Below are 72,089 nucleotides of genomic sequence, written 5' to 3' on the forward strand. Positions count from 1 at the left end.
TGGACGTTTCTTTTTATGCACGCTCTCGGTTTAACGAACACTACGACTTTCGTTTAGATCGCTAAGGCTAAAAAGCACTCTATCGTAAATTCGCTATTTACGTCACGTAGTGTCGTGCCGGTTTTGTCGCGAAACTTCAACAGGCCATAACTTCTTCGTTATAACTCGGATTTCGGCGTTCTTTATATGTACAAAACTCTTGTGACATATGCTACAACTTATTTAAGATTATTTATCCTAAGTAATCTTCTATCAAAAAGTCGTTTTTGACACTTATTATCTCTAAATTGATTAGCCCGAATCTACGGGTGTTACAATTATCTCCCCCTTAGGATGATTACGTCCCGGGATCATCAAACGAAACAGGGCTTGTATAATGACTCCATCCTTTCTCTCTTCATCCTAGGTAATAACCGTAACTTCTACGTTCCTTCGAATGATTATCTAACTCTAGGACTTCTTGACTGCAGGCGGTGCTCAATCTTGCACCTGTTCTCTATCTCATGTTAGACTCCAAATCATGACCTTCAAGTCTCAATCTCGATCCTTGTTGGAGACTCCTTCTTCTCTTTAACAAACTTAAGATAAGTTCTTTTATTACCACAATAGACTGATGGGCCATGTTCTAATGACCTATCATTGTGTGATGCAGCGCTTAGACTCAGGTCTCTTAGAGTCAAATTCCAGAATATACTATACCTTCCTTCATGTTCAAATGTGATATAATCACCTATTTTCATGTAGCACCTCTAGCTACAAGCTTCTTTGACAACGATTGCGATACTTCTAGTGATCGCTTTGATTATCTTTTATTTCAATCTTCTGGCTTAACTCAGATGCTACATCGATCTTGGTTCTCTGAACCATGTAACATACTCGTCCTATTCAAACTTGATTTGATATGACCACTAGGGTCGAAATAATAATCATCTCCTTAGTCATTACCTAGACAATGGTAACAACATACATGAATGACACGGAATCAATTACTAGCTTCTTGGTAACCTTGTGACCTTCCTGATCCAAGTGCGAGTCCTGTACTTCCGGTAGTATAGGTCTACTCATACTCGTCCCAAGTATTGTCTCGCAGTTTTCCAAGTTATTATCACAAAAACAATTTTAACACATGCAAATGTGTCCAAACAATCATAATTTTTTTTCCTAGACTCTACTAGGACTTCTTCCATGCGTATCTTCAATCATCAATTCTATTTCAACTCGGTTGGTGGTGGAAACGCCATACAATGGAAAACTTCAGGAATTACACCAATCGTTCCATCATCTCGCCAATCAAAGGTGTACTTCAGACGTACCGTACTCCTCTAAATATACTGTTATTTTGTCAGACATATTCTAAAGGCAAGATACCACTCTTACGATATCTTCCGCTAGGTGTCATTCACTATCATAAGCCTTTTCATTTCCTCCATTTACTCAATTCTCTACGAGTCTTCACTATGATGCTATGTTCACGGAATCATGCGTTTAGCGCATCGAGACGAGAATATAGATAGAGAAGGTTTAGACGTGTAATCCTCCTTATTACTCTGAAAAGTTACATGCCAGTTCTAATACCGTAATTAAACGTTTAGAAATCTGAACACATAAAATTTCCAGACCCGGTCCGCAACAGACCATAGATCCGATCATATAATGCATATCATAAATCATTTAGCACATAAAAGCATTATAGGCATCTTTCCTAAAATAAACTAGTACTTGTGTCTATTCAGGTGTACTAATTATATTAGACACACTCAACTCACAATTATCGCTTAGCATTCTAAGTTTAAGTCTAGAAATAAATCTGTATTCCTAGTTCGCGTAAACTAATGCTCTGATACCAACTATGACATTCCCATTTTCATGGCCAGAAAAGACCGATTTTGTTTATGCTTTATAAAAATCAGATTACCCTTTTTAATAAAAAAAAATGTTGCGAATTTTTTTCCCAGAAAACATGATAAATACGTTATCAAAGCATTTCCAAAGAAATGTATTTTTTTTTTCATCTTAAAACATTGGGATGTCATCGTCAATACAGAAACATAAGCATAAACAGAACTTACATTCATTATCACTAGTGATTTACATCTCGTTAATCTCTCAGTGTAATGTAACTTCATATCGAAACCTGTGATTCAAAAAATTGAGTGGGTTAGGTTGGGAAACCTGGTGAGTACATAGGGATTTCAATCGCACAATGTTATATCATATATATATATATATATATATATATATATATATATATATATATATATATATATATATATATTCTAGAACTCACAAAATATACAGTTTCACCATATATAAGCAACACTTACCCCACCCCATCAATCCTCACAACAAGACTATCCATACTCTCGGATCTAATTCACACTCTCGGATCAATAACTGTGCCCGTTTCATACCCTCGGACTAGGGACAAATGTCTATGTCTAAATCCGTACTCCCGGCTTAATGAAAAATAACTATGTCCTATCCATACTCTCGGAATAAGGACAACTGACTATGTCTTAATCCATACTCCCGGATTAATGACAATTGACCATGCCCAATCCATACTCTCGGACTAGGGACAATGACTATGTCTAATCCATGCTCCCGGATCAATTACATATTCTAAGGATCTATTCTCTGTGTATAACTCACTCGTACACATAATAAAATACTACCCAATATTCCTCATAATTAATTTAGGTTTACTCTTTATCCTAAATCATCATATATAATCAGGTATGTTCTTTAACACATATTTCTGGCAACAATAAATAACTCATACATAAACATATATTTAATACTTTAATCAATACTTGTATTAAATTATGTTCATGAAAGGGACTATGCACTCACTTGTTAAAGTGATGAATCCAAACTCGGACAACGTTCCGTTTCTTAAGGTAGGGTGAGCGTATCTTACTTACAGCGAGTTTTTATTAAAAACCGGGCTTCGCTGGACCAGAGCTTCCGTGACGAAAGCTCTTTTTCTTGGAGCCTTTTGGCTCTTTGGGACTCGCCTCTAGCACTTAGAAGTTGCTAGGGAAGGGAAAGGAGAGGTTTGGAGAATTGAGAGAGAAAGAAAGATTGAGGTGTGAAGAATGGAGGGGATTTGCGCCTCTATTTATAGGCTGGGAACCTGACCAACTCGTCGAGTCAGAGTCCCTACTCGATGATTCCATGCCATGTGTCACCATCTGGTGGCTAGCCATGGGGAGAAAGCTACGGCCAGGATTGTGCCACTTCACCCAAACTTGCACATCTCACTTCCGTCTTCTAAAAATCATAATTTTCGCATACGAGCTCCGTTTTCGACGTTCTTTATATCCACGCGTAGATGGGACCGTACTCTATAACTTTTGTTTAGACTCCGTCAGCTACTTTTGACTTTATTTTGAAAGTTATATTTTTAACAGGCCGGAACAGGAAAAATCCGTTAAAAATTTATTACTTCTTCATCCGACGTCCGTTTTCATCTGTCTTTTTATCGTTGTTCTACTATTAAAGAGATCTTCAATTCTCATGTAGGTTACGTTGGCCAAAAATCGATCGATCTAAAATTTGAATCCCGGGTTGTGCACTACTATGCCAAATCTTAGAAAAATCGTAACTTCCTCATACGAAGTCAGATTTTGGACGTTATTTTTATGCACGCTCTCGGTTTAACGAACACTACGACTTTCGTTTAGATCGCTAAGGCTAAAAATCACGCTATCATAAATTCACTATTTACGTCACGTAGTGGCGTGCCGGTTATAACCAACCCAAAAACTTTTCTTGGCTCTGATACCATATTTAATACAATGTCCAAATTGTCCAAAATAAACTATAGAATGTCCATAATTATTACAAATTTATAACGATCAAAATAATACAATGACTTTAAAATATTATTTTTAGAAACAAATAGTTTTGTTTTTAGATAACGTATTCGTTTGTAACGATTTTTAATACTAGCTCTTATGAGCCATCTAGCTTCATGAATATGATTGTTGTTTAAAATTGTACATAGATTAGTAGGTTTGTAAGAATCCTTAAGATTTTGCTCAGAATTATTTATAGATTCTTGAATTTGTTGTATTCTTAAAAGAATATCTCTATTAGGGATACAATTCATCAAGATTTTGTTAGACATAATTAAATAATTCAAGCATGAATTTGATTAGATTGATTATTAAAAACGAGCACTATTTTAATTAAAAATTCAAATCTTGTAGAATTAATAGTTAGAATAACTCGAAATGAAATTATCATGGAGAAAATAATTTAATAACAACAATTGAATAAAATACTTTTAGATAATACCTTCTTGAATTAAGCTTGAATTACAATCAATACATATATCTGGAGAAAAATTTATTTGAAAATGTAGTGACTTTGAACATCTACTAGTAGATAGAGAAACTCTTGGGGATTTTTTAGACATGGGATGAACATTTTTTTTAGAGAATGAATATTTTTTCTTGCTTCTCTCTACTAAAACATAATATCTATTTATATTGATCTTGAAGTCTTCTAGTGAAATTTGCCGTATGATCAAATGGCCAATCAATAGAAATAATTACTTGTAAGTGGTTGTCCTTGAAAGTGGTTGTCACTAATCTTTTGAAGAAATTGTCGTTTGTAATCAATAAATATCATCTTTTGATAAAGCATGTCATCATAGAGCATCTTCTAAAGTCTTTTGTCTTCATATCATCATTGATGATAAGATTAAATGAATTTGATAATTTTTGTTTATACACTATAAATAGTTAAATACATATATAGTGTATACTCACACAGTTTGTACACACACCCATATTAGAAAACCATAATTTTGATAATAGAATAAACAAAATACCTTACGTTGAAGGTATTACACCAAATTTAATGATAATAATTGCTTATTCTTCATAAGGATCACCAAAAGGGTCTTGAGCATCTTGAAATAAATCGTTCTTTGCAGATTTTGGAGAATCATCAGAAACTGATGGAGTTTGGCGAATTTCTTGAAGTAACTTTTGAAGTTCTTCAGGGGAAGAACTAGCAGCCTCTTTAATTCTGGAAATTAGATCAACATCAGTTTGAGGAAGACTGTTGATAAGCGTGGCTTCAACCTCCGATTTTTGAATATATATATTTCTTGGTAATGTTTAATTACTGCTTGTTCGTTAGCTTGAGAAATCTTCATTTTGTCCCACCATTTTGAGCGAAATTGGCGATTAAGCCATGGAGGAGAGGAATCTTTTGCTTCTTGATAGTGAAAAGTCCAAGACATGATCCATGGAACTTTGAATAACATGGTGAATTAATTGTAACATATATTCAAATTCTGGAATTTGTTGAATAAATAATTCCTTAAATTTGAGATATCCAACATAAATTTCTTTTGGTAAACAATTTGGAAGAATTCCCATATATTTATACCAATTGATAAACCATCTTGGATATTCACATTTGAAGTTCAAATCAAAGAAGATAAACCATGAATGTGGATAATTCCGAATAAAGAATGCCTTGGTCAACGCATCTTGATAATCATAATAAGAAAATTTGGGATAAGCAGGATAACTTATAAGAGGTTTTTCAAAGTGAAGATTTGGAGCCCAATTTTCTGGAGAAATGATTTTGATAATATGAGCTTTGCTAAAATCAATGTATCCTTCTTTTGAATTAGAACGATGAACAAAATTGACTGAACCAGATTCTTGCAGAATAGCTTGATAATATTCTCGAGTTTTATATGAATCAACATAAAAAGCTTTCCTTTGACCAAAGAGATGATTGTTGAGAATATGAAAACCTTGATGTAACTTATGGATTTGAAAATGTTTAAGAATTTGGACTCTTAAGAAATATGGATTAAGAACATAAGGAGTTTTAGTAAAAGATCTAGGAGTAGATTTTTAAGTTTGAGGATTGGTAGGTTTCGCAAAAGGGCTTATTGTGTTGGTTGGAGTAACGAGTTTTGACCGAAGAATATTAGAGTTGTGAATTATTAGAAATAGGAGTTAAAGGAGAAAAACGATTTTGACTTGGAAATGGAACAAGCTTTTGAGAGACGGGCTTCTTGTCATCCTGTTTGGAGGAGGAGGACGAACCCATTTTCCCTGTAAAAATTCTCGAGAAAGAAAGTCAAAAAGCGAATTATTTTCACCTTTTATAAATTCTATTTCGAAATCAAAGTTACCTAAAAGGGCTTGCCATCGAGAAAAAATTTGTTTGGAAATAATATTTTTAACATCTTTTTCTAAAATTGTTTTTGCAGATTGACAATCTATTCTTAATAAAAAACTTTTCATAAATAAATGATCTTCAAATTTTTTGATACATAAAACAATGCTTAAAATTTCTTTTTTGAAAGTTGAATAATTTTTTTGTGTATCATTCCATGCACCGGAGTAATATCGAACCAATTGTTCATCTTTTGAGTTAACAAAATTTTGTTTTAGAATTCCTCCGAATCCAATATCACTAGCATCGGTTTCAACTATGATATTGACATTGGGATGAGGTGGATTTAAACATGGTCAAGTGGGAACCTTTTGTTTTATATATTTAATTATATATGTATGTTTTTGAGTCCAAGGTTCAGGATTATCTTTTAATCTATTATAAAGCGGTTTACATATAATCCCTAAATCTTTGAAAAAATCATGGATATAATTTAAGCATCCTAAAAATCTTTGAAGTTTTTTTTATCTTTAATTTCATCAGGAAATTTAGTAGAAAATTGCAAGCCTCTTATAATAGGTCTAATAGTGTTTTTGACAATATCATGTCCTAAAAAACGAATTTCATCTTTAAATAAATGCATTTTTGCTCCAAAAACAGCTAAACCATTTTGATAAATTAAATCATGAAATTGATTTAAATGTTTGAAATGTTGATCAATGGATTTGAAAAAATTAGGACATCGTCAATATAAGCAATAACAAAACTACTTATAGGAGTTACGATATCATTCATAATATTTTAGAATTCAGAAGGGACATTTTTTAATCCAAAAGACATTACATTTTATACAAAATGTCCGAAAGGAACATTAAAACCAGTTTTGTATTTATCTTCCTCATGAAACTGTATTTGTCACAATCCAGATTTCATATCAAAATTTGAAAATATTTTTTAATCATAAAGCTTTTTTAGCAAATTTCGTTTATTAGGAATAGGATAACGAATCCATTCTAAAACTTTGTTTAAAGGTTTATAATTAATAACTAATCTTGGTGATCCTCTTTCTAATTCTGCGGCATTCATAACATAAAATGTTGAACATGACCATGGTGATTTAGAAGGTTTTATGAGTTTTTTTATCTAATAAATCTTGAATTTCATTTTTACAATGAATTTCTAGTTCATTATTCATGTGACGGACCGTTCATTTTGAAGATCTAAAGTATGGTTTTCTAGTTCGTTTTTACAATGAATTTCTGTTATTTTCTGGAATATTGTATTTCCTTTTCTTGAAATATTTTGAAGATCTTTTCCTATATACTTTAGATTTTGAAGTAGATGGACCGTTTAAGGGCTGATAACTATATTGTTGGCAAAAATTTCCTAATTCATTTTTACTGTTAATTCTATCTTTTTTGAGTTTTTCTTTAAACCTAAGATCAGCACAAACTGCTAATCCCTCTTTGTTAATGTAGTTTATTAAATCTCCATAAGTTAAATTTTGATAAGGAATGATATTATTAAAAATTTCTCTTGATTTTTGTCGAACTCTTTCTGCAAAGAGCTTTGGAAGACCAACAATAAAACGTTCTTTCCAATAAGACTCTTTACAATCAAGTCTCAAAAAAACTTTAACAAGATAATTATCTTTATACCATCTAAAATCAGTAAGTTTTCTGCAATGTAAATTCATTAGAATTTCTGAAGTTTTTTCTTGAAAAGTAGTAGGATCTCCTACAAAGTTTTTGATAATAGCAAAAATTAAAGTGTTAACCATATCATCTTCAAACGTTTGTAATTGTTGATTATTTTCTTGTTTTATAATGGTTTTCTTAGCAGATAAAATATAATCTTTTTCTTCTTGTGTAATATAGAAATCCCACAAGCCTTTAAGATTGCCAGTAAAACCAGAAGTAATAATATTAACAATTTGAAGTTGAGTATTATTATGAGCTTTATAAGCATTAGCTGCCATAGTCATTTCTTGTACAATATTCATAATTTGATGTTCAGAATGACCATCAATATTCCATTCGTAAACAGAATTATCATCGTATTGAGAACGATCAAATTGAAAAGTTCGTTCTTCAAGTTGAACATCAGGAAGAGAGGGTCTTCCAATAATTTCTTATTGTTGGCTTTGGATTCTTTCCGAAAGTGTTTTGTTTTGATTGATGTATTATATTAAGATTTGAAAAGTCATTAGTTAGTTGATTAATATCATCATTGTTATTAATAAATTGTTGAGTAAGAGTTTCAAAATTTGTTTCACTATTTTCAGATACATCATTTGTAAGAGTATTAATATTGTCAGTGTTTAATATATGAAGTTTCGAAAGCCTTTTTTATAATTCGTTAATTAAATCCGTATTTCCTCGATTAAAATTGTCATCGATTTGACAAGGAATAAAACTTATATTACTCGTGCTTGCTATATCTTGCTTATTAACATTCTCATCTTTGAAAATCTTTTCTTCAATTTTAACTAAATGCTCAGTAATACTAGATAAGGTTTCATTTGAATAATTATTTTGGTAAATAATTTTTTGTAGACTCTTTTCAGTAGTTAATTGATTTGGGGCTTGAACTAAAGGAATTGCAATAAACATATCATTAATAATAATTTCTCTTTTTGGTGGAAAATTGACAACAATTTCTTTATTAGAAGTAATATCTTTGTAATTTTTTTTCTCTAAAATAGGAGTGATTGAATCATTTTTAAATGGATAATTTATTTTACGTGTAGGGGCATAAATTAATTCAAACCACTGAAAAAAAGGAGAATGGATTTTATTTGATAAAACATAATCTTCCCAAATACCTAAATGGAGAAATCTTAAGTAGTATGAAAAAATTTCTTCGTGCCAAGCTCGTTTTTTATTATTGTATTCTTTATAATATTCAATATCTTTTAAGTAATCAAAATCAACTTGATATTCTAAATTTGAGAAATTCATTTTAACGGGTTGTTTTTGTTAAGATTGAGGGAATATGTTTTATTGACTCTAAATTATGACTTCGTGATTTTTTGTATTTTTTTATTCCTATCGTTAGTCTAGAATTTTTTTCTATTTGTTTATTATACTTATTAGTATTTGGAGGTATTTTGTATAAATTATAATTTTCATGAGTTCTAATTTCTTCTAAATGTTGAATGGTTTTGCATATATTAGAATTTATTTTCCAATGTCTTTTTAATATATTAGTTCAAAGCTTATTATCTTTTGAACAATTAATTTGTACTTTACAACTCATATCTGTTTTTAAAAATTTTGAAGTTCATCAATAAAATCTGATTTAGTAGGACTAGTAAGACTATTTTCACTATTTTGATCATCTTGATATAAAGGTTTGGGAATATAATTAGTATAGTCAACAGTTTTAGTTTTAAAAATCTTGACTTCGAAACCGAAGATTTTGAAGAGTCTGTTTCTGGAGTAAAAGAAGTTGATAATCTGGATGATGAAATATTTAAAGAAGAAAAATTTATATCTACTGAACCATCATTATATTCAATAATATTTGAGATTTGTTTTGAAGAATCTAAAGGTTTTGGATCAATAACATTTTGTAAGTTCCAATTACATGATTAAGTTATATCAGACCATATTAATCTTTTTGGTGTGTGGACTTTGGTATGGTTAGTGTTTGCTTCAAAAATAATTGTTTCATTTTTAGGACTTGATAAACGAGTTTTCGGTTCAAGTGTAGTTGCCATGGTTTTGTAACAAACACGACACATTATTGCTAAAGGTTTTGTATCATCTTTAAATTCTAAATTTTTTTTTTCTACAGTTAATACTAAAGTGCCTAAAATATTTTTATCAAATAATCTTACAGAAAAATTTGGATAACAATTGAAATAAATAGGTCCGTTAGCAATATTTGTTTCAGCCATAGCTAAAATAAAATTTTGAAAATCTTTATGTCTCTTGTCTTTTAAAATAAGAAGAACAGGAGCATCTAGTCTAAGTCTAAATAGAAGTTTGATAGCAATCTGGACTAAACCGACATATAAAAAATTTATATTTTGTTCTATGCTCTACAATAGATCGCGATGATAATAAATGTAAATTTTGTTGGTTTTGACCAATAGACAAAGTTTGTTCTGTCATTTTAATAGAGTAACCTTGAAAATAATCAAAAGTTCTTATTCTATATATTGTATTATCATTAGTTTTAGGTATTGTCCAATTATTCAACTTTGTTCTATGTTATTAACGGTTTCTTCAATAGAATTTATTTGATTATCATCATAATCTTCTTCATTGTTGATATTTTTACCAGGAATATATTCTTTGGATAGTATGTCTGAAAATTTACTCATATTTACGTATTTTTGCTTTAAAATTCTATAAGAAAACTTACTTGTTTTAATAATGATGAACAGAGAGGAATCTTCCCGACGATGACTGTGGTCCGGCACCGCGACTTACGTTCTTATCCGCGAGTTTTACGCTAATCCAACCAATCACTGGTCTTGTTTCTGAATCATATTATTAAAACTTATAAATTTCTTAGAGAATATTAAACCAAAATTAAATAAATATGAAATAAATATCACTTATATATATATATATATATATATATATATATATATATATATATATATACCTCCTCTAATAAACAAAACCTATAATTGGCCACATGTCCCCTTTCTACATTGCAAATCTGCCATGTGTCATCTATTCATTTAATCCTATTTTGTAATTCTAAAATCTAAAATTTTATAAAACAAAATAAATCTTAAAAATTCGCATAAATTGCATGCCTCTAGAAAAAATCCCGAATTTTTTTCATCTTTATCATTTTCGGATCATATACCATTCAAATTAAAAATTAAAAATCCATGTTTCTTTGGAAACAATAACAACTTACGTTCAATTTCATTGACTGTATATCTTATCTTTTTAAGACTCTTTTCAATATTTAAATGAATCCCAAAAAATCAGGAATTTCAATATAATATTCTAACTCCGTTTATATTGTGCTTTCTCGTCTTCAACATCCATTCTCCTCTTCAATATTACGATTTCTGCATCTGCATTCTGCACACTGTCGACATAACAAATCTAGTGAGTTCATCTACATAACTCAAAAATTATAAACTTTTTGTGAAAATATATTAATACCAATGCAGCTCTGTTTGCTAAAAACATTTGTTGTGAAATCATTATTCGTTATTTGTGTTTTGATATTCTTTGATGTTCTCTGCAGTGTGATTTTCATGTTTGTGTTCGACAGAAAATGTTCCCAGGGGTATTTTAATCTTTTACTGACGTTTTTTACTTTCGTTTTTTGTGTTTTGTTTTTCTTTGAAGTGTGATGGGTTGTTACTGAAAGTGTACCGAACAACAACAAATTGATGATCAGTATGATTGCTAATGATCAACAATGTTGATATTGTTTTTGTATTTGAATGTGTGTGTTTTCATGTACAGATTACCAACTTGGTGACAAATTTAATTTTGAAAGTTCCAACACTAAATACCACTATGGTCCTTTTATTTTTCTTAAAGTTCAAACATATTTGTTTTTTTTTTTAACTTTTTGGATGATTCAAGAGGGTAAAGTTCTTGTGATTTTATGTTATTTTTTTGTTTTTGTTTATTTTTTTTTTGCATATAATAGCATCCTACTTTTGTGTTTTGTTTTTTTTTACTTTTGTTTTTTCTGGAGGGCAAAATGGGCAGATGGGTGACATTTTCATGGTTGTGTTAGACAGAAAATGGTCCCAGGGGTATTAATCATAACATAAGTTAAAAGTTTTTTGAGTGGAATCGATTATGTTTACCTTTTTGTTCATTTTACGGATTTTTAGTGAAATCACATTACTCAGTTAATTAATAATTTCAGGATTGTTGGCTTTCAGTTTTTATATAATTGATTTTTTTTTTAAATTTCGTTGTTCATCCCATCTATTGTTGGCTTTCAGTTAATTAATAAAACTTTTTATTTGTTTTTTCAGTTTTGGTAAATAAAAAAAATTGAAGATGTTGAAGGTATACAAATAAAATAAATCGAACAGATCGATAATTTTTACTTTTTTGTCATTTTGGTGATCTTATGTTATTTTTTAGTTTTTTTTTTTTTTTTGCATATAATAGCATCCTACTTTTGTGTTTTGTTTTTTCTTCTTTTGTTTTTTCTGGAGGGCAAAATGGGCAGATAGGTGACATTTTCATGTTTGTGTTAGACAGAATATGGTCCCAGGGGTATTTTAGTCTTTAATTGACTTTTTTGTTTTCTGTTTTGTCTAACAAATAACTCCTTTATCAATACATAATTTATAGGTAGTTTATCTAATTAATCCTAACATAAGCTAAAAGTTTTTTGAGTGTAATCGATTATGTTTAGCTTTTTGTTCATTTTGGTGATCTTTGGTCATTTTGGTGATTTTATGTTATTTTTTACTTTTTTTTTAATTTTTTTTTTGCATGTAACAGCATCCTACTTTTGTGTTTTGTTTTTTTTTTTGTACTTTTGTTTTTTCTGAAGGGCAAAATGTTATTGGCGTGTTTATGTTATTTTTTAGTTTTTTTTTTTTTGCATATAATAGCATCGTACTTTTGTGTTTTTTTTTTTTTTTTTACTTTTGTTTTTTCTGGAGGGCAAAATGGGCAGACGGGTGACATTTTCATGGTTGTGTTGGACAGAAAATCGTCCCAGGGGTATTTTAGTCTTTAATTGACTTTTTTGTTTTCTGTTTTGTCTAACAAATAACTCCTTTATCAATACATCATTTATAGGTAGTTTATCTAATTAATCATAACATAAGCTAAAAGTTTTTTTTAGTGTAATTGATTATGTTTACCTTTTTGTTCATGTTGGTCATTTTTAGTGATTTTATGTTTTTTTTTTTTTTTTTTTTTTGCATATAATAGCATCCTACTTTTGTGTTTTGTTTTTTTTTACTTTTGTTTTTTTTGAAGGGCAAAATGGGCAGATGGGTGACATTTTCATGGTTGTGTTGGACAGAAAATCGTCCCAGGGGTATTTTAGTCTTTAATTAACTTTTTTGTTTTCTGTTTTGACTCTCAGTTTTTATATAATTGATTTTTTTTTTAATTTTGTTGTTCATCTTTATACATCAAGTAAACTTATTATAGATTACATTCATAAAAGTTGTAATATTTATTCTCATTTCATTGACTTTTCTAATTTTTTTTACAGATATGGCTACTTCAAAGATTACATTCATAAAAGACATTGACCCAGTCAATTCGGATGTCACTATCAAAGTGAAAGTATTGAAATTATGGACGCTCAATTCTAAATTTAATGATAACGAAAAGTACTCCATCGAAATGATTTTCTTGGATGAACAGGTATATTCTTATTGTTTTCCAAAAAAATATTGCATTTTATCATACATTTTTTTTTTAAATATACTACTTGATTACAAATTGATAATGTTGTCTTGTATATTGTTTAGGGAACTCTAATTCAAGCTAATGTTTTCCAAAACTTATTTTATAAGTTTGAGAAAAGTCTTCGTGAGGGATCCGTTTATGAAATTACCACCCTATCTGTTGCCAAACACAATCCACATCCGAAATCTACCATCTTTTCTGATCTTCCAAATAAAATAACCTTTGTAAGGGAAACAAAACTTAAGGATTCTCTTGATTTTCCGGAAAATGTTTTTGGATTATCTTTTGTGGATTTTCAGAAAATTAATTCCAAGATTATCCCCACCCAAAGATCTGTTGGTACGTTTTCAAAAAATTTAATAAATACTAATTATTAATTAGTTTACCTAACATTATTTACTATTTTTAATATTAATACAAAATGAATTTCATAGATGTTATTGGCGTGGTTGTCTCCCGTACTACTATTATCCCCTCTCAGAAAAAAGACAAGCAGAGAATCCATCTTGAGCTCAAAAACTTGGAGTTAGAAAAATTTCATTTTGAATATTTGTTATTTATTTTAATTTTTTTATCACATAGTCTTTAATTTTGTTTTTTTTCGGTGGTGTACATCTTAAGGTCACTTTGTGGGGTCATTTTGCCAACAAAGTTTCTGATTATCTTGACAATCATAACACTGATGATTGTGTTGTTATAATTTTGCAGTTTGCAAAAATAAATGATTATAGAGGTTTGTCACACAATAATTGTCAATTTATTTCTTATTATAAATATCTTTATAACATTTATTATGTTGTCTATAGGTAATATCGGTGTTGCAAGTTACTATGATGTTACAACTGTCTTCATCAACACTGATATTGATGAAATCAAACAGTTTAGAGAAAAGTTGGTTACTTTCTTTTATGTTTATTTATTTTTAACTTATTGATTTTTTGTATTTATGTTTACTTTGTTACTTTCGTTCTAATAAACATTCGTTTTTTATTATATGACATTATATCACATTGAAATATATACTTATAATTAAATATTAATCAGGTTGGCTAAGGATAATGAATCTTCACAATCATCCGGTACCATCATCAGCTTGATTCGGACGAAACATCTTTCAATCAATGATGATTTCCTAAAAAATAATGAAGTTAAGACAATTTACAAAAGTAAAGAACCTGTCCAGGTAAATCAATTTTTATACAAACATATATTTATATGTTAATGTTTATGTTTATTAACATCTTGCTTTTTTTTTAAGCAGGTTGAAGAGTTCATCATTGTCAGTACTATAATAGGTATCCGCCAAGACAAACCTTGGTGTTACCAAAGTTGTCCCGACTGTCACGTAAAGGCAGTTGAAATTCCGAATACCAATGAAGATGTGAAACTTTACAAGTGTACAAATGTTGAATGCAACAAGTCTACTAAAGTTCCTATCCCAAGGTTTTTTTTAAATAATTTTAAAAAAAATTATTATGTTTTTCTCTTTTTAATTTAACAATTTGAAATTGTTATAACTTTCTTTTTTAGATACATGATTCCAGTTTGTGTTCAAGACGATTCTGCTTCTACAATCTTAACTATGTTTGATCGGGAAGCATATGGGCTCTTGGGAATTTCAACCAGAGATTTAGCAGAAAAACATACTAGGGTACATTAGCAATACTTTTTCAAATTTATTTATTTTTACCGTTCGACTCCAAATGTAATAGTTATTTTTACCATTTTTTCAGCTTGGATTCAGTTTGGGCATATATCCTCCCGAACTCAATTTTTTGAAAAATAAGCATTTAGCTTTTAAAGTGAGTGTCACGAAATATAATGTGAAATTTCAAAACAGTATCTACACAATCTCAAGGGTAACGGAGGAAAAGCAAATAATTGAGACTTTTGAGAGAAAGCTACTTCAGTTGCAGGTTATCATTTACTATTATTTAAATTTATTATGCAAATTTAAAACACCATTTACTATTATTTTAAAGTATTTGCAAATATATCACATATAAAACATATATTGTCACATCTATAGCCTGCAACTTTAGAGTCTTTGAACGATGGACCATCCGACTCCAATTCCCAGGAAAAAATACTTACCAAGGTATAATTTAACACTAATATAATGCCATTATAAGTATTTTACTTCTTCATTTTTTTCATAATATGGTTTAATTTTTTGTTTTAAGGATTGGGTTTCACATTCTGATGAAAATGTTACACCGTCTACCGGGGATATTTTGACACCAACAAGTTCTAATTATGTAAAAAGTACTCCGATGAATTTAACACGCAAGTTTAAAGAAGTGTATGATGTGGAACAATATTCGAATTCGTCATCAACAAAAGCACCACGTCTTTCAACTAGAACTGGAGAGGGGATCAAGCTTTTGATACCAAAAGTTGAAAAATAAGAAGACAAACATTTATTGAAACATTTCTTGCTTTAGCTTTATTTATAAGTACCCATTAAGTTTTTAATAATTCTTCAAACTTGGTGAAGAAGTTATTATGACATTGTACTTTGAAAAGTACAATTCACTACTCTTTTGCATCGATGGATTTTAAGACATTTATGTTTGGTTTTGTTTTTAATTTTATTGAATATTGTTTTTTTTATCATTTCGTAACTATTTTGACATTGTATTTTGAAAAATACAATTCACTACTATTTTAATTTTCTTTTGATATGAATATATTTCTGTCCCTAAATGTTTGTTATGAAATTTTATGCCTTTCTTACAATTATCGATTTTATCATTGTATGCAATGTATTTTATGTCTTTCATTTGTGTATTTTATGCCTTTCAGTTTTGGTACTGATGATGTCCATGTTTTAAATAAGTTTAAAGAAAATAGAGGTTTTATTCCTTTTTTATTATTTTTGGAAAAAACGATAATGTAAAGTTTCATTCCTTATTTCTAGAGGGCAAAATGGGCAGATGGGTGACATATTGTTATATCTAATACATATATATTAATCATCGTTTTTTATTTTCTAATACCGATATATTGTTATATCTAACTGAAATTTGAGTGTTAGATACCCTTATTTGCTATCTTAACAAGAAAAAGTTATACGTATGGAAATCGTCCCAGGGGTATTTTAGTCTTTAATTAACTTTTTTGTTTTCTTTAGTCTTTAATTAACTTTTTTGTTTTCTGTTTTGGCTCTCAATTTTTATATAATTGATTTTTTTTTTGAATTTTGTTGTTCATCTTTATATATCAAGTAAACTTATTATAGATTACATTCATAAAAGTTGTAATATTTATTCTCATTTCATTGACTTTTCTAATTTTTTTTTTGAACTACAAAGTTTTTGTTTAAACTTGTGTAATGAGATTAAACTAATTGAAGCACAATAAGTAGAAATTTATAAATGCTCATAAACACATAAATTAGAGAAAAGTATACTGAAATTATCATACTGTGATAGTTTCTTCTCAACCTAATGCAAACAAAGATGCATCCTAACCCTAACAAACAAACATATAATTAAAATTCCTATTATACCCATTTATAATCGTTTGATTTTATTACATTTTATACACCCCCGTCATATGAACACTGACTTATTTTAAAAATGCATAATTTTTGTTAATTTCAAAATACATGATAAAACACCAAGCGGGAAATCGAATATAAAACCAAAATTTCACATGCTGTATTTTGAAATTTACGCACATTAACAATGAAAATTCAAATTTCGATTTTCAAGTTCAATCACCTAAACAGTTTAATAAACACCTAATCTGCAATCTATTCAAACAATTATTTCTGCAACTTCTGCAAAAAAAAAAAAAAAAAAAAAAACGTTTTACCTTGATTCCTCTTCTTCAAACGTGTTGCAGCATCAGAGCCATTAATTCTTGAAAACCTTTTATCCAGATTTTGACCTCCATCCATGTATCTTTCTTCTATACTATCTATTCATTCCTCTTTCAAAACCAAAATCGCCAATAAGGTTGAAAAAAAAAGTCATTATTGATACCAAATTGATAATTTTTACCACAAAAAGTCAGATCGAGTCTTCGATTACTAACCCTTTTATTCGCCTAGCACGCAGTGAGTCGCCGATTCCACAATCGGCCGCCGTCGCTACCCTCTACATCTTCGTTGCAGTCGTTGCTTTCTTCTTTGCCTGCCGGAGTGTTTTGTTTCTCAAGGTATGTTTTGGGTGAGCCACATAAGTTTAAAATAATAGTAAATGTTGTTTTAAAATTGCTTTGTATCTGTATTCATATATACGCATCTATTTAATATATGTAATATGTACATTCACATTTACATTTTTTGTTATTTTTTTATAACTATGCGGATTAATACAATTTTCATATGTATAATCCAATGTAATTTTTATTTGATTGTGATTATTTAACTGTCCATATATACTTATAACATCTTTACAAATATATATCATCTTTTTTAACATTTAGATACTGTTTTTTTGCAGATTCAACGAACAATATGGACTATAGTCATGCTAAAGAAAAGAGAAAACTTAGAAAAATATATTTGGATAAAAAAAAAATCCAAAATTTATTTTTCTACTTCATTCCTTCGGTATTCATCAACCGTACATGTTTTAAACATGAAACAGAATGGTGATAGTATCAATTTTGTTTTTTATCAAACTTTTACTATTTTCAAGATTATTATACGAACGAGTTACATATCAATCTCTTAAAACGATTTATAAATCCTTTTAAGTATCTTGAAACATTTTAAATTTTTCATTATATTTTGAATACATTTTATTGTAATATTTTTATCGTCTTTGTTACTTTTGTTTTATAGAACGAATGGACATGTATTATAATTATGCTAGAGAGAGAAGAAAGATTAGAAAGTTATATTTGGATAATAGAAAATCGAAAAGAATCTCCACCGCATCAACCGTTCAAAGTCCATATAATTTAGATGTTTTGAACATGCACGTCGATGGTAATCATTTTTCATACCTTCATTTCTTATAAATAATTACATATTTTTTTAACAAATGTTTACATTGTATAACAGAAATGTGCAATCCTTCTGGACAGCTGCTACCTTCAAAGAGCTCAAAAAATGTTGGTAACGAAAATACAAGCAACTATAAATCGTTTTCACATCAACAAAGAAGCTTAAAATCTCCTACTTCAATTCTAAATGTTAGAACACCATTATCTAACATTTCCAATGGTATGAGTCATTTTCTACAACCTATTATCCAACTTTTACTATTTTCGAGATTATTATATGAACGAATTACATATCAATCTCTTAAAACGTTTTTTAAATCTTTTTAAGTATCTTGAAACATTTTTAATTTTCCATTATATTTTGAATACATTTTATTGTAATATTTTTATCGTTTCGTTACTTTTGTTTTATAGAACGAATGGACATGTATTATAATTATGCTAGAGAGAAGAAAGATTAGAAAGTTATATTTGGATAATAGAAAATCCAAAGGAATCTCTACCGCATCAATCTTTCAAAGTCAATATAATTCTAATGTTTTGAACATGCACATCCATGGTAATCGTTTTCCATTTCTTATAAATATATATATTTTTTCTTTTCATACCTTGATTTCTTATAGATAATTATATATTTTTTAACAAATGTTTATATTGTATAACAGAAATGTGCACTCCTTGTGGACAGTTTCGACCTTCAAACAGCTCAAAAAATGTTGGTAACGAAAATACAAGTAACTATAAATCGTTTTCATATCAACAAAGAAGCTTACAATCTCCTTCTTCAATTCGAAATGTTAGAACACCATTATCTAACATTTCCAATGGTATGAGTAATTTTCGTCCACCTATTATTACTGTCATTCATTAAATGTTTAAAATTTCTAGCAAAAATTATACTGTCTAATTCTTCTATCATTTTTTACAGGCATATATAATTCTTATAATAACATCCAAACACCAATATCAAATAGCAGACATCAATCTTTCTTTTCCAATGGCATGCAATCCATCGACTCGTCGACTATAATTCAACCTTCTTCTTCTTCTTCTGATAATTTAACAAGACGAAACCAGAGATTAAAAAGGAAGCCTACCAACATATCTGCAATTCCTATGTTTGACTTTACAATACACGGAGAAGTTAATGATCAACATACCCATGCAAACATAGTTAAAGGTGTATCAAAAGGTAACCATCACAACAAACAAAGTTATTTGAATTAATTATTATCTTAAATTTATGCAATTGTTACAGCTACATAGATTGTTATATTTGACATTGATTTTTTTTAAACATATTACATTGATCATGGTGACCAGAATGTTGTATGTCAAATATGTAATGCAAAGTTATGGACAGCTGAATCTATTAGAGGAAAAGATAAACAGAATACAAGTATTTCACTATGTTGTGGTCATGGCAAGGTTGAGTTGCCAGATTCTAAAGAAGCGCCACCAACTTACCTAAATCTTTTTCATTCAACAGATTCTAAATCCAAATACTTCATTAACAACATTCGTCGTTACAATTCAATGTTCTCATTTACCTCAATGGGTGGGAAAGTTGATGCATCCATTAATAGTGGAAAAGCTCCATTCATATTCAGACTTGGCGGTCAAAATTATCATAGAATTGGAAGTTTGTTACCCTCAAATGGATCTAAACCAAAATTCTCTCAGTTATACATATATGACACCGATAATGAGGAGTCAAATAGGCAAACAATTTTTGGGTACATATTCACACATATCAAAATTATTTTATGTTTTTTCATTATTTTTCATTACAACTATTAACATTTAAATTACATTTTATTTGCAGTCGACAACAAGATGCATCTACATCAACTTGTGATTCAGTTGATCTTCAGATTATACATGATTTGAAACTTATGTTGGATTCGAATAATGTGTTGGTTCAGACTTATAGGATGGTGAGAGATTGTTTCCACGACAATCCTCACATTGACCTTAAGTTACGCCTTATTGGAAAAAGGATACAAGATGGAAGGACATATAATTTATCGTCTACATCTGAAGTTGTTGCTCTAATTGTTGGAGACATTGATGATTCTTTTCAAAATAGAGATATCATTGTACAAAATTCATCGAGTTCTCTTCAACGTATTAGTGAATTACATCCTTCTTATCTCGCTCTTCAGTATCCACTACTCTTTCCATATGGTGATGATGGGTATAGAGTAGACATCCTTCATCGAGGTCTAACAAGTTCAAGCAGCAGCAAGCGCCCTAACTGTACAATGAGAGAATTTTTTGCTTACAAAATTCAAAATAGGATTAATAGCTTCTCATTAATTCTTAATTCAAAAAGGCTTTTCCAACAGTTTTTGGTTGATGCTTATACAATGATCGAAAGCGAGAGACTTTTTTTCGTACTGGAAAAAACAAAAAAATCTTAGATGTGCATCCTACGAACATCTTCGAAATGTACAAGATCAGGGGAAGAAAACTTTTTCCAACACTGGACAACGTGTTATCTTACCTTCTTCTTTTACTGGTGGTGCACGTTACATGCAGCAGAACTATTTGGATGTTATATCCCTTTGTAAATGGTTTGGATATCCAGATTTTTTTATAACTATAACATGCAATCCAAAATGGCCTGAAATCAAAAGGTTTCTTAAAGACACAAATCTCAAACCTGAAGACAGGCCATATATTCTGTGTAGGATATTTAAAATAAAGCTTGATGCAATGATTAAAGACTTGCGAGAGAAAAAATTATTCGGAAAAGTTCAAGGAGGTATGTCTGATTTTAAAATTTCAATTTTACCATCTTCATATTTATGGTATAAATACTATCATACCTAACAAAATTATTACATTTCATTTATTATTTATCTTTTTTTTATCTATTTACATTACTGACGTTTTTTATTATTTTTTTTACTTTCCTTAAAAAAATTTATAGTTGTTTATACAATCGAGTTTCAAAAGCGCGGCCTGCCTCATAGTCATATATGTCTCTTTTTGCACTCCGATGACAAACTCCGTACTGTTGAACAAATTGATAAGTATATTTCGGCCGAGCTTCCAAACATTAATGAAGATACTGATTTGTATTCACTTGTGAGCGAGTTCATGATGAATGGTCCTTGTGGTGCTGAAAATGTGAAATGCCCATGCATGGTTGATAATAAGTGTTCAAAAAACTTTCCGAAAAAATTCTCCAATGAAACTTCAGCCGATGAAGACGGTTTTCCGATATATAGGAGACGAAATGACGGATCTTTTGTTGAAAAGTCTGGTGTCAAATTAGATAACAGACATGTTGTTGCTTATAACAAAGACCTTTTGAAAAGATATCAAGGACACATTAATGTCGAGTGGTGCAATCAAGCTGGTTCTGTAAAGTATTTATTCAAATATATCAATAAAGGTCCTGACAGGGCTACACTTGCTGTCATAAAATCGAAAAATGAAAGTGTTACTGATAATTCAGTAGATGAAATCAAAGAGTATTATGATTGTAGATATATATCTGCATGTGAAGCATCATGGAGAATTTTTGGTTATGATATTCATTATAGGTATCCTTCTGTGGTTAGGCTTCGTTTTCATCTTCCTGATCAACAACAAGTTATTTATGATCCAGATGATGATATCGACAATATCCTTGACAAACCGTCAGTTGCATCTTCAATGTTCACATCTTGGCTTGAGTGTAACAAGATCTATAAACAAGCCCGAGATCTTACTTATGTTGAATTCCCTACAAAGTTTGTGTGGAAAGCTAATTCACGGAAATGGGAACCAAGGGAAATAGGATTTTCAATTGGGAGAATTCATGCTGTTTCACCTAAACTTGGTGAAGCATATTTCTTAAGAATTCTTTTAAACAAGGTCAGAGGTCCAACATCTTTTGAAGATATCCGAACAGTAAATCGAGAAATATGTCCTACTTTTAGAGATGCATGTTACACTTTAGGGCTTCTAGACGATGATAAAGAGTATATTGAAGCTATTAAAGAAGCAAGCCATTCGGCTACTGGTTATTACCTACGGTCATTATTTTCAATGATGTTGATCTTTGATAGTTTGGGAAGACCAATATTTGTTTGGGAAAATACATGGGAATACCTTTCAGACGGAATTCTTTACAATCAACGACGCCGGTTAAAGTCTCCTGGTATAATACTTAGCTTTAATGAATTTAACCTTTTTTATATAAACGATATATTTGTATTTTTTTTTCTAAGTTTATATTTACCATTCTACAGATTTATCCCTTACTGATCATCAATTGAAGAACTTGACTTTGTTTGAGATTGGATCATTTCTACTTCGTAACAATTCCACCCTCAAGAACTTCAAAGGCATGCCTTACCCAGATTTTGATTGTGTATCTTCTTCTAATAATCGTTTGATTGCTAAGGAGTTATCTTATGACATCACAAGTCTTCAAAACGAATTTCAAACACTGATTGTTTCATTAACAAATGAACAACGAGGTGTTTTTGAGGATGTCATGGCAGCAATTGAAGATAATAAAGGAGGTGTGTTTTTTGTTTATGGTTATGGTGGAACAGGCAAAACCTTTCTTTGGAAGACTTTATCAACAGCTATCAGATCTAAAGGTCAAATTGTTTTGACTGTTGCTTCAAGTGGTATTGCTTCTTTGTTACTAACCGGAGGTAGAACAACACACTCTCGCTTTGGTATTCCATTAAATCTTACTGAAAATTCAATTTGTTCTATAAATCGAGACAGTGATGCCTCCAAATTACTAAAACAAACATCGCTGATTATTTGGGATGAAGCGCCGATGGTTCATAAGCATGCATTTGAAGCATTGGATCGCACTTTAAGAGATGTTTTAAGTTTTGGTAACGTTAGGAACTCACATATCCCGTTTGGAGGTAAAGTAATCGTATTTGGAGGTGATTTTAGACAGATTCTACCAGTTGTTTCTAATGGTAGCAGACAAGAAATTGTCAACGCGTCGTTAAGTTCTTCATATATATGGACAAATTGCAAAGTTTTAAAATTAACGAAGAACATGAGGTTGACTGTTGGAAAAGATCCGTCTGAAATACAACAAACAAGGTTATTTGCAAATTGGCTCTTGGGTATAGGAGAGGGAAATGCTGGTGGTTCTAATGATGGTGATGCAGTTATTCGTATTCCTGAAGATCTTCTTATTACTCAATATTCTGATCCTATAGGTTCATTAATTGAGTTTGTATATCCATCACTTCTTGACAACTTGAACGATCCTAAATATTTTGAAGAAAGATCAATACTTGCACCGAAAAATGAAGTTGTTCAAGAAATAAATGATCGTCTGCTTTCATTGTTTCCTGGAGAAGAAAAAGAATACCTCAGTTCAGATAGCATCTGCCAAACAGAGTTTATTCACAATCAGTTTGATGAGAGTTTATATTCACCTGATGTTCTAAATGGACTTAAAATCTTCGGTTTGCCAAACCATAAGTTGATTTTAAAGGTCGGTGTTCCGGTTATGTTACTAAGAAATATCGATCAGAAAAATGGGTTATGTAATGGTACTAGACTTCAGGTCGTATCATTGGGTAATCGCGTCATAGAAATAGTGGTCTTAACTGGAAGTAACATTGGGCATCGAGTTTTTATTTCAAGGTTGTCTTTAACACCTTCAGACAACAAAATTCCATATAAGTTCAAAAGGAGACAATTTCCCCTAGTGGTTTGTTTTGCTATGACCATAAATAAAAGTCAGGGTCAATCGTTAAAAAGGGTTGGGTTGTTTTTGTGAGAACCGGTTTTCTCACACGGTCAGTTATACGTTGCTTTATCAAGAGTAAAGAGTAGAGAATGACTGAAGTTATTGATTTTAGATAAGGATGGTAATTTGACTAATAAAACTTCCAATGTTGTGTTCAAGGAAGTATTTCAAAATTTATGTTGAAGTTTTATGTTTATTTTTTAAAATCAAATAAAGTTGTACTTATTTACCATCCACAATCAAATGCTTTTTTATATTTATTAACTATTTTGTACTATATAAAATTTCTAACTTACCTCCCGTAGTTTCCACGGGTTTTAACCTAGTATATATATATATAATATTTTAATTTTATTATTTAAAATAAAAATGAGATGGAAGAAGGGTGAGTTTTGATTTTATTGGGTTGATAGGAGACATTTTAATAATTTTAATTCTCTTTATAAATATTAGTTAGATATTTAGAAAAAAAAAAAAAATTGAAGGCCGACTTGTGTTCCGTGTGGGACGATGTGATTGGAACTTGGACGGTCTTTTCGAGGCTTTTATTTTTCTTAAATGTTTTGGTTAACGTCAACCGACTCTATTCGTCAATGCAGAGGTCTGAATGTCTCAAAAGAAAATCATTTACATATTCAACAAATATCTTTCCTGCTGTTCTGTTCTTGCTTATCTGCGCCTCAACACTCCAATCATCTTTTCAATATTTAATAATATCTTATATGTCTCTTATTCAAGAACTCAACCACCTTAAAATTCCACTTGAAGCCATCAAATTAGCCACAGAAAACTTTTCCGACAGTAATGTCATCGGTCAGGGTGCATTTGGGAGGGTGTACAAGGGTCAACTCCCAGTCGTCCCCGCCTCTTCCACCTGGCCATCCACCACCGTCGCTGTAAAAAGGTTAGATGTGAAGTGCGGGCAGGGACAAAAAGAGTTCTTGACGGAGATCGTGATGCTCTCAAGTTACAAACATGAGAATCTCGTCTCTCTTGTTGGATTCTGTGATGAAGGTGATGAAAAGATCATTGTGTATGGGCATGAGATTCATGGAAGCCTCGATAATCATTTGACCACTGATCTTACATGGGCGCAAAGGGTTCATATATGTCTTGGTGCTGCTCGTGGACTAAATTACCTGCATAATGATGTAGGAGAGGGGCACAGGGTGCTACATCGCGACATAAAGAGCTCAAATGTTTTGTTGGATGAGAATTGGAATGCAAAGATTTCTGATTTTGGGTTGTCTAAAATAGGCCCCACAAACCAGGCGTTTACTTTTCTTGTCACCAATGCTGCTGGAACATTAGGGTATGTTGATCCATTATATGTATCAACCGGGGTACTTACAAAAGAATCTGATGTGTATTCTTTTGGTGTGATACTATTTGAAGTGTTATGTGGAAGGCCAGCAATGATTAGAAAATATGATGACGAACGTAAGTTCTTATCTCACTTGGCCAAACATCGTTATAAAGACAGAAAGATAGATGAAATCATTTTTCCTGAAATACGGAAACAAGCAAAACCAAATTCATTGCAAACATTCACAAAAATTGCTTATCAGTGCCTCAATATAGATCGGAAACAACGTCCAACTATGGCAGTGGTTATCAAACAACTACAAATCTCGTTGGAATTTCAAATCGTAAGTTATTGTTCCCTGGAAATTAGGTTGAAGATCTTTTCTAAGAAAACAATGTGAAATTACAATGTTATAATTTTGTAGAATTTTGAAGTACAATGATGTAATGAATGGCCATTGAGGCATTGTTCAGTATAATCGTAAGTTATTGTTCTTGGAAAATTAGGTTAAAGATTTGTCGTAAGAAATTTTAAAAGTACAATGTTGTAATTTTTTAGATTTCATTGTACAATGCCTCAATTATAAAAAGATTAGAAGTACAGTTTGTAAGAGAAAGAAATAAAATTATGATGCTATGATACACATATGAAAGTAGGTTGCCATTTTTTTGCATTTTGGATTCTTCGCTCTAACTTGCTACTCTTTTAGCTTGTTTAGGCATGATTATGTTTAAACTTATACTATCATCTCCCCCTATCTTATGATTAATAGCCATGAGAAGTTCTTTTGGCATTAAGTTGCAATCATTTCATTTATAGTTTTATGCAGAAAATATTTATTTATTTATTTTTCTTGCAGGGTCAGCAACGATTTTCACAAGCTGAAAGAGACCATAGAGAAAAGAATAACTTGATGCATCGTACTTCCAAAGTATTTTTTTCTGTAATGAAAAATCTCTTTTTGTTCTCTAATAGGGTGAATAGTGATAGATCTAATGATGGGGGTAATTCATACTTAGAAGGTAACAAACACAATTATGAAAGCATTAAATGCAAGATATTTAAAATAGCAATGTACTTTCATATATTTGTGTATTACAACATCCTAAATTCATTCTTTCCAATACAACATTGTGATTTCAAAGTTTTCATATTAAGGTATTGTACTTAGGAAAATTTACCAAATTTATGGCATTGTACCTTTATGTTCTTTTTTTTTTCTTATTCTAGCAGTGAGAATTGCTTTGAAGTTGGATGACATTGCTATAGTTGGATGTATTTTTTAAACCACATTGCTATAATAGGAAGAATTGAAAATATGATGCTATAATAAACATATCAATGAAAGTGCATTGCTATTTCTTGCATTAAAACCTTGATGAAATTACTATATGTATGTTTTTCAATAGAAGATAGCCCGGGAATAAAAGAGTTCCAAATAATTGGGGATGCTAAACCTGGAGGTAAACTTCTAGTGTGTGGATTTCCATTGCATGGGACCTCACAATGCATGTTTCAGGTATATAAGTTTCAAGAATTTGCATATAAAATATAACATTAACCACGATGAGATTGATATTTGTATATATTTATAATGTATTTGCATGTATTTCAGTGGGTTCATTACCATCGAGATGTTACTTTGGAGTACATTGAGGGTAAGTATATAAAAATAATTTTATTTGACTAAATGCAAAAAATAGTAAAGGAAAAATAGGAGAGATGGATCCATATATGTATTATTCATATTTATGACACTAAGTGTGTGTTTTCCTAAAGGCTAAATGCATGAAATAGCAACGTATTTGCATTTATTTTGCCATTTCTGTGTATTTTAGAATCGTACATTAATATTATTCTATTACATTATTGTACTTCGAAGAATCTATGCAAGTGTAGCATTGTACTTTCAATTATTTTCTTATTAAGATATTATACTTTAAAAAATATACTCAATTATAGCAATGAATTTTTTTTGCTATTGCATTTAACCCTTTTTTAAAAGTGTACGAAATTTCTAATGCACACCCATTGACGCATGATTGGTAATTCATTGCTCAATTCTCATGTATTATAGTATCTTACTTTTCCATTACAACATTGTACATAGAAAAGTCTACCCAATTGTAGCTTTGAAAATCGCGTTGTATATGTATGACATTGTTATAATTCATTACAAATTTTAAAGTACAATGTTTCAAATTTTAATAGAAACAAATGAAAGTAGGATGCTATCATACGAAACAATGAAATTACATTTCTGTTTCTTGCATTTAATCCTTTTTCTTAAAGGGTAAAAAGGTAATTCATTCCAAATTCTCAGGAGCCACAAGTCCAGAGTATGTGGTTACAGCTGATGATGTTGATAAACTTATTGCTGTTGAATGCATACCAATGGATGATCATGGTCGTCAGGTAAAAAAAATATTCAAATCTATAATTTTTAAATTCAAAATCTGTACCAACTTTTAAAATTTTAGCTAGATATATAATATGATATAAAATAGTTAAAGAAGAATAAATTATTTTCAATGGCACAAAACTAAATGAAAAAGTAACCTTCTATTAAGTTGATATAATCATCAAGTTTTCTTTTTAATTAGATATTTTAATCAACATACAGCGTTATATATGTGATATGGTAATTTAAGTTGTTAATTCTTTATATTTTAATACAATCGTACTTTTTTATTTTGGAGTTTTGGGTTGACCTTGAGCCCCAATACATTTTTGCTGATTCGGTTTTAATTTTTATAAATAATAATACAATACATATTATTAAAAAACTATATTTTCAATATGATAATCTAAAATTTTGAGAAACTTTGTTGTTGTCAGGGGGAAATAGTCCGACTTTTTGCCAATGAGCAAAACAAGATAATCTGTGGTAAGTTCACCTTGTTAACAAGGTTAAATTGGTAATTTTCATGAATAATTTATTAAAATGTGATTTTTTAATCTTTTGAAATATGATAATTCACAGATCCAGAAATGCAAGAAGAAATAGACAAATATATGGCAGCTGGTCTAGCATCATTTAGTATTTTGCTTCTGGTAAATTAATTTTCTTTTTTCTTATTGACATTAACCCCTCACTTTTTACAAATTTGCCCTCATTTTAGTTTTGGACTTAATTCAAGAAATAACGTGCTTTTATTTATTTGTGTTATCATAATATCTAAATTCCTGCTTTCATTTATTTCCATTACAATATTGTACTTTCACATTTTTTTTTATCAAGGAGTTTTATTGTACGTCAAAAATTCGACACAATCATAGCATTCTATTTCCATTTTTTTTCTCATTAGGGGATTATACTTTCTAAAATCTACCCAATTTTAGCATTGAAAAATGTTTTGTATATTTATTGCATTGCTATAATTGGTAATTTTTTCAAACTACAATGTTTTGTTAGGAAGAAATGAAAGTATTTTTTGCATTTAACCCTTAATATTTTTCCTAACCTTGTTTTCTTAAGTACTTTTTGTAAATCATTTATCCATATACTTTTTGAACCAGAATTCTGAGTTTCTGACTTGCGAAATTGGAATGATATGACCAGTTTACCCTTAGAAATTTTTGTTAAGGCTCATAAAACTTGAGGCTGTTTTTTGCAGATGGATTCTTCCGAGAATCGGGAGCAAACAACTTTCACTTTAAGGCGATCAAACTACCAAGTAAAGATCAATCGGACACAAGAAATTTTCATCCAAGGGGAATATACCAATGATGTATCGGTATGTGAAATAAAACATTCATTTTTTTTATGAGAAATTAAATATCCTCCTACAATTTCTGTCTACATATCCTCCTACCCATCTTAAATGATGACATGTGTCATATTTAATTAAAATAATAATATTTTAATACATTTGTCTGACACATGTCACAATTTAAGATGTGTAGGAGGATATTTAAATTTTCTTTTTTTTATATAGACATGAATATGAGTTTGATTGCATATAAATTTAGGGATGTATTTTAATATCGACTTCCTAAATATATTTGGTTTCTATTGCAACTTGCAAGCAAATCATCCTTTCTTGAAGGGAAATTGAATAAGCGATTTTGATGGCATTTAAAATTTTAACTTGTTGAAAAAAATACATTTATAAATTTAATAATTGAATTTTTGGATACCTACTTAATTATTAGTCGAATGACTAAAATACCCTTCAACAATGAAAAAACTAGGGAATCTTGATTTTTTGTCACTTTTTGGAAAGTTTCTAAAAATAGAGATTGTTGCACTTCTCATGGGAAAGATGGAGTATTAAATTTAAAAACTTGTGATTGAAGCAAATTAAAAATTGCACATTTTTGTCCCACCCAAAAAGATGGAAAAAAGGGGACCGAGACTCAATCTTAATTTCTTGTTTATGCAAAGGACGTAAATGCCCCTGTCATCCATTATCATCGAAAAAATCCTTAAAAAGCTTCTTTATAATTTTGATAATGGTCATCTCTTTCTTATAATGATTTTGTAGATAAAGATCCCTTCAGGTCTTCCTACGCAATTTGTGTTGACATATTCGGATGGTTCTTCACATCCTTTTAATACTTTCCAGGATGCTCGGTAAAATATTTACCTCTTGTTCTTATTTACTTAGTGAGTTAGTTTTTTTACATATTACAAAGAGATAGTACTCTTTGACTTTTCAGGTCAAACAAACTTCTTTTCAGATTCAAAATTGATGTCATTTTTTATAGTTTCAAGGCAGAATTGATGTCTACACTAATCCTTATGACAACTACTACAAATAAAAAATATGTTGATGCAAGTTTGTGACAGATGCATGTCAAAATTTGAATTTGGAAGTATTGTTACATACATTTTGACCTCAAAAGTCAAACTGTACTACCTTTCGCTACAACTTTAATACTTGGTCTTTCTAAATTCAATGATTTGTTGGGTGATTTGGTTATTGGACCAATCTTTTTGTTGTCAACAAGATATCATTCTATTGTATTTTTTGGGGCTAACTGCAAGAAATAATAACATACTTACATTTATTTTTATATTATCACATCCTACTTTCATTTCTTTTTATTATAGTGTTATACTTTCAGCTTATATCTTATTAAGTATTGTACTTTTAAAAATCTACCCGAATATAACATTGTACTTTTTTTTCCTTATTACGGTATTGTACTTTGAGAAATCTATTTAATTATAGCAGTGAAAAGTGCTTTGTATTTAGATGACATAGCTATATTGAGTATATTTTTTCAAAGTACAAAACTATAATAGGAAGAAATGAAAGTAAAATGTTATAATACATTAATCAATAAAAGTACATTGCTATTTCTTGTATTTAACTCTTTCATTTTTCAGAATGCGAGATACATTGGTGCTCACAATGAGAATGTTCCAAAGAAAGGTATCTTTCAAGTCCTTATCATTCTCAAAATTTTGCCCAATTTTGACAATTTCTATATGGTTCTAATTGAGTTTCCAAAAAGGGAAATTTATTTAACACATTTCTCTTCTTCTTTTTTTTTCTGAAATAGGCATTGGATGAAAGAAGGAATGCAACATGAAACTTTTATTCTTCGATATAGACACAAGTATTATATATTCTTTGTAGAAATGAAGTAAAGAACAAGAAGACAATTCTAGAAGGTTTTGCGGTTTAGATTGTAATCAATGAGTGAGAGTGAAAACAAGGGTGTGTTGATCTAAAAGTTAATAATATACTTACTTTTGGCGTTATTATTGACAAACCGACCAAATATTGAAGATGTTTTACATTATTTGATATTTCTTGTTGAAGTTATGAAAAAAAAATTGTTTCAAAGTATAATGTAATTTTAAATGAGGCTATAGTGAGGGGTGTTAGAATTTCTTACCTTCATCAAACGCACCCTAAAAATCAATTTCTTTCAAAATTTCTTACTCCTCCCTTTGAAAGCAACAAATACCCCCTTGCCCCCATCCTATCTCTTGGTCGAACTTAAAGAAACCACTACGAGTGTAATTTGGTTTACATACTTTTACCTAGTTGTTACTTTGTATTAGAAAAATTCAAATAATTATAATAATTATAAAACTTACAGCTTAATCTTTTCTCTCAAATCAAAGGTGCAAATGATATCCCACTTACACCAACATTATCAATTTATAATAGTAATGTACTTAAAAGTTTCTGCCATAACTTATGTACGTTTTATCATTCTGTCAACTCCAAAAATCCGTAACTTACACAATAGACGCATAATACCCCATTGACATTATAACGTACTTGATGATAAAATGGTATTTATTAAAAATAAGGTTGAAACGTCTAAACTTTATGTTGCAACTTTTTTTATAGTGATAATGATTATTAATTCGTAGATTTTTGGTTTAGATGTTAAAGCCTTTAAGATTTATGGTTTAGATATTTTAGTGTTCTTGAACATGGTAAGTGGATGAAAAAGAACAAAAAGACAAAAGGCAAAATAGTCTTTTTCATCAATTAAATGAATGATTCGTTAAGTCTAACAGTCTAAGAATCGAAAACATGACAAAGAACTTTTGTTTGGCTGATGAATGTTAAAACTAAAAAAAACCTTCATAGGATCTTTAAAAGGACTTAACCATGGGGACTAAAATCTAATTTACTTTTTATTTAAAGCAAACACGATACAAAAAAAGGGAAATTGCGTAACCTAACCATTATAAATGAGGTTTTCAAAGAAAAATAACCATATTTTTTCAGTTTTAAAAATAATCACTTTCTTTAAAATGCTTAATTCCGAAATACTGTTCATATTCCGGAGTTTTTTTTTTTTTAATTTTCAAATAAATTTTTTATTTTATTTTGTTATTTCACATACTACATTTCAAAATGTTTAATGTCATCGTTTCTTAATAAAATATCTAATTTTATGCACTAATATCGTATATAGTTCACATTAATATGTTTTTTTTAACTTTTTGTTAAATTTAAGTAAAAAAACGAATTTTTTTCTCGAAATTCCGGAATTATTCTTCGGATTCGGATTTGTTCTTCCAGAGGTTTTTTTTTCTTTCCAAAATCCGAAATTTTAGTCCAGAATCTGGAATGTCATTACGGAATTAGTAAAAAAAATGTTTTTTCTTGGTCCGGAATACCCCATTCCGGACAAAGTGGTTACTTTTGCCAAAAAAAAAGTTATTTTTTTCAACTACACATTAAAAATGGTTAGATTAATTAATTCCTCCTACCCGACCTAAAAAAAGGATCTTTAAATTAGAGTAAATTACACGAATCTCCCTTGTTCAAATGCCAAAAGACATGTTTCAGTCCTTATTTTCAAAAATTAATTCGGACCGTTCCTCATTTGTTTAAAACTTGGAGGCTTTGTTCCTGATTTGTTTCGATTTTAATCCATGCTAGATCTGATACGACAATAATGACTTTGTGTAATTTTTTTTCAATTAATTTAATGTTATTTAATGTTATTATTATTATTATTAATTTTAAAAAACAAAAGAAATATGTCCTCGTTGTTCACGTAATGTTTCTTTGTCTGTTTATCTCTCTTTTTCTCTATGAAATCATCGGAAATAGGCATCACCACCGCCAGATATCTGAACCGGAAACATCTTCACTTCCTCCGGTATGTCGCCGTCACCTACCACCATTTCACGTCTTTGTCTAAACCTCTAAAGAAACCATCTAAATATCCATCACTATTGCCATCAAAAGCTTCACTGGATCTGTCACGTAGGTCGTCATCGTTCTTTGAATCTAAGTCATCGATAGAGATGTACTCAGAAAGGGAGAGGAGGAAAGTCCAGATCAATGGCATCGCAGAGGGGGATAGGTGGTTTCTGGAGAGTTCTACATAGAGATGGATACGGTTAAGAGGGGTTTTCGGTGACTATGACTCTTCCAGATGCATATTGGAAAAGATGAGGGGATATGTCGTCGATCTAGCGTTTCAATTTAGACTCTTCAGATGTCGAAGACGATTTAGGGTTTGGGGTCTACCCATCCCCTTCTGTTACCATCTCCTTCCCCTCTTCGATTGTCTTTTATGTCCAAGTATACCGATCTATTCTTCTTTCTGTCCAGGTGCACCAGATTTCTTGGGGAGAGAGAGAGAGAGAGAGAGAGAGAGAGGGTTTGATGGTGTTGCCGGAGATTTCTTGGAGTGGTCGGAGATTTCTTGGAGTCGGGGGAGTACCGGAGTCGGCAGAGATGCAGGTCGCCGGTGTGGGTGGTGATGTTGAATAAGATGCTTACTTAAGAAAAAGGGAGAACTTACGAACGTGCTTAACTACCTGTGCTTGGGGATCATTCCCATTTTTTATGAAGGCAGTAAATATTTTTATTATTAATAAACAAATCAATAAATAATTATAAATAACAAATGAATACAAAATAAATGAAAAACGAAATAGAAAAGAGTAATATGGTCATTCATATCTGGTAGGGACGGAACATAGGTCAATTCGGTCCACTGTCTCTACTCCCACCTATCCCGCTTAAGGTTACGTGGATGAAGCTTGATTTGGGTCCACCAGGAAGAGTATTGAGAAACTGGCTAAAAGGGATTAGAAATGGACTAGTAAGAGATTCCAATGTAACCTAAAACTAAAATTGGAACCCTAGGAGGGGCAACTTCCACTCTTTTTTTTTACTCTTTCCATTGTCGTTTTTGCTTGTTTATGCTTACTCCCACAGCAGCTGTCATTTCTATCCCGTACTAAGAGACTTCTCCCACAAAAGGGAACATGAAAGTTTTAAACAAACGAGGGAAGGTGTGAGTTAATTTTTGAAAATAAGGACTAAACGTATCTTTTGACACTTACACGAGGGACGATTTGTGTAATTTACTCTTAAAAGTACCTAACCTCATCTACTCTCTCATCATCGACACCCTCGTTGTCGTTCCTCCCTTCTCTCGCTGGAATCCGCCGCCACTCTCGTCACTGGACCACCGGCTGTGTGTGTTTGTGTTTAACCTTCTAGCCGAGTCAGGCCCTTTTCATACACAAATAAGAAGCTGCTAAGTGCTAACGATGTTCGATCATGAGAATAAATTAGTGAATTGAGAAAGAGAAAGGCACTAATGTTTGGGTCTTCTAGACATGAATTTACTCTGATTATCTCTATTTTTATCATGATTTCAACACCACATCTTTCTTTTAAGGTTTTCAGACATGATCCTGATTATTTCAAATGCCTCCTGGGTTTATTCTTATCTTTGAATTTGAGCGATTTCAATACTAGATGTAATATCCCAAATTTCAAGACCAAAAATTTCATTTTTGATATAACAATTTGGAAAACATTTATAAGAAAACATAATTGAGTCATATCATTTCATAAAACCATAATCTCATGTCTCAAAATCATATCGTAAAAATAGTAACAATGTCAGAGTACAATCCTAAGAAATCTCATAGTGCGGAAATCCTATGTGTGTGTGTGATGTGCCGCTACTGCGCCGGCTCATTCCCCTTCGCTAAAGAGGTACCTGAAACAAAACTGAAAACTGTAAGCACGAAACTTAGTGAGTTCCCCCATCATACCACATACCATACAATCTCATAACAAAACATATTGTCGGGCAATTCTGGGGTGCCCGACCTACCAGGTCCGGCCATTCTGGGGTGCCGACCTACCCTGTCAAGCAGTTCTGGAGTGCTGACCTATCCATGTCAAGCCATTCTGGGGTGCTGACTTACCCATGTCAAGCCATTCTGGGGTGCTGACCTACCTGTCGGTCCTAACAACTGAACCCTGGGGACTATCTCGCCCCCTGCTACTACTACCACATATATCCTAACATATCATACTGACAGGCATATCTGGGGTGTCCGACCTACCCTTCGGTCCTAACAACCGAACTTGGGGACTATTCCCTCCCTATTACCACTATCACATATAGCATATCATGCTAGCACATAAACATATCAGGTAGTAGCAAACCTAGATGAATATCACAAAGACAATCACCTAACATACAACTCCTACTAGTGGGCCGACATTGTGGCCGTAGACCTACCATTACTGGAAGGTAACTCACCTCGATGTCGTGTAGTATCTGCACGGTCCTCGACACGGGAATCGACTCGCCTCTTCTCCCCAATCCCTACACAACAACCTTTTCCAATTACTATTGCATACTCATAACCCTTACAAGGGTCAATCCAAATCCAAGTCAAAGTCAAGGTCAAACCCTGGTCACAGTCAACATCCAGTTGACTTGACTCGCCAAGTTGGTCCACCAACTCGTCGAGTCCCTATCCTTTCAAAATGATACAACCCCCGACTCTACTCGTCGAGTCTAGCAAGAACTCGACGAGTTCACCTTCAACTATAGCATCGGGACCATCTTCAACCGACTCGCCGAGTTCATCCTTGAACTCGTCGAGTTCATCTTCATCTTATGAATGTGTCCAGTCTATGACTCGCCGAGTTCTATGAACAACTCGTCGAGTCCGTCTTCATGAGTTGGGAGATTGCCTTGAACTCGCCGAGTCTATTCATACACTCGCCGAGTCCTATGATTTCCAGTCCCAAAACAAACCCCTAGCAGGCTGAGTGTTCCATCCACTCAACCAAAACCATTTCCAGAAGTTGTTTCGGGGGAAAAAGCGTCCCGACTCGCCGAGTCCCTCTTTGTCCAAAACTATACAGTCGATTATAATGGGTCTTAACACGTCAAAGCCATAGATCTGGCCTCCTAGGGCCCATTTTATACGTGAAGCTTCAAACTTGATGTACATGCATGGGGCCTTTGGCTCAAAAAGCCATAAAAAGGGGTTTATATGATGCATGGGTCTCCCATGGCCATAAAGTTGGCACCTTTATGCCATGGGAACCCTCAATGGCTCCAAATCTGAAGTTCTTATCCCAAAATCGTGGTTGCATCCAAGTATGGCTCCAATATGGCTTCCGAAAGCCCTAAGTTACTCCAAAAGAGTATCTAATGAAAGAAGAAGCAAGGTCTGGACTTTTTACCTTCTATAAACAGGAAATGAAGCAAAACCTCTGGATCTCCTTGCTCCTTCTGAAATCCCAAGCTCCTTCTTCTTCTCTTCAACCTTTTATCTTGCACAAGAAGGCACAACAAGCTCAAAATCACTCAAAAAGGGTTTAGGGTTTCAATCTAGGGTTTCTCTGAGTTGGGAGGGTGATGGAGGCTGGTTTGGAACGAGATAAAGTGTTTAAATAGGGTGCAAACACTAAATATTAGGGTTTTGTCCAGACAGCTCCTACTCGTCGAGTCGGTCTTCCGACTCGTCGAGTAGGTCACTTAAGCCCCCGATCAATAGTCGAGTCTACTCGACGAGTTGGGCCTCCAACTCGCCGAGTCCCAGAGTAAATTGAAACATTTCTTGAATTTAAATACGTACCAGGAATCGGGTGCTACACTAGATGTTGTGATGAATATTAAGAGAGATTAAAGTGATTCTGTGTAAACTTATTTCATTGATCAGAGAGTATAAACTTCAAAATACATACATATATATATATATATATATATATATATATATATATATATATATATATATATATATATATATATATATATATATATATATATATATATATATATATCATGGTTGCAGAAATCGGGATTAATCGGCGATTAATCGTGGATTAATCATTTGGCGTTCTCCAACCGTCGAGGATTAGGGCATTAATCGGAAATTTAGGATTAATCGGGCTTGGCGGGATTAATCGGTCAACAAAAGTCAAAAAAGTCGAAAAAAGACAAAAAAAAGTCAAAAAATGTCAAAAAAATTAAAAAAAAAAATTCAAAACACCAACTTTTTTTTTACTACAAAATTTTCAAATTTTCAAAATTTCAAATATTATACCAAAATATTCATATTTTCGTATTTCCAAATTTCCAAATTACAATTTTTCTTATTTTCTAATTTTGAAGTACTTGTTTTTCTTAAGATATATTAATATTTAATTAATTTTAATATTTTATTAATAATCTATGGTCCCCGATTAATCCCCGCCAAGAACGATTAATCCCTTAACACCAGTCGACCGTCAGGCTACCGTCGAGCGATTTTTACAACCTTGATATATATATATATATATATATATATATATATATATATATATATATATATATATATATATATATATATATATATATATAAAGCTTAACAATCATTTAAGACTAACAACTATTTAACAAACTTTCAAATAAAAGACTAATATACCCCTCTAACTGTCTAACTGAAATAACTAGAGCTAACACCCCCCCTCTCAAGCTGGAGGGAAAGGATTGAGATGCAACATGGAAATTGCAAGTTGATGTTGTGTTGAGGAGAGATTTTTGGTCAAAATATCTGCTTTTTGACATTGAGTTGAAACAATTATGAGTGAAATCAATCCCTCTTGCAGCTTTTCTCGAACAAAATGGCAGTCTAATTCTATATGTTTGGTCCTTTCGTGGAAGACTGGATTTGTGTCAATATAGATAGCAGCCATGTTATCCCATTTAAGAGGAATTAGAGTTATGTTTGAAACTTGAAACTCATGTAGCAATCTTGAGAGACAAGCTAACTCAACACAAACTCGTCGCATAGATATGTATTCTGCTTCTGCGGAAGAGAGAGATGATGGGTTTTGAGCATAAGAACAATCCTATGTGCGCATACAAAACCCTAAAACTTTGGATCTAGGTTTCTCTATTGTACATGCAAATCATCCAAAGTTATAAACCCTAGATCTAGCATATAAGATTTGAAGCTAACAACTAAAATCAGATTTAGATGATTACCTTTTCCAAGTAGCAGGAATCTTCAACTTCTAGAGCTTAGTATCACAAGTGTAATACCTCTAATGGCTTACAAACACCAAAGCGAGTTGAATGATCTTGGAGAGAGGATATGGAGGCTTAATTTCAGCTCTGTGATCTCTGGGAAGCAAGGGTAGCCGAAATTCTAAGCCCTAGGGTTCTTTATATAAGTTTCCTATTAGGGTTTCAGTTAAAACCCTAATTGGATAGCTTAGGCCTTAAGCTGTCCAATAGATCCTTCCAGAATAAGGCTTCATGGACGATTTCAAGTGGGCTTCCCCTCTTGATTTCGTCCACCTCCTTTCCTATGATCCATAGCCCATAATTCAATTATCTTATAATTGCAATTCCAGTCCCCTAAGTTTAATTAATATCTTTTGATCACTAAATTAATTCTAAATTAATTCTTGACCAACATATTAATTAATGAATATGATTTTACCTTAATATATTATTCTCATAATAAATTAATAATCCATATTATTGATATTTCCATATTTATACATGTTTTTAGGCAATATTTATTTATATTTTTATTAATATTTTGGTTATTTGCATTGAATAATGATACTTATAAGCTTAAATTATACTTTGTAGCCAAATAGAAGCATTTTTTTGGAGAAAAGGACTAAATTTGACAAAACATGGAACTTTGGAGGCTTGGAGAATAAAAGAGAAGGAAGCTTACGTAATCTGCTATATTCATGTCGTGAGGTTTCTAGATTCACGACGTGAGCATGGATCTTCCAGAAGATAAACAACGTGAAGAAGAGTCCTTGTCCAACACATATATCTCATATTCACATTGTGAGACACATCCATTCACGACGTGATTGCGGAAAAATTAGAAACTATATATACTCTTGCTCATTATGATTTTGGAGACTTTTGGCCGATTGAGGGAGTTCCTGGAGACGAATTTATGAAGGAAAATAGGTCTGGTATTTGCTTTCAACACCAAAGGAGAAGAGAAGTTCATATTAGCTTAATCTAGTTTGGTACTTTAATCATGCTTATGACTATGATTTGTTTGAGTTTGATTTCTACTATGAGTAGTTGAATTTAGTTACTCCTGTTTAGTTAGATGAAGCTTCAACTTATGGATTAGTTTAATTTATTATGGATTTGACTTGTTGGTATTGTGCTTGTGTTTCATTGTTAATACCTAGCATGCTAATATTTGGTTCTTTAGTTGCTTGAATTCATGTTCTATGTAGCTTAGTGATTATTAAATTACATGAACTTGACACCTAGTGATTTAGTGAATATTGAATTGCTAGAGCTAGGATCGACCCAATCTTAGATAAGTGATTGAAGTAATTAAATTTAGCTGTGTTGGAGAACATAAGTTATGACCATAATTATGTTTGCATAATAAATCTTACATAGCCTATTCATAATCCAAAACTGACTCTGTGTTTGATTGTGTGTGACTATGCATAGTTTTACATGAATTAGTTAAATATTGGTAAATTTAGACTTAAATTACTAATATAATATAATAATAGATAACCAACTTTGATAATCCATAATTGTTAGCTAACCATAAAGAAGAAGTGGATTCGAACTAAACAGGAGTGTTTGTAGTAATTGATTGAACTTTGTGTTAAGAGATTAAGTTCATCTAAACTTGCAAAATTAGATAAAACCCCCATCTTTGCTAGAAAATTAGGTTAATTTAATAGTAGATAGGTTAATTAGTCAAAACCGTTCCCTGTGATCGACACCCGACTTACCCGACTATTCTATAATTTGACTAGGTACACTGCCTAGGTGCAATTTAGTTAGTTAAGTTAGGTAGGTTATAAATTTAAAATTAGGTGTAGCTACTTGCATGCATCAAAGTTTTTAGCGCCGTTGCCGAGGAACGGCTTATTTGATTGTTGATTTATTTGCTTTAGGTTGATCGATCCTTTTTGTGGGGTAAAACCTGCAAAAAGTTACTTTTTCATCTTAGGTTTTTGTTTCAGTACTAGATTCACGACGTGAGCCTTAAGCTCACGACGTGAGTTCAGTAGTTTGTACTTTTTCTTCGTTTTTCTTTTCTGTTAGTTTTTCTGCGACAACTCGAGGTGGTGCCCTTTACCACGTCGTGGTGGCACGTTAGTAGGCTGTTTTTATTTAGTTTTTGTTCAGTTTTACGTTTTTGTTTTGTTTAGTTTACAGAAGTTAATGACCAGAGGATCCAACACACCTTTGCTACCACCACTTGAAGGTCCAGAGTCGGCCCTTCACAAAAAGAAGGATAAGAATGTGAAAGAAGATCAAACACCAAAGAAGAGACCTTTACAAGAACTCAAGTCGGTATTTTCAAAGAAGTCAGGGAAGAAAACGGGAGAGTTGAGCACATCTTCAAAGGGCAAGAGCAAAGTTGAAATCCTAGATCCAATTCCTAACCCAAACGAATCTGAATACGAATCCGAGACCGAGTTTGGACTATATACGAGTGAACCCGAGAACGAGCCAGAAAACGAGATGACGAACATTGAAGAGATGTCGATGGGAGCTTACAAAAAGCGAATCAGAGACGATGTTGGTCCGGGGTTAGTACAACCTGAAATACCTGCCACTGCCACATTTGAGCTGAAGGGGTACATTCTTAATGCACTGAAGGATGTTCCATTTTATGGAAAGGATCACGAGGATGAATTTAAGCATTTAGATGAAGTCAATGACATTGCAGACTATTTCAATGTCCCAAATGTTAATAGAGACACTGTCTTGCTAAGGATGCTACCAGCTACTTTCAAGGGAGCTGCAAAAGACTGGTTAAAAGCACTTCCACCTGGTACAATAACTACTTGGGCTCAGATGCGTGAACAATTTTTAGATCAATTTTGCCCACCATCCAAGATAGCTAAACTCAAGAAGGCGATTGCTAATTTTGAACAACAACCAGGGGAGTCACTTTACGAGGCATGGGAGCATTACAAAGGGTTGCTAAGGAATTGTCCTCAACATGACCTCAACATACAATAAGAGGTATCTATATTCTATGACGAGGTAAATGTCATGACACGACAACTCCTTGATTCTCAAGGACCACTTACGAAGAAGAATCCAAATCAGATCAAGGTGTTGGTTGAAGAATTCATGAAGCACTCTCGTGAGTACCACAATCCAAGACAAGATGGAGTAAAAGGCAGTGGGGGCGCACATTCTGAAGAAATGGCTGCTATGATGGCGATGTTGAACAATATGGACTGGAGATTGACCCAAATGGACCAATCAATTCATGCAATTAGAGTTGGTTGTGAGAAATGCAATGGTCCACACTTGACTAGAGATTGCCATTTGGATGAATATGGGAACAAGAAGGCTCAAGTTTGCTACTCGAGTGGGGACAAGTATGATGACTATTGGAGAAAACCAAAGAAGTAGTGGCTTCCATACGATGAGTATAAGAATCAGAAGGAGGAGAAATACAGGCAGACTGGCCGAGGTTTCTACCAAAAGGAGCAACGACCAGCTGAGAAGAAATCTGACTTGGAGACCATGTTAGTTCGTTTCATGGAAGCTTAAGAGAAAAGGCATGATGATACTGATGCAACACTGAAGGATCAAAGAATAATGATATAGGAGCATCAAACTATGATGAAAAATCATCAAGCAATGATGCTTGACCAGCAAACATCATTAAGAAATCAGCAAGCCTCCATCCACAATCTCGAAGCTCAACTTGGTCAACTTACTACTTTGGTGAATGAGAAGCTATCTCCCCAATTTCCTGAAAAGAAGAATCATTCCCATGTCATGGTGATTGATACTGAAGAAGAGGCTATCTTTGAGTTCTTAGAAGCACTAGAAGTGAAGCCGAAGCCATCCGGGCCAAAGCCAAAGAAGTCAAAGCTTGAAAATGAAAATGTTGCTGAAACACCCAACTCATGACGTGAGCCCGCCATGCTCACGACGTGGGACCAGTCTGAACAGAAAAATTCAGTGGCTGTTCCAGTTTATCGTCCGCCTTTACCATTCCCATCTCGAGCTAATCTTAGTCCACTGGAAAGGGAGCATTTGGAGTTTATTAAGCAAGTGAAGGGTATTCCAATTAATACTCCATTTGTTGAGTCATTATCTAAAATTCCCGAATACGCGAAATTCTTACAAGATTTGATAGACGCTCGTCAGCAGTTGAAGAAGACTTCCACAGTTATTCTTAGTGAGCAAAGATTAAAAGTTGTATTGGGAGAGATACCTAAGAAGATGGGAGGTCCTGGATGCCTCACTCTTCCATGTGAGTTTGGAAATAATTTGAAGACTTATGCTTTAGCTGATTTTGGAGCTAGCATAAATTTGATGCCTTATTCCTTTTATCAGAAGTTACATATTCAGAAGATGAAGGCTAGAAAAATGACCATTCACATGGTCAATCGTTCAATGACTCATCCTAGGGGGATTGTAGAAGACATCCTGGTGAAAATTGGGAAATTCGTTTTCCCAGTTGATTTTGTGGTTATGGATATGAAAGAAGATATCAATGTCCCAATCATTCTTGGTCGCCCTCTACTTAATACTGCTAGAGGCTTGGTAGATGTTCATGAATCCAAGCTTACTTTAAGAGTTGGAGATGAGGAGGAAACTTTTGGAGTTCAAGATGGTTTCCAAGGAAATGATGTTCAAGGTGAGGTATTCAATATTGATGAAGAGAATGAACTTGAAGAATTGGAGAAACTCATGGAGGAAGAAATCAAGACAATTCATCAAGTCAAACGCATCAAACTAAGAGCATCCGTTCCAGTTGTTTTTGAGGTGATTGCCTATAAAACTCCAACATCTTTGGTAAGTGAGGAAGGCAATGATTTGTCAAGTGATGAAGACGAGGTTACTTATAAGGAGACAAGTCCAGTGGTGAAAGAAGAGAAGGTTCCTATGGAGCTTAAGAAGAGTGAAGAAAAATTGGAGACTAAAGGGATTAAAAGAAAGCTTGATATAAACGAGGTGAAAGCTAAAAAAGAGAACTCGAAGAAGGCGTACATTAGACGAGTACAAGCATACAAGAGGCGATGGAAAGAACAGAAGGTTCAGGTGGTGATGGACTCCTCTGACAACTCAACATAAGGAGGCACGGAGTCCGGCTCACGACTCCATCAAAAAGAAGCGCTTCTCGGGAGGCAACCCGGGTTCGGTTTGAATTTTCTTTTCTTTTCCTATTAGTTTTTGCATTTTTAGTTTTTAGGAAAATCAATCGTATCATCTGAATCATTTTGTGCATGACAGGACAGTAAGTGTGGGGTCCCTAAAATTAAATGGTAATAAATTATGAATTATAGTTAATAAAAATTAGGATTTATTAAGAGATTATATGCTCAGACAGACTTCACGACGTGAGTCAATATGATTCACGACGTGAGTCCAGGAAGACTTACATAGTACCTATATGTTAGCCCAATACATGTCCCAGCCCAATTGTTAACTAATTTATTGGCCCAACTGCACATCCCAAGACCACTCACGACGTGCATCTTTAAAATTCACGACGTGAATTTTGAAAAGATCACAGGACCACAGATAAGGGACAGGGAACACTTTGACCTAAACCACTTTCTTTATTCCCCACGAAGTGAAGGTGTTTTGTGCTGGTCCCCCATTCCGATTTTGGCCATATTACACTCATTCTTCCACTTTTGATTATGTAACTCTCATTCTAAGGTATTTTTTTTTGTTTTTAGTAGTTAATTTTGTTTTAATAGTTGAATTTAGGGCTAGGGTTTGGTGTTTAGTGAATTGTTGAAATGTGCCCTCAAAATTCATGTTATAACCACTGCATGTTGGATGAATGTGCTTAGACTTGTTCTAGGAATAAACCCCAACCATTATTTTGGCCCGATTCACACACTGCATTGACCGATTCTGACCTGCGATGACGAACTCACGACGTGAATTCCTGGAATTCACGACATGAATTTTGGGCGTGAACAAACCTGGTTTATGTTTAATTCTAATCTATTGGATCTTTCTTGTTTGGTTTTTGTTGTTTCTTGTTTTGCAGAAATGGCTCCTAAACGCGAGGTTCCAATAGGGGTGGCTAGTTTGCACCCGTTTTATGTTTTCCCGACAACCTTGTCACGGGATGTTTTTACACGATGCAACAACCAGTTAGGATGGTTGTACTACCGGGAGATTACTGTTGCACCTACAATTAATTGGTCAAGGTTGAGAGAGGTCGACATTGTTGATCGGTTGTCCCCGTTTCTTACGAAATTATTTGTGGGGAACGGATTCTCTTTTATATGCAAGGGGTGGCATAATTTGTTTGCTATCCAGGAAAGGGTGTACAAGGAGTTATGTGTGGCGTTCTTTTCGAATGTGGCATTCCATGAGAATGTCCAAGACCCCACCTACCAACAAGCCTTGGTTTTCCGTCTAGGTGGAGAGTACCGGGAATGTAGTTTGGTCGAGTTTTCTTAGAGGATGGGGTTGTATGAGGCCCATGAGGCTATGACTCAGGGCGGCTGCCCATGGTTATGAGAATGGGGCATCGGGGTTGAGTTTTGGAGCAACATTGCATCCGGAGTGTTCAATTCCGGGGTATCGCCGAAAAGCAGCATCAAATCCCCCATTCACCGCCTTATCGACTGACTCATCACATTTTCTATCAACCACCGACGCCATGGGGACAAGGTTACCAAGATGAACTTGTTCTTTTTATGGTCCATTTTACCGCCGGGAGTGTGTTGCAACATTCTGTACTTTCTGGCCCGCTAATTGGCGGATTATGCTGTGAGTTCCCGCCCTGGGAGCCCTATTTGTGGAGGCCACTTTATCACCCGTTTGGCCCGGTCTTATGGTGTGATCATTCCCGACATCACACGATCCTTGACTTGTATGGATGGGAATGAATTTACTATGGGATATTTGGAGACGATGAAGGTGGTAAGGAATTATGGATCACATTGGGGGATTGTGCATTCGGATGATGATGGTGATGAGCAATCGAGTGACCAATCCGAGCAACCGCAACCGAGACCTTGCCGGTGGAATGTGCGAGCACATGGAGATACGGGACGGGTTCCAAGGTTTGATGGAGGGGTGCCCACCGACCCATTCTAGAGTCGGGTAGGTACATATTTAGACAACCTTCGTGGGAATGGTACTTATACTACCCAACTTATCGAGGGTATTTATTCCCATATGGGTGTGATTCGACCACCCACCGTGCCGCCACATTGCCCGTATATCCCGACATGGGAAGAACTATGGATGCCACGAGGGGATGGAGCCGGTACTAGCGGAGCGCAAGAGGATGAAGATGATGATTGAGCATTTTTATTTTGATTAATTTATTTTAGTTTTTAGTTTAATTTAGTTTGGTTTGGTTTTGTTTTTTTAAATTTGAATGGTTTGTAAGACAATTTAAGTATTATGTTACTTTTCTATTTTCCTTGGTGGTTATTTCTAGATTTGCTAAGGGAGTCACGGGAAAGGAAAGTCGAGATGAGAGCGTATACGTCTAGCCAAACGTCGTTTAGAGTTTAGAGTCGAGAGTCAAGACCCACGATTAGAAATAAGTGTGGGGTGAGTCAAAGAAAGAGGATAGAGTTAGAGAAGGGTCATAAAAATTCTGAAGAGTCTTAATCCATTAAGATGTTAAGGTGAAATGCCAAAATCAATAAAGAAGAATGAGCAGCTTACATTGTCTGTCGCCCAGTTTTCACGTCGTGGGGCTTTATTCTTCACGTCGTGAGTTTGGTTATGAAAGGTTTCAGAATCACGTTTTCGCGATCTCACGTCGTGATTTCCATGACTCACGTCGTGAGTCGTATAATTTCGCTAGAATGAAGCCTTTTCATTCACATTTACTACATGCTTCACCACTATTCTTTTTGGACTTATCATGACGACATTTATGGCTCGTTTCCTCTACCATACAATGTGGCGTATGCTTTCCCACGTTGTTCTTCACGCTTGGAGATTTGCACCACTTTTATCGAAGATTGAAGTTTCGATTCCATATTTTGTTGGCACATAACATATCTCGCGAGTTCAAGATCCAAGTTCCTATTTAAAAGAGATCCATTTTCAAGATGCACATTTCATCCACACAATTGGAGTTCGATCTCGCCACTACTATCCCAGGGGAATCTGTTCCTTTTTCTCCTTTTTATTGTTTTTTAATTTATTTTATGCATACAATGAGGGCATTGTATGTAATAAGTGTGGGGTAGGGGTCGAAAAAGTAAAAAGTAAATAGCTAGAAAATTAAAAAATTAAAAAATTTTAGATTTTCATATATTTGAAATAATAATCTAATAATTTATCTAGTAATAATAATTTGAACTTAAGTTGCTAGTGTTGTATGGGATGATCCGATGAGAGCTCAAATGTTTAGTTGAGCCAATACACGTTATAGTGCATTTGTGGCCCCCTTTATTCTAGTGAAATCATGGGACAAAAACACAACCTCGCTTAGTTTAAGGGATGCAATATGTTTAGCAGCCTGTACCTGAAATGTATCCAGGAAAGCTTATGTAGTCATTGCACGTAGACTAATGCCTTAACCAATAAGGGTTGAAGTTAAGCGCCCCTGCTTAAGCATGTAGGTTTTGAGTGAAAAAAATGAGTACATGTTAAAAAAAAGAGAGAGAAATTACCAAAAAAAAAGTTGAGGAATTTTTTGGAGCAATCGAAGTATAAAGTTTGAAGAACAAAGATCAAAATTCTGAAGACTCAAAAAGTTGAAGATACCAAAAATCACACAAAAAAAGTGGTGAATTCAGAGAAATTGAAGATAAAATATCAAAGAAGTAAAGAATTCAAGAGCTCCATATTGTGGTATCAAAAAATTGTAATTTCTAAATTATGTATGCTTGGGTAGCTTTACAAAAATACCTTGAGGTTAGAAAGTTTTCTGAGGATGGATTCGGAGGGATGCATAAAATGAGCATTGTTCAAAAGAAGTGGGCACGTGTTTATGAGGATTGTGAGTATTTAGAATTAAGGGGGGGGGTCTTTAGGAAAATTTTAGACACAAATGTATGCGTTAAGGTCTTGGCATAATGGCTGAGTTTAAATTGGATTGTTCTATGTGATGTTGGTAATGAAGGTTTGAGTTTAAAAATAATTAGATTTGCTTGAGGGCAAGCAAAGCATAAGTGTGGGGTATTTTGATATTTCCATATTTATACATGTTTTTAGGCAATATTTATTTACATTTTTATTAATATTTTGGTTATTTGCATTGAATAATGATACTTATAAGCTTAAATTATACTTTGCAGCCAAATAGAAGCATTTTTTGGAGAAAAGGACTAAATTTGACAAAACATGGAACTTTGGACGCTTGGAGAATAAAAGAGAAGGAAGCTTATGTAATCTGCTATATTCACGTCGTGAGGTTTCTAGATTCACGACGTGAGCACGAATCTTCCAGAAGATAAACAACGCGAAGAAGAGTCCTTGTCCAACACGTATATCTCATATTCACGTCGTGAGACACTTCCATTCACGATGTGAGTGCGGAAAAATCAGAAACTATATATACTCTTGCTCATTACGATTTTGGATACTTTTGGCTGATTGAGGGAGTTCCTGGAGACAAATTTCTGAAGGAAAAGAGGTATGGTATTTGCTTTCAACACCAAATGAGAAGAGAAGTTCATATTAGCTTAATCTAGTTAGGTACTTTAATCATGCTTATGCCTATGATTTGTTTGAGTTTGATTTCTACTATGAGTAGTTGAATTTAGTTACTCCTGTTTAGTTAGATGAAGCTTCAACTTATGGATTAGTTTAATTTATTATGGATTTGACTTGTTGGTATTGTGCTTGTGTTTGATTGTTAATACCTAGCATGCTAATATTTGGTTCTTTAGTTGCTTGAATTCATGTTCTATGTAGCTTAGTGATTATTAAATTACATGAACTTGACACCTAGTGATTTAGTGAATATTGAATTGCTAGAGCTAGGATCGACCCAATCTTAGATAAGTGATTAAAGTAATTAAATTTAGCTGTGTTGGAGAACATAAGTTATGACCATAATTATGTTTGCATAATAAATCTTACACAGCCTATTCATAATCCATAACTGATTCTGTGTTTGATTGTGTGTGACTATGCATAGTTTTACATGAATTAGTTAAATATTGTTAAATTTAGACTTAAATTACTAATATAATATAATAATAGATAACCAACTTTGATAATCCATAATTGTTAGCTAACCATAAAGAATAAGTGGATTCGAACTAAACGGGAGTGTTTTTAGTAATTGATTGAACTTTGTGTTAAGAGATTAAGTTCATCTAAACTTGCAAAATTAGATAAAACCCCCAGCTTTGCTAGAAAATTAGGTTAATTTAATAGTAGATAGGTTAATTAGTCAAAACCGTTCCCTGTGATCGACACCCGACTTACCCGACTATTCTATAATTTGACTAGGTACAATGCCTAGGTGCAATTTAGTTAGTTAAGTTAGTTAGGTTATAAATTTAAAATTAGGTTTAGCTACTTGCACGCATCAATTATCCTCTCTCTCCACTAATCATCCAGTCAAGTTGCTCCGGTGAAGGCAACCCAAAAGGACCATGCTACTATCGGGTCAAGTACATACTAAATATAGTTTTGGGCTTAGACACCTAATCCAATAGTCTCCTACTTGGATTAGTCTAATAACTATAATTGCAAATATGACTTCAGGATCCGATTAGCAATCATAGCTCTTAAAAGCCTCTGTCAACTTTGACCCAGTCAAATGACATATCCTTTAGATAAGGGTTCGTATAGTCCTCCGTTCTCAAGATATCATGTGGACAATCACATGGAACATAGTCATACTTATTGTCTAGCAATTTGTTTCTCGATCTCCGATTTGTTCGACATAGAACTTAATCGAACACATCAACTCAGTTCTGATCGGGCCCGACACATAAGTCAAAACAAACCATTGAGGGGCCCAAGATATCGTTCTTACCCTTGTGAGGTAAAAGGAACAGATAAACTTCGACTTATATGCTTGTACTATTTGCTCATTAAATCGTACACAACAATGCATTCTATAACATCAAGTTACTGATGCGTTTACGCATTATCAATGCACAACCAACTTGCAAACAACAACTCATATATCTAGGTTTAAAGACTATATGATATTATCGTCTTAGAATCACTCGTGATTTATTCCATGAAGCGATTCAGGTAAGCGTGGGTTTAATCCAATACTCAAATATTATTTCATAAGCACTCATGAACGTTGCAGCAAACTTTTGCTCTGTCTAACACCTTAGACAATCTACAAGCCAATTCATGACAGTCTTCATTCATACCTACTTCCAATGTATGATCGACTATGGATGGTTTGAATAATCTTATTATTCAGGAAGTCAAAACATGCAAAATGAAACAATAGTAAATAATCAACACAAGATAGTAACTTTACTCATAAATAATACACCTTTATTTAATCATCAAATGTCGATTACAATTTATCTATTACAAGTTTCTAAAAACCTATCTAATCACAAAAACTAATATCGTCCTTCAGCCGAATGCTCCTAGCGTGCTGCGAGTGCTTAACCCTACTCAGTCCCTTCGTAAGGGGATCTGCTGGGTTATCCTCTGACGATACGCTCTTCACAACGAGGAGTCCCTCTTCCACACGATGTCTGATGAAATGGTATTTCCTGTCGATATGCCTGGATCTACCATGATCCCTTGGTCAGGGTGACCGCACCTTCGTTAACACAGAAAATATCCATAGGCTCCTTTATGGCAGGTACAACTCCAAGGTCTCCGATGAAGTTCTTTAGCCATATCGCCTCCTTTGATGCTTCGCTCGCTGCTATGTACTTTGATTCGCACGTTGAATCAGCCACTGTTTCCTGCTTGGAACTCTTCCAAGTCACTGCTCCTCCATTGAGAGTAAATACCCAGGCTGACTGCGATCGATAATTATCCCGATCAGTCTGGAAACTAGCGTCACTGTACCCTCGTACTCTCAAGTCATCACTCCCACTGAGGACAAGGAACCATTCCTTAGTCCTTCGTAGGTACTTAAGAATATTCTTGACTGCGGTCCAATGGGCTCTACCAGGGCTCCCCTGATATCTGCTGACCATGCTCAAAGCGAAGGCCACATCAGGGCGAGTACAAGTCATAGCATACATGATGGAGCCGACTGCGGAAGCGTAAGGAACTCGGCTCATCTCCGCTATCTCAGCCTCTGTACTCGGACTCTGAGTCTTACTCAGTTTTGTATTTCTTTGGATCGGTAACTCCCCTTCTTGGAATTCTCCATGCTGAAACGTTTCAACACTTTATCCAAGTAAGTACTTTGACTAAGTCCTATTAGTCTCTTACTCCTGTTTCTCACAATCCTTATCCCTAGGATATAGGCAGCTTCTCCGAGGTCCTTCATAGCAAAACACTTCCCAAGCCAGGACTTAACCTCCTGCAAGGTTGGAATGTCGTTTCCTATGAGTAGTATGTCATCCACATACAATACCAGAAAGCTAACTATATCCCACTAGCTTTGAGATATACGCAAGACTCATCCTCACTCCTTGCAAAGCCAAACTCTTTGACTTTCTTATCGAAGCAAAGATTCCATCTGCGAGATGCTTGTTTCAATCCATGAATGGATTTCTAAAGCTTGCACACTCTATTGGGATGCTTCGCATCGACAAAACCCTCTGGCTGACTCATGTAAACATCCTCAGCCAACTTCCCATTAAGGAAAGCGGTTTTGACATCCATCTGTCATATTTCATAATCATGAAACGCAACTATGGATAGCATCACCCAAGTAGACTTTATCTTCTCAACTGGTGAGAAGGTGTCATCATAGTCAACTCCAGGAGTTTGAGTAAAGCCCTTCGCAACCAATCACACCTTATATGTGTGCACTTTCCCATCCATGTCGGTCTTCTTCTTGAAGATCCACTTGCACCCGACCGTCTTACGACCTGGTACATTTTCAACCAAGTTCCAAACTTGATTGTCATACATGGACTGAATCTCCCTGTCCATCGCCTCTTTCCATTTAGAAAACTCTGGGCCTACCATGGCTTCCTTGTAGCTGTTAGGTTCATCCAAGTTTACTAGTATACTATCACTAATAAACGTATCACCCTCAGATGTTATATGGAACCCATACAAAACAGGTGGAACACTAACTCTACTGGAATGTCTAAGAGGTAGGGACTCGTCAACTGGCTCAACATGAGTTTCCTCCTCAGGTTGATCACTAGTGTTGGAGGTTCCTTCATCGCTTATCTCTTGAAGCTCTTAAATATTAATTTGCCTCCCACTGTCCTCTTGGCATATTAGCTCTCTCTCGCGAAAGACTCCTCTCCTAGCAACGAAGACAACATTGTCACTCGGTCTATATAAAATATATTCAAAGGACTTCTGTGGGTATCCAATGAAAATACACTGCTCACTACGAGGTTCGAGCTTGTCGTGAGTCTCTTGTCTTACGAAAGCCTCACAACCCCAAACCTTGATATGTGCCAATGAGGGAGATTTCCTTGTCCATATCTCGTGAGGTGTTTTGGAAACCTTCTTGGTAGGGACTAGGTTAAGGATATGGGCGACAGTCTCTAAGGCATACCCCCATAATGAGATAGGTAGCGAAGCACGACTCATCATGGAACGAACCATGTAAACTGTTGGATTAATGTCTAAGTCCATAACTATATTTGGTATGTACTTGACCCGACCCGACATGGTCCATTTGGGTTGCACTTCACCGGCACAATTTATATGGATAGTCTTTTGAGAATAGTATATTTATGATTTATATTAATATATTATAAGTTCTAATATATTAATATGGAATCATATTATTTAATTAGTATTGATCAAGAATTAATTTAGAATTAATTAAGTGATCAAAAAGAACTAATTAAATATGGACTCTTATATATATGGAATGGGCCAAGTTCATTTAGGTTGGGCTAAGCTTTCATGGATGGTCCATGGAGCTTTTAACCCATGGATCCTATGTAAATGAAAGGTCATGGGTATTAGGGTTTACATGGATGTAACCCTAATCCTCCATAATATATAAAGGGGTCCTTGGCTCACAAAATTGGCACAAGTGTGTGAAAATAAGAGTGGGCCGATTTTAGTGTGCATACATATTCTCTCAAGTTCTTCCAAGGTGTTTTGGTGATTTGTGATTCCATTTGAGGCTTCCACACTATTGGGGCTAAGCTCTTAAAGCTTGAAGACATCAAGCTACATCAAAAGGTATGTCATCTAACTAGAACTTTGTAGTATAGGTGCTTCATAATATGCTAGTTAGGATGAAACCTTGGAATAGTTAATATTTGCATGTATAATAGAGAAAACATAGATCCAAGGTTTATAGGGTTGCATGTACACCATAGGAGTGTTAGAATGCTCAAAACCCAACAGTGGTATCAGAGCCATGAGTTGTTTTCTGTTATATTGATGCAAATGTTTTATTTTCAAAGTTGAAAAAAAAGGAAAAAAAAACATGACGTTTGTCAAATTTTAAGATAATTACTTGTTTTTGTGAAAAACTAATTATTTGTAAAATTTGAATCATTTGCTATATGAGTTGAATTAGGTCAAATTTAGTAAAAGATAAAATGATATGATTATTTTATTAGTTTTAAAAGTTTGATCTAAAGAGTTTTTTGAAACCTCCATAAGTTATGGATATGAAAAGGTTTTTAAAAAAATTGATTCAAAGTTTTTTATGGAGTTACAAAACTTGGTCTTAATGTTTTAAAGAATTCCATAACTTGTTTTTAAGTTATGGAACATGAAACGTTTCATCATAAAGCAAGTATTTAACTCCATAAGTTATGGAATCCAAAAGTTTTCAAGAGTTACAAAACTTGCCCTCAAGTTTTGGAATTTGGAAAAAGTTTTTTTATGATAAAAAAAAAGAATTGAATTCTAAAACTCTTGGGTTCATAACTTAAACAATTAATTAAATGGTTTTAATTTTGAATTTAATAAGTGGAATTATGATGTTTTTATTGAATAATTCAATTAACTCTTATGGACTTTATTAATAGATAATTAAAGTGTTTAATTAAAAGAGAATTAATAATTCGATAATGACATGATTTAAATTTAATTAAATTAAGAGTATAGTTTAATTAATAGATTAAACCACCAAGTATTTTAAATGTCTAAAATACACCCTTATACTATTATAATATTAAAAGTTTAATATATTATATGTATAAGAGCAAGTCGTTTTACCATTAGTAGGCCTCATTCACGAATCCGGTCTATAAGGGGGGTATAAGGTTACTGCCTATAAAATGGCAGTGTAATGGGTGTCCACTCTCACCCACCGCTTCCTTGACTGGTGGAAGGTCGTTAGCCGAACATGTAGGACAAGGACTATAATTCTCCCTTCATTAAAAGTATTAATGATAAATACTAAGTAACTAAACCTTTTATTAATTCCCAATCTTAGTTACTTAGGAAAATGTGAATAAGGTGCTAATCCATGAAATTACACTTTGCACTTTGTTTAAACCGTTAGTGGAGCGTGTGTGGTTAACCGGCACACTAACCTGGATTTAACAAAGTAGGCAAAGGGTAACTTAATATTTATCATAGTATCGGTGGAGCTCGTGTGGTTAACCGACACATCAATTGAGGGGTAAATATTAAGGGTACCAAGTATATTTGCATGGTTACTTCACACCTTGTTTTGTGATCCTCGGCATCCCAATCACAAAACCTGAAGGGCACACTCGAGATTGAAACATGCCGTTGAAAAGTTCAATGAATCTCAAAAGAATCTAGGAGTTTCAAAACCAATTAAAACCTAATAATACATTTCGTTTATCTTGGTGGAAATTGGTGAATCGTCATTCATCTACCTTCAAATATTTTATAGCTTGGATTACGACATCCCTCTTCCAAGTTATAAAATAGTTTGTTGGGTCCTAGCCTTAATATATCATATTGGGTGTTATATTAAGGACTTAAATCAACTTTACGTGAATTTCTCCCATTGTTGATGTCTGGTTTAGACAACAATGATCTTCCCAAACCAAGCTTTCCTAATGAATATGACTTCCCGAGTTTGGCTCATGGAAGTCATACTTCTCTTCCTCCACCTCCTCCAATTATTCTCCCTAACCCACAAGTTCAAGGTCACTCAAGCCCTAATGGCAAGCAAGGTCTATGTGTGATCACATCTTAGAGATGAAGTCACATATTGACAAGCCGGGAGAGTTGGGTGTCAAAGTCTTGAGAAAGTTGGATGTTCAATCACTTTCTAAGTCACATAGTGAGTTCCTTTGGGACTACTATGAAACAGACTATGACATGAACCTTAATGATCATATCTATTTGCTTGGTGCTGCTGAATCAGCAATGATTTGGAACGATAGTGAAGCAAATTTGATTAGAAGATCAACTTCCCAAAAACTTTATGGACAGTGACAATGGTGACACTGGAAATCCAAAAAAAGCATTCTCTTCCCAATGGAAAGGGATTGGCCATAGTCAACCCGGTTGACCAAATGGTAAAGAGAAAGGCTAAGTATGAGATAGTCCCATTACCAAAGGGTCCATATGTTTATTTTGCCAAAGGAAGGGGCGTTGATTGCAAAGCTGCCAAATTTACCTAAGGATGTTAAAGTCAATAAGTTTGACTCTACATCAGGTAGAGCCCATTATCTAACTCTGTTAAGTTCTATTCTGAGATCCTCATTACATGATGTGACTGGGTCACATGTTGATGTTTTAAGAATAAAAGAATAGAGAGAAATCTTAAAGGAAGTATATGCTGATTCTGATCGCGAAGGTGGATTTCGATCACATCAGAATTTTGAGCAGTTGCTTAAGAAGTTATGATATATTGCTAAGGAATAGATAACAACAATTTTCCATGTGGATTGTAAGGATAAGTTTTTCCGCAAAGTTTTAAAATAAAAGAAAATTGTTTAATTTTGTTTATTTGAAGTATCCTTACAATGACATTTGTGGAAAATTGTTGCTTATATGATTCCACTGACAGCAATATTGGAAAATGGATTTGATTCTTTCATTTGTGGTAGTGTCTAAATTTACCAAATCGGGAAAGTTCCTGATCACCCAAGTTTTAATTGGACCGAAACTTAGAATCATGCAAGTTGAATAGTATGATGAATGAGAACTTTCAAGCATTGGAAAATCAAGACTAATTACTTGTTCACATGGATGTGTGAGTCAAGTGAAGGACTAAAGGGATCGAGTACACATTCTTGTGCACTGGTCATGTCCACCACAAAGCTCGTTAAGACTATTTGATTTACTAAAGTTTAGTAAATATGGTTATACTTACAAGTTTAAGTATAATTCTGAAACATTGGAAAAGTCTCAATGTATGGCAGAACGAATGGGAAGAATCAAATTAGGCAGAAAGATAAAAGTTTCTCAAATATGAAAAGATGGGAGAGTACTTTAGTATCATGTTTGTGATCATCTTAATGATTTAGAAATCATATCACAATTAGTCCTCTAAAGGTCATCTTAGTGCATTCTTATGACTAAGAAGATGAGTCATGAATTGTTGAAATGGTTAGATTAGGAAGATGAGTCATACTTCGTTCCAAAACAATTCTTAGAGTCATACTCCAAGATTGTAACTTGAGTGACATATCTTAAAGAAAGGTTTAAAACACTTGTCAAATGTAAGAGTAAAAGTGTCCTACTCTTGTACATTTGAAATTGGTAAGTTGTGATGTTTTGGATAAAACAAAGACCAACTAAGGCCAATTGTGTGAAGTGTTTGTCTTGATAAAGAATCTGCACTATCTCTTGAATATTTGGCAAGATAGTCTTATATGTCAAGATGATAGTGGGAGTCTTAAAGATCCTAAAAAGAATTTCAAGAACTAATCAAGAATAAAACCTGAGGTTCTTCTCTAGCACACGACTTGAGGTTTATAACCTATTGTGTTGACATATTCTGTGCCCATTCCAGTTAAAGTTGGCTTTGCATAGGAGTTCTGAAAGTTCTCAATTGGTTGCATAACAACTTGGAAGCAATGGCAGGCCCTATACTGCCAGGTGGCAAGAAGTTAAGATTGCATAAGTTCAGTCCATATGAGTTTGGATTTGTCATTATCCTTGTCTTGTTACTATGGTTTTGACGATTCACATGGATAAGAACACATACACCATAAAATCTAAGGGTCATAAGGTTTCTCTCTGATTCATGAAAATGATGGTGAGGAAACACTTCCACCAAGTAGATTTGAAGCAGATGGCAAAAGGTCTAAACAATTGAGACTATGATTACGACATCCCTTTTCATAGTTCTGAAATTGTTTAGACACACATGCATGCTATCTAAGGAAAGGTGTATGATTTTGATAAAGTTTTATCAAAGCATCTCGTATCAGAAATCTGAACTTTGGTAAGAAAGTCAATAAAGTATTGATTTCTAGAAGTCCAGCTGATTTCTGAGTACATGTCAAAGCTAGTGGGAGCATAAGTGTTATGCTAATAATCATCATGTTAGTGGGAGCATGATAATTATTGTTAGTGTTGCAAGTTAGCAATGTTAATTATAGAAAACAAAAGTTTCAATTCGTGAGGCTGCAGGGATTGAAAAAGTTGTTTTGCTATAATTAAGGGAGAGGATATACTTCATTTCTGTTCTAAAGGCTTAGATTGAGACCTTAATCGTCTTTAGTCAAGAATATATATATGAATTTCATGTTGGATTGGTTCAACTTAAGGAAATTCTATATATTGCGTTCTCAAAATTCGATTATGATTACGGCATCCCTCTTCATAGTCAAATTTTGAAAACATGGCAAATAAAAATATTGTAGCAAAAGACTGGTCTAGAATCATGTCTTTATGTGAGACATCATGAATCGTGTACCATTTGCTTTGGGTACAGGATCGATTGCATGTGTTATAATATTTGTCATTTCTAAATTTTTCCAAATGCCCAGAGGCATTAAGAAGGGAAAAGGTCTAGAATTGGATATGACTAAAATGATTAAGCAATTGTCGAGGACAATCTGAGGTTTACCAAAGATTGGTTGCTCAGGGACAGTTGGAAGTATAGTGCTAATTTTAGAAGGACCATATTGACATATTCTGAAAAGAGGCATCTCTTATTCAGAAGTGATAGTCAAAATGAGAATATGGAGTTGTCTCCATAGGTGGAAGTTATCTGTGTAAGGTTAGAAAACTTAATGCAAGAAGCATGTCCAAAGCAATGTACTTTGAATATGAGACTTAGTTTCCATGGAGTTGATCTCCATTGGAATACCTTATAATGACTGTTGACAAGTCTTTGTGACTTTGTACATATTCATTACAGGAGGGTCAGTGCATATAAGTTTAAAATCTAAACAGATTTCGATAAATGATAGGAATTTGAAATTCTCACATTTTTCGATAAGGATTTGGGAGTGTGAAATTAGAATCATTGAAATTATGTTCAATTGGTTTATTTCACTAAGTAAGGATCATAGACAAACATAGAGTGCATACTTGGTGTATGGCAAAACTATTGGTTAAGAAAAACATAGTGTACATGCTTGGAGCATGGGACAACTAGTGTTTTTAATTCAAGTATAAAGTTGATAAAACCGAAACAATGAATAATGAGTAATCAGTATGGTGATAAATAAAAGTGTTTATTTATATTCATAGGGTTTGATACCATATTTGATTCATTTATTCTTGTGTTTCACTTTGCATGTTTTGACTTCCAGAATAACTAAGTCGCCCTTCCTGAATGATTAAGTTATTCAAACCATCCACAGTCGGTCATATGTTGGAAGTAGATATGGATCAAGACTGTCATGGGTTGGTTTGTAGAGGTCCAAGTTGGTGGACAAAGTGGTGCTACAACACTCATGAGTGCTCATAAGTTCTGAGTATTGGATTCAACCCATGCTCATTGGAATCACTTCATGGATTTTATCACGAGTGATCATGAGACGGTAATATCTTATATTCTTAAAACCTAGAGATATGAGTTGTTACTATGAGTTGGTTATACATTGATTGCACGAAAACGCATTGGTAACTCGATGTTATAAAACGTGCCTTTGTGTATGATTCAACAAGTAGTAGAACAAGCCATATGAGTCGAAGTTTATCCATTCCTTTTACCTTCGAGATAAAAGCGATATCTGTGGGCCCCTCGATGATTTAGCGATGACATATGTGAGTGCTTGGCCAAGCCAGGACTGATTTGATTTGTTCAATCATTCAGTCATCATAAATCGAAAATCGGGAAACAACAAATGGACAGAGAGAATGATTATAATCCATGTCTCAGTCCATATGATATCTAGAATGGAGGAATATATGATCCCTTATCTAATGGACAAGTCATTGACAAGGTCAGAGTTCGATAGCGGCTTTAAGAGCTACGATTGACAGTTATGTTTTGAAGTCATACTCAATAATAGTTTTAGACTTATCCAAGTGGGAGACTGTTGGATTAATGTCTAAGTCCATAACTATATTTGGTATGTACTTGACCCGACCCGACATGGTCCATTTGGGTTGCACTTCACCGGCACAATTTATATGGATAGTCTTTTGAGAATAGTATATTTATGATTTATATTAATATATTATAAGTTCTAATATATTAATATGGAATCATATTATTTAATTAGTATCGATCAAGAATTAATTTAGAATTAATTAAGTGATCAAAAAGAACTAATTAAATATGGACTCTTATATATATGGAATGGGCCAAGTTCATTTAGGTTGGGCTAAGCTTTCATGGATGGTCCATGGAGCTTTTAACCCATGGATCCTATGTAAATGAAAGGTCATGGGTATTAGGGTTTACATGGATGTAACCCTAATCCTCCATAATATATAAAGGGGTCATTGGCTCACAAAATTGGCACAAGTGTGTGAAAATAAGAGTGGGCCGATTTTAGTGTGCATACATATTCTCTCAAGTTCTTCCAAGGTGTTTTGGTGATTTGTGATTCCATTTGAGGCTTCCACACTATTGGGGCTAAGCTCTTAAAGCTTGAAGACATCAAGCTACATCAAAAGGTATGTCATCTAACTAGAACTTTGTAGTATAGGTGCTTCATAATATTCTAGTTAGGATGAAACCTTGGAATAGTTAATATTTGCATGTATAATAGAGAAAACATAGATCCAAGGTTTATAGGGTTGCATGTACACCATAGGAGTGTTAGAATGCTCAAAACCAACAGTAAACAAGGTCCGATTGCGCCTCTCAGCCACACCATTAAGTTGTTGTGTCCTAGGTGGCGTCAATTGAGAAACTATTCCACATTCCTTTAGATACTAGTGGAACTCGATACTAAGATACTCTCCTCCTCGATCGGATCGTAGCATCTTTATCTTCCTGCCCAACTGATTCTCCACTTCTTGTTTAAACTCTTTGAACTTTTCAAAGGTTTCTGACTTATGCTTGATTAAGTAGATATACCCATATCTGCTATTATCATCAGTAAAAGTCACATAGAAGTGGCAAGCATCCCTTGTAGTGGATCGGAAGGGCCCACACACATCAGTATGTATGAGATTCAACAAACCCTCACCCCTCTCAGAAGTACAAGTAAAGGGTGACTTGGTCATCTTTCCAAGTAAACAAGACTCGCACGTGTCATCTGATTTTAGGTCAAACGACTCCAACACTCCATCCTTTTGGAGTTGGGCTATGCGCTTCTTGTTGACATGTCCAAGACGACAATGCCACAAGCATGCTTTGTCCAAACTATTGGATGAATCGATTTACAATACATTATTTCCTAAGTTATCAACAATCATCACAGTTTCATATATACCATTACAAGGCAATGCTTCAAAATAGAAAACACCATTCAAATAAGCATAAATAGAACCAATTTCATTGTTAAATGAAAATCTAAAAACCTTGTTTATACAAACCATGAAATGAAATAATGTTTCTCGCCATCTCAGACGAGTAGCAACAGTTAATCAATTCTAACCCTAACCCACTACTAATCTGTCACACCCCGGACCAGACAACGGAAACGTCCTGAGGCAGGTGATTTCATTGTGCAGTATCATAACAATTGAATATACATGAAACAGATCAATCCAAACATCATACATTGATATAACAAACTTACATTGTTTACATATTGTATTTGTCCTTCGAATTACACAAAAGAGACATAAGCAGAAAAATCCAAAGTACAGCTAATAGTTTTGCATCTGCGCCCCTTGTTACCTGCTTACTAGATCCCTGAGAATACAAGTCGTTTTGAAAAGCGTCAACTAAAAAGCTGGTGAGTTCATAAGCATATTTGTATAAAATCGTTTGCACTTGTTTAGAATCGGTCTCATTGTACTTTCATAAAATCCGATATTTTCTATGAAATCGTTTGAAGTCTTGCCTTGAAAATCATGGATATATGTGTGCATGTCATTACTTTTGTTCATCCCTATAAGGAGTGATTTTGAAAAGTAGTGTAATTTGTAAAAGCGAGCTGTGTCCGAGAATAGTTCTTTTGAATAGTAATAGTCAACCGTTTCCAGAAACATATTTATTTTCAAAAAGAGAATATGGTTGAAAATCTTGTTCCTCTTATCGAGTAAAATTGAGTGTGCGTTCTAGTTTATCGTTATCGAAATCGTAGAAAATCGTTTTCTCCAGAAAATCCTATATTTTCTGCTATAAAGTATTCGTAAGTTCTAGTTCCAACTATGTATATGTGTGGGTTAGTTTATCGTTTTCAAAATCGTTTACAAACGTTTTCCATAGAGTCCTACGCTTTTTAATTTGTAAAATAGCAGTATTACGACTCTATACTTGTTAGGAGAAAGAATCAACATGGCAATTGTGGACATTCTACGAGATGAAAAAGGACAGTCAATGCAACAAATGAGGCCCATCACTTATCATGTATAGGACGGTCAAAACAACATGCCAAAATTTATTTATGAGGTTTTTCCTTACATAAATTTCTAGATGACATAACATATTCTAGTGAGTCGTTATAACCATACTAATCTGACGGAGTGCCTGTTTTGGCGTTTCTCAGGCGCCCTCGGTTTGGAAAAGACATTTGTCACCCTAGACTGGCCTGTCTAGCTGTAATGAACAACGAAGGTGTGGGGTGTCAACCCCGTATAGATCTATACACAAATTCCCGCTCTCCCTCCAGGAGACTCTGACTATAACTCATTACAGGACTTTAGACGTACACTAATATATTTATATTTAGTTACTTTTGAGATTTGTCTGACTAGAATATTAACAAACTTTTGAGCAATCGTTAGACATCCATTATTTGTTAAATAAATAATGAAATGCGTACTCATTGAATAGAAATATCGTTCTCGTTCCATATCGTTGATTGTGCTCGTTAACTGGGTGCTCGTGTTTGTTCCTTTTCGTTTATTGAAAAATAAGCCATTTTAGTCAAGAGAAAAAATGTCAAGTTATAATTTGTATAAATTTATAACTGCCGATTATGACACGCATTTTCTGTTTTATGACATATAGAACATTACTTATGTTCTTGGAGGTTTTACGACAGCAGTTTATGACATGCAAATATTTTTGTTATGCAAACTCTGTTTTCGTATATTTTTCCTTGATAAAATTATTTATATTAAATATTTATAAATAATCACAAATAGTTTGTTAATCTGGTATAAAGTCATGAGTATGACATAATTTTCCAAGATATCCCTTGTATTTATGTTTGGCCAAAAATGATCCAAAATATTATTATGTCCATACTTTAGTCATTTTCAAAGTATTTTGGCCAACAACTTGTGTAAGCAAATATTAAAATAAATCCTTATAGTTGTTTATATAAAAATTTTGTGGTTTATCCTTGGTAACATACTAGTTCTTGATTCCAAACTTGATTTGTGAGATATAATCCAAACTCTTGAGACTTAACCAAAATCTCTAGTTTTTGGACTATTTACAAGAGTTTTCATACTTAAACACATGTAAGATGGCATGCATACAAAATAAACAATTAAATCATGATTTACACAAGACTTTGACTTGTATTATCCCCCAAAAACAATAAAAACTTAGAAAAAGGTGGGGTATGAAGCTCACCTTGAGTTGGTTGAGGAGTTGATTGGAGTTATGGAGTGAAGATCTCAAGCTTAAACTTTTGGCTGAGATGAGGAACTCCTCTGGGAAGAATGTTGTCCTAAGGTTGATTATCACATATTATTATGAGTAAAATAATATGGATTCATCTTGAAGATTATATAAAATCTTAGATGAGTGGAGAACTTACTTTAGAAAAACTCCAGGGAAGATTTGAGAATTTTGCTTCCAGCAAGATCCTTAACTTTGCTCTTGGGAGGAGTATTTGAGAGAAAATGAGAGTGTTCTTAGGAGTTTACTGAATATGGATATGAGAAGTGAGAGAGTAGTTCACGTTTTCAATAAGGGAAGATAAGGAGTGATTTGACATTTGCTTGGAGTACTGGTGGGTAATGTCTATCACTAAGGGTTAATGCATAGATTACTGGGATTTGCATGAGAAATGAGGAATTTACATCAAGTCAACTCATTATCCTCTTAGAATCCCTTCATAAAACCTTGGGTATTATTTTATATAATTACATTTAAAATAATAAATTTTGGCATAAAATGAGGGTTTAAGGGGTTTAAGATATGAAAATCACGAGTTTGGTGTGATTTCCGACGCCAAAATGCCTTAAAATGATGAAAAACTCCGAAAATGCAAAAAATCCGGAGTGTAGCATGGCTCCTGCGAGGGTCCGAAGGGCTGAGGGAAGTTCCGGAGCCACTCTTCAAGGTTCCGGAGGTACTGGGCGAGTTCCGAAGTCAAGCGAAGTCCGGAGTCAGAAGCGAGTTTGGTCGGTCTGGACCGAGGTGCGAGGCTGGCCAGACTTCCGAAGGATCCGAACTTGGTGATTCCGGAGCGAAGCCTGCCGGAGTGAAGGTGTTCCGAAGGTGCGACTCCTCTCGGTTCGTTAGAAGGCATTCCAGACCAAGAGGGTTCCGGACCAAGGGGGTTCCGGCCAAGAGGTTCAGGACCAAAAGGGTTCCGGACCAAGAGGATTCCGGAGCAAGAGGGTTCCAGACCAAGAGGGTTCCGGACCAAGAGGGTTCCGGACCAAGAGGGTCCTTTTGGGTTTTCTCCTCCAGTTTTGGGCTGTTTTCGACTGAGGAATGTACATAGAGAGATTTGGGAGATATTCCACATACTTGGAGAGATTTGGGAGAGATTTCACATACTTGGAGAGATTTCACATATGGGAGAGATTTGGGAGAGATTCCACATACTTGGAGAGGTTTGGGAGAGATTTCACATACTTGGAGAGATTTGGGAGAGATTTCACATACTTGGAGAGAATTGGGAGAGATTTCACATACTTGGAGAGATTTGGGAGAGATTTCACAAACTTGGAGAGAATTGGGAGAGATTTCTCATACTTGGTGAGAATTGCACTCTATCTTTCCATGGTCCATTAGGAACCATAAAGTACACTTTTAATGTGTTAGCACAAGTCTCACAATAGTTATTGCTTACATGAGGATGAAATTTCCTAGCCAAAATGCTAGTTGTGACATCATCCCCCCGTTAGAGGGAATTTCGTCCCGAAATTCTTTCGATGGATAGGGTCCTGAATATGGGGATAGGTGAGGGTACTTTTGATTTATATGGTCTTTGCGTTCCCAAGTGAATTCCGGCTCGCGTCTAGCTTTCTCTCGAACCTTCACAATCGGGATGCGGCTTTGTTTTGTGTACTTAACCTTCCCGTTCATTGACTTGATAGGGTGATCAATGATTAGTAGGTTCTAGTTCCCTTTAGTCTTGTTTAATGGAACCGGGAGTGTTGTCCGATATACACTTTCTAGGTTTGACACATGGAATACAGGGTGTACGTCACTAAACTCGGAGGGTAGTTGGAGTTTATAGGCTACCGGACCGATCCGTGCGAGGATCTCGAAGGGTCTGGTGCATCGGGAATTTAGTTTACTTTTCCTTTCGACTCGAGTCACACTTCCTCGAGGGGAGTTCTTAAATAATACTCCGATTCCCTACTTGGGATTTCAAGGTTTTAAGATGCTATCTGCATAGTTCTTTTTCCGTGGTTCCGATTTTTGGTGTCGTGTTTGGGTTTGGACTATCCTTTCCGTGGTTTCTCGAATAATCTTGGGTCTAGTGAGTATGCTATTGGGCATTTGTCATCTTGTCGGCTGGGCATCTCCCATCTCAGCCTAACAGAGGATGACCTGCACCTCTGGCCACACAGGGCCTCGAGGGGTGCAACTCCTATGCTCGAGTGATAGTTGTTGTTATATGAATACTCGATTAGAAGAAAGTGGGTATCCCAAACTTTGTCAATGTCCATTACACATGCTTCTCTTCGGGATGTGGGTTCTTGTTTACCTTGACCTTGACAGGTGGCATTTCTAGAGTTTAGGTGGTCTGACACATGTGAGTGCTGAACACATTGAAATGTCTGAAACTGGGTCCCTTGGTTTATCGGAGACTATGAGTTATCGGGCCTATCTTGGCGAGGACTTTTGAATTTGTCTCCTAGGGATCGGGGTCCTGGTGTCCAAGAAATAGGGTTTTTATTTGCGCCCTAAGAGTTGGTACTATGGTCACCAAGGTTGAGTTTGTGTGATGTTGTTGACCTTATCTAGGGAGTTTTCTTCATATAGTTTTCCCCAGCTAATGGTAGGTCGGCCTCTGCCAGTCCTCGTTATTGGTTGAACATGTCTCCAATTCGGGGGTAGGGAGTATCGATCCTTGAGGATGGGTTTGTTTGGCTTATTCGTAGTCGGTGGTGCCTATGGTAGTTTCGTATTTCTTTCTTATGAGCTAGATAGGTGCTTCCTGCGGTCAGGGACTAGGTATGATGTTTCCTTTTTCTATTATGCCGATCTCATGATCAGACACTATCTGTTCTTGTGACCGTGCTAAGTGGTATCGGATGTTTGGTTGTCGGGGTGTTTCCAGGGTTCGAGGTGATTCTATCCATGTTTACCACTTGGTTGAGGTTTCCAAGGGAATCCTTGGGAATCTCTAGAGAAAGGTTGGAAGCCTTTCGGATTCTCTTGATGCCTTTTGTTTCTTGATTTTCCCACTTTGTTGGGGCTAGGGAAAAGTGTGTGGTATTGCTTACACCAGGACTTAGGTGTCTGGTTCCTAGGGATTCGTCGTTACTGGCTGAAAGAGTTTCGTCACCCGGTGGAGTAGGACGAAAGTCTATTCGTAATGCTCGGGGTTTGTAATGTGAGGATCAAGCCTGTCCTTGCCATTTGATGGCATTGGACTTCTTGTTGTTACGTCGATTTGAGGAGTATTGGTTGCCAGGAACGACAGGGTGTTCTATGTTCATGCTCTTATTGTTGTTAGTTTTGTTTTCGTTGTTACCATTGGGTCTATCTCGTTTCTGCTTGTTAGGTGTTTTGGCGACACGAGTGTGCTGTTATAAGGCAAGGGAATTCGTAATCCGAATTCTGCCAGGTCCTTCCACTATAGATGGATGTGACCTAACCGTACATACTTAGGATTTTTAGAGATGCTTGACTGCGGGGTTCTGTCCTAATCACTATTCAGACCAGGGACAGAAAATAAGGCGGAATCGCACGCTCTTAGTTTGCGGAATCCTAATCGTATATGATACTAATGTTCACATGGGACCATCATGGTCCATTCGTAAGGATCCCTAACTTCCCGTGATTTACAGGATTTGCTCTAACGAGAAAGTAGTTTTTGGATTATGTTTTTAACTGACAAAAACTTTTGTGATAGTTCGATGCTTAAGTTTATCGTGGAACGTACCAAAAGTTGTGGTAGGGTTCCTTGTCGTCAACTCCTGTCTAGTCGTCGACTCCTTCGTTATCATCTCTGTTGGACAATCTCTCTTGAGATGTCCTGTTGCACCACACTTGTGGCAAACTCAACTTACTTATGGGTTGCGGATTGGGGCAACGCATGGGGCCGGATCCCTACAGTAGCGGGAGGTGTGCCCCATCTTGTTGCACCTTTTGCAACAAAATGTCTGGCAGGCTCCCCAATGATGGTATTTGCACTTGTTGCAGGGTGGATTGTTCCCAAGGTACGATTGTCTCGATGGGGGAGGAGTAGGGTTAGTGGGGGTAGGGACTGATCCCGTTTGTTGTCTTTTAGTAGGCCTCTGAGTCGAACTGCCTCCTTTCTCGTTCCCGAATTTTCGTTTCTTGAGCTTAGGTTTAGGTTTTAGGGTGCATTGGAGAGTTGTTCTTCGTTGGCTTCCCTGGTTGTTACGGTTGAATTTATCGATACTGCTTCCATATTCGTTCGTGTTGTTGGCATTGAAGTATGCCATGACAGCTGCCACGGCAGCTGTTACAGTGGCTTGGAATGTGGTGGAGTTTATTCGTAGGACCGGTGCATCGTTAGGGTACTGGTTATCTCCATGGGAAGACATGACCCTGTTGCCCACGAAAAGTGAGCTCGTAAGTACTTGTAGCTAGTTTCAAGTGAGTTTACTCGTATAATCATGTCAACCTACATCCCCATGATGCAGTTATGATAGAGAGTGGAAACATATATTGCATGACGTTAAGTCTGTCAAAATAGTACATAGTTAGCAATATCGTTAACGGACTTGGTAGTATGGATTCTTGAAGGGCGTACTCCGCGTGGTTTACTACTACGGGTTGCGATTAAAGGCATTATGAACCTAAGGCGAGTGGCGCGGTGATTCCCTTTTATCGACATGGCGCACAAGGTGCTTGGCCTTTTTACTCCTATCCTGAGTGCTCTTTTTCTGTTCTTTACACTGCTAAGGCTGCCCTATCCTTGATTACAATGATTTGTGGTCTCTAAATGACTACCTCCTCTTTCAAGGAGTGTAGATGGTCTGCATAGTTTTCTGGTTCTACTTGTGGGTTTCACAAGGCATTTGTTACTTGTGGGGGATCGGATTTACATTGTTGCGTATTGGGTTTTGCTTGCGGTCTCCATTACTCCATGACAGAGAGTTGGAAAACCGGGAGTTAATTCGGGTCACTCGTGGCCCATACGGAAGTGATGCTTGATTCGTGAGGGTGTTGGCTATCGGAGTTCGGTGCACGTCGATAGTGGATCAGGGTGTCTTTCGTGAAGGTGCGCCCTAAATTGGATAGGAGCCAATTTCTTAACTTGTTTTTGCATGGGTATCGTTTTGTTTCTAGGTATGTCTATTCCAGGAGTACCTATATGGGGTGTTTATGTATCTGGGAAGAGAAAGGTGAAAGGGTCTTCTGCCATTAGGAATAAGCTTGCTATGAGTTACCTCGGCGCTTTCATCCTTGTTTGGCCCTTAGTCGAAATTCTCCCTTTCACGATTCATCTCTTGGTATTCCTTAGGATTCACTTTTGGGTTTTTCCTCATGGACTTCTTCTGGTCTCTCCTTGCCCCATCCGTAATTTACCGTGCCAGGGTAGTAGAAGTTTTGGCGAGGAATTTCAACTACTTGTTTGTGCGAGAATCGAGTTAAGAGATATACGGGGAAAGTTTAGGTGTGGGAGGGGTTTATAGTATCCTAAAATACTCCTATAGTAGTTTAAACTTGATGTTCGATTCTAGTATTCTCTTGTACTCATAGTTGGTAGGTTTTAGGTTTGTTGCAACACCACCATCACTCCCAAGCACATGTTGGTCATATCTCAAATAAATATAGTTGGTCAGGCTATATTTATCCCAGATATGATTACATAACTGCCTAGGTTTGACTGTAGCGTTCAACCTTTAGTTACTTTTTGTTTTCTTCTCGTTATGATACTATTTTAGTAGGTATGTATACTTTTATAGAATACTTGTCTTTTTAAAATATACTTTCAGGCAGAGTGTGTTTTAGTCCCATTGTATTTATAGTTGTATATCTTGTATGGCTAGATATACCAGTTCACTATAAACAATTCTCTGATACCAATCTGTCACACCCTCGGACCAGACGGCGGAAACGTCCGGAGGCGGGTGACTTCATTGTGCAGTATCATAACAATTGAATATACATGAAACAGAGCAATCCAAACATCATACATTGAGATAACAAACTTACATTGTTTACATATTGTATTTGTCCTTCGAATTACACAAAAGAGACATAACCAGAAAAATCCAAACTATAGCTAATAATCTTGCATTCGCGCCCCTTGTTACCTGCTTACTAGATCCCTGAGAATACAAGTCGTTTTGAAAAGTCAACTAAAAAGTTGGTGAGTTCATAAGCATTTTTGTATAAAATCGTTTGCACTTGTTTAGAATCGTTCTCATTGTACTTTCAGAAAATCCGATATTTTCTATGAAATCGTTTGAAGTCTTGCCTTGAAAATCATGGATATATGTGTGCATGTCATTACTTTTGTTCATCCCTATAAGGAGTGATTTTTAAAAGTAGTGTAATTTGTAAAAGCGAGCTGTGTCCGAGAATAGTTCTTTTGAATAGTAATAGTCAACCGTTTCCAGAAACATCCCTTATTTTCAAAAAGAGAATATGGTTGAAAATCTTGTTCCTCTTATCGAGTAAAATTGAGTGTGCGTTCTAGTTTATCGTTATCGAAATCGTAGAAAATCGTTTTCTCCAGAAAATCCTATATTTTCCGCTATAAAATATTCGTAAGTTCTAGTTCCAACTATGTATATGTGTGGGTTAGTTTATCGTTTTCAAAATCGTTTACAAACGTTTTCCATAGAGTCCTACGCTTTTTAATTTGTAAAATAGCAGTATTACGACTCTATACTTGTTAGGAGAAAGAATCAACATGGCAATTGTGGACATTCTACGCGATAAAAAAGGACAGTCAACGCAACAAATGCGGCCCATCACTTATCATGTATAGGACGGTCAACACAACATGCCAAAATTTATTTATGAGGTTTTTCCTTACATAAATTTCTAGATGACATAACATATTCTAGTGAGTCGTTATAACCATACTAATCTGCCGGAGTGCCTATTTTGGCGTTTCTCAGGCGCCCTCGGTTTGGAAAAGACATTTGTCACCCTAGACTGGCCTGTCTAGCTGTAGCGAACAGCGAAGGTGCGGGGTTTCAACCCCGTATAGATCTATACACAAATTCCCACTCTCCCTCCAGGAGACTTTGACTATAACTCATTACAGGACTTTAGACGTACACTAATATATTTATATTTAGGTACTTTTGAGATTTGTCTGACTAGAATATTAACAACCTTTTGAGCAATCGTTAGACATCCATTATTTGTTAAATAAATAATGAAATCCGTACTCATTGAATAGAAATATCGTTCTCGTTCCATATCGTTGATTGTGCTAGTTAACTGGGTGCTCGTGTTCGTTCCTTTTCGTTTATTGAAAAATAAGCCATTTTAGTCAAGAGAAAAAGTGTCAAGTTATAATTTGTATAAATTTATAACTGCCGATTATGACACGCATTTTCTGTTTTATGACATATAGAACATTACTTATGTTCTTGGAGGTTTTACGACATCAGTTTATGACATGCAAATAGTTTTGTCATGCAAACTCTGTTTTCGTATATTTTTCCTTGATAAAATTATTTATATTAAATATTTATAAATAATCACAAATAGTTTGTTAATCTGGTATAAAGTCATGAGTATGACATAATTTTCCAAGATATCCCTTGTATTTATGTTTGGCCAAAAATGATCCAAAATATTATTATGTCCATACTTTAGTCATTTTCAAAGTATTTTGGCCAACAACTTGTGTAAGCAAATATTAAAATAAATCCTTATAGTTGTTGATATACAAATTTCGTGGTTTATCCTTGGTAACATACTAGTTCTTGATTCCAAACTTGATTTGTGAGATATAATCCAAACTCTTGAGACTTAACCAAAATCTCGAGTTTTTGGACTATTTACAAGAGTTTTCATACTTAAACACATGTAAGATGGCATGCATACACAATAATCAATTAAATCATGATTTACACAAGACTTTGACTTGTATTCTCCCCCAAAAACAATAAAAACTTAGAAAAAGGTGGGGTATGAAGCTCACATTGAGTTGGTTGAGGAGTTGTTTGGAGTTATGGAGTGAAGATCTCAAGCTTAAACTTTTGGTTGAGATGAGGAACTCCTCTGGGAAGAATGTTGTCCTAAGGTTGATTATCACATATTATTATGAGTAAAATAATATGGATTCATCTTGAAGATTATATAAAATCTTAGATGAGTGGAGAACTTACTTTAGAAAAACTCCAGGGAAGATTTGAGAATTTTGCTTCCAGCAAGATCCTTAACTTTGCTCTTGGGAGGAGTATTGGAGAGAAAATGAGAGTGTTCTTAGGAGTTTACTGAATATGGATATGAGAAGTGAGAGAGTAGTTCACGTTTTCAATAAGGGAAGATAAGGAGTGATTTGACATTTGCTTGGAGTACTGGTGGGTAATGTCTATCACTAAGGGTTAATGCATAGATTACTGGGATTTGCATGAGAAATGAGGAATTTACATCAAGTCAACTCATTATCCTCTTAGAATCCCTTCATAAAACCTTGGGTATTATTTTATATAATTACATTTAAAATAATAAATTTTGTCATAAAATGAGGGTTTAAGGGGTTTAAGATATGAAAATCACGAGTTTGGTGTGATTTCCGACGCCAAAATGCCTTAAAACGATGAAAAACTCCAAAAATGCCAAAAATCCGGAGTGTAGCATGGCTCCTGCGAGGGTCCGAAGGGCTGAGGGAAGTTCCGGAGCCACTCTTCAAGGTTCCAGAGGTACTGGGCGAGTTTCGAAGTCAAGCGAATACCGGAGTCAGGAGCGAGTTTGGTCGGTCCGGACCGAGGTGCGAGGCTGGCCAGACTTCCGAAGGATCCGAACTTGGTGATTCCGGAGCGAAGCCTTCCGGAGTGAAGGTGTTCCGAAGATGCGACTCCTCTTGGTTCCTTAGAAGACATTCCGTACCACGAGGGTTCCGGACCAAGAGGGTTTCGGCCAAGAGGATTCCGGAGCAAGAGGGTTCCGGACCAAGAGGGTTCCGGACCAAGAGGGTCCTTTTGGGTTTTCTCCTCCAGTTTTGGGCTGTTTTCGACTGAGGAAGGTACGTAGAGAGATTTAGGAGAGATTCCACATACTTGGAGAGATTTAGGAGAGATTTCATATTCTTGGAGAGATTTGGGAGAGATTTCACATATGGGAGAGATTTGGGAGAGATTCCACATACTTGGAGAGGTTTGGGAGAGATTTCACATACTTGGAGAGGTTTGGGAGAGATTTCACATACTTGGAGAGAATTGGGAGAGATTTCACATACTTGGAGAGATTTGGGAGAGATTTCACATACTTGGAGAGAATTGGGAGAGATTTCACATACTTGGTGAGAATTGCACTATATCTTTCCATGGTCCATTAGGAACGATAAAGTACATTTTTAATGTGTTAGCACAAGTCTCACAATAGTTATTGCTTACATGAGGACAGAATTTCCCAGCCAAAATGCTAGTTGTGACATAAGCACTAAAGAATAAGTCCCAATCTTGGTCATAGGCGACTTTCTTTTGTTCCCCATGATCAGGTTCCTATTCCCATGCTCCACATTCGTACTTCCTTTTAGGCCCTGCAAATCTAAACAAAAGTGAAAACCACACCTTGTATCAAGAACCCAAGAAGTAGCATGTGATGAGTTATTAGATTGAATAGTATAAATACCTGCATGGGTGGGTTTTACTTTCCCATCCCTGATGTCCTGCAAGTATTTTGGGCAGCTTCGTTTCCAGTGCCCTTTCTCGTGGCAATAGAAGCACTATGCTTCTTTGGGATCGGCCGAGGGAGTGGCATGACCAGCTTTGGTCCCACTAGAAGAGGATCCATCATGGGGCTTGCCCTTGAAGCTCTTGTGAGGAACCTTCCTCTTTTTTCCTTTGCCTTGCCCAATAGCCAGGACAGGGGCAGCAGCAGTAG

The 72,089-nt window shown here is 34.4% G+C and overlaps 2 protein-coding genes, 1 long non-coding RNA gene and 1 other non-coding gene across 5 annotated transcripts; 2 read left to right on the forward strand and 2 right to left on the reverse strand.

Moving 5' to 3' along the window:
* Positions 1-10,990: 10,990 nt before the first annotated feature.
* LOC145107339 (uncharacterized) lies at positions 10,991-17,703 on the reverse strand. The gene is made up of 3 exons (XR_013707825.1): positions 17,571-17,703; positions 17,349-17,465; positions 10,991-11,211 (listed from the first exon to the last, which is right to left on the reverse strand). It is a non-coding gene; the product is annotated as an uncharacterized LOC145107339 (long non-coding RNA).
* A 626-nt stretch (positions 17,704-18,329) lies between these two features.
* On the forward strand, positions 18,330-24,246 carry LOC145123707 (uncharacterized). The gene is made up of 9 exons (XM_079058923.1): positions 18,330-18,471; positions 18,547-18,708; positions 19,154-19,315; positions 19,417-19,631; positions 19,812-20,224; positions 20,314-20,835; positions 20,912-21,255; positions 21,424-22,641; positions 22,733-24,246. The coding sequence occupies exons 1-9, from the start codon at positions 18,330-18,332 to the stop codon at positions 24,244-24,246; spliced, it is 4,692 nt and encodes a 1,563-aa protein (XP_078915049.1).
* A 569-nt stretch (positions 24,247-24,815) lies between these two features.
* LOC145161026 (putative serine/threonine-protein kinase PBL12) lies at positions 24,816-31,246 on the forward strand. 2 transcript variants are annotated; one of them, XM_079080454.1, is made up of 11 exons: positions 24,816-25,865; positions 26,382-26,544; positions 26,932-27,041; positions 27,138-27,180; positions 27,846-27,937; positions 28,361-28,409; positions 28,506-28,576; positions 29,140-29,259; positions 30,010-30,098; positions 30,858-30,903; positions 31,034-31,246. In XM_079080454.1, the coding sequence occupies exons 1-11, from the start codon at positions 24,939-24,941 to the stop codon at positions 31,061-31,063; spliced, it is 1,740 nt and encodes a 579-aa protein (XP_078936580.1). In that variant the 5' UTR covers positions 24,816-24,938; the 3' UTR covers positions 31,064-31,246. The 2 variants fall into 2 exon arrangements, with proteins under 2 accessions (XP_078936580.1, XP_078936588.1); XM_079080462.1 differs by having other exon boundaries at positions 26,935-27,041.
* A 9,879-nt stretch (positions 31,247-41,125) lies between these two features.
* Positions 41,126-41,232, reverse strand: LOC145151598 (small nucleolar RNA R71). The gene has a single exon (XR_013732163.1). It is a non-coding gene; the product is annotated as a small nucleolar RNA R71 (small nucleolar RNA).
* Positions 41,233-72,089: the final 30,857 nt, after the last annotated feature.

Source organism: Lactuca virosa, chromosome 1 (genome assembly GCF_052849685.1).
Source record: "Lactuca virosa cultivar CGN04683 chromosome 1, Lactuca_virosa_CGN04683_v6, whole genome shotgun sequence".
Lineage (NCBI taxonomy): Eukaryota > Viridiplantae > Streptophyta > Magnoliopsida > Asterales > Asteraceae > Lactuca > Lactuca virosa.

Excerpts from the sequence above, each read along its gene's own strand:
- LOC145123707 (XM_079058923.1), top strand. The coding sequence starts at position 18,330 with ATGGACATGTATTATAATTATGCTAGAGAGAGAAGAAAGATTAGAAAG. Across the intron at positions 18,709-19,153 it reads ATTATCTAACATTTCCAATG|AAATGTGCACTCCTTGTGGA; the intron begins GTATGAGTCATT and ends ATTGTATAACAG. Across the intron at positions 20,836-20,911 it reads TCAAAAAGGCTTTTCCAACA|ATGTGCATCCTACGAACATC; the intron begins GTTTTTGGTTGA and ends AAAAAATCTTAG.
- LOC145161026 (XM_079080454.1), top strand. The coding sequence starts at position 24,939 with ATGTCTCTTATTCAAGAACTCAACCACCTTAAAATTCCACTTGAAGCC. Across the intron at positions 28,577-29,139 it reads CATTTAGTATTTTGCTTCTG|ATGGATTCTTCCGAGAATCG; the intron begins GTAAATTAATTT and ends TGTTTTTTGCAG. Across the intron at positions 30,904-31,033 it reads TGAGAATGTTCCAAAGAAAG|GCATTGGATGAAAGAAGGAA; the intron begins GTATCTTTCAAG and ends TTTCTGAAATAG.